This window comes from Prionailurus viverrinus, chromosome A3, assembly GCF_022837055.1.
Source record: "Prionailurus viverrinus isolate Anna chromosome A3, UM_Priviv_1.0, whole genome shotgun sequence".
Lineage (NCBI taxonomy): Eukaryota > Metazoa > Chordata > Mammalia > Carnivora > Felidae > Prionailurus > Prionailurus viverrinus.
Window position 1 is genome coordinate 126,883,075 of NC_062563.1, and position 72,089 is coordinate 126,955,163.

At 41.1% G+C, this 72,089-nt stretch overlaps 2 protein-coding genes and 1 non-coding gene across 5 annotated transcripts; all 3 read left to right on the forward strand.

Annotated features, from left to right (window-relative positions):
* Positions 1-8,130: 8,130 nt before the first annotated feature.
* NT5C1B (5'-nucleotidase, cytosolic IB) lies at positions 8,131-27,656 on the forward strand. Of its 3 annotated transcripts, XM_047854117.1 has the most exons (11): positions 8,131-8,248; positions 10,010-10,099; positions 10,437-10,619; positions 11,227-11,364; positions 12,731-13,162; positions 13,509-13,676; positions 14,776-14,905; positions 17,327-17,449; positions 17,837-18,021; positions 26,744-26,785; positions 27,286-27,374. In XM_047854117.1, exons 1-10 carry the CDS (start codon positions 8,216-8,218, stop codon positions 26,753-26,755), a joined length of 1,494 nt encoding a protein of 497 aa, XP_047710073.1. In that variant the 5' UTR covers positions 8,131-8,215; the 3' UTR covers positions 26,756-26,785; positions 27,286-27,374. The 3 variants fall into 3 exon arrangements, with proteins under 3 accessions (XP_047710073.1, XP_047710071.1, XP_047710072.1); XM_047854115.1 differs by lacking the exon at positions 26,744-26,785 and having other exon boundaries at positions 27,286-27,656; XM_047854116.1 differs by lacking the exons at positions 10,437-10,619; positions 26,744-26,785 and having other exon boundaries at positions 27,286-27,656.
* On the forward strand, positions 14,294-14,396 carry LOC125163126 (U6 spliceosomal RNA). Its single transcript, XR_007151294.1, has one exon. It is a non-coding gene; the product is annotated as a U6 spliceosomal RNA (small nuclear RNA).
* Positions 27,657-30,611: 2,955 nt separating the features above from the next.
* On the forward strand, positions 30,612-35,454 carry RDH14 (retinol dehydrogenase 14). The gene is made up of 2 exons (XM_047854118.1): positions 30,612-31,106; positions 34,377-35,454. The coding sequence occupies exons 1-2, from the start codon at positions 30,717-30,719 to the stop codon at positions 34,992-34,994; spliced, it is 1,008 nt and encodes a 335-aa protein (XP_047710074.1). The 5' UTR covers positions 30,612-30,716; the 3' UTR covers positions 34,995-35,454.
* The last annotated feature ends 36,635 nt before the right edge of the window (positions 35,455-72,089 follow it).

Sequence of the window (72,089 nt, forward strand, 5' to 3'; positions counted from 1 at the left end):
CTTAGAACAGGCTCAAACAATTCATCACATATTACTTTTCCCAGCCCATATTCTCAAAAAACAGGAAATGTTTTTAAATCAAGTGCCAAGAGCAGCCCTACCTAGTTAGCCCATATTCCCAGAGATAGATGATGGTGATCATCAAGCCTAGGTTTTATTCATCTAACTCCCTGTTTTGAAAGATCGCTAACATCAAGTCAGTTAAATGAATGTTGTAGGCAATATTCTAAGATGACCCCTCCAAAAAAATCCCTCACCCTTGAATAATTTCCTCCCCTGTGAATACAATGGAACATCACTCCCATGATTATGTTATTGTACCTGACAAAAGGGATTTTGTAATTATAATTAAGGTCACTCATCAGTTGACTCTGAGTTCATTGAAAAGGAGATTATCCAGGTAGGGGTAACCTAATCTTGTGACTTCTTTAAAAACAGAGTTTTCTCTGTCTGGCAACAGAAGAGAAAGGCAGAGAGATTTAAAAGGAAAGGAATTTGGGGTGCCTGCATGGCTCAGTCGGTTAAGCATCCAACTATTGATTTTGGCTCAGGTCATGATCTCACCAGGTTTGTGAGATCGAGCCCTGCATAGGGCTCTGCGCTGACAGCAATGAGCCTGTTTGGGATTCTCTTTTTTCCACTCCCTCTGCCCCGCCCCTGCTCATGCGCGCGCTCTCTCTCTCTCTCTCTCCCTCTCCCCATCTCTCTTTCTCTCTCTCAAGATAAATAAATAAACATCATCAAACAAACAAACAAACGAAAGAAATTTATCCAAGGCAAGTTCTCCAATAATGAGATGGAGAATGTGGGGCAAAATCTGAGAATGGCCCCTAGGAGCTGAAGGTAATCCTTGGCCAAGGATTGGCCAATCCAACAACTTGCACTTCAGTCCTGTAGTCACAAGATACTAGATTTTATAACCACATGAATGGGCTTAGAAGCAGATTTTTTCCCAGAGTTTCCAGATAAGAGCCCAGCCTGGCTGATACCTTGATTCCAGCCTTAGGAGAACTTGAGCAGAGAATCCAAATGGTTGTACAACTCTGTGAATACACTAAAAACAACTGAATTATACACTTTAAATGGATTAATTGTTTGGCATGTTAATTATATCTCAATAAAAGAGGTTTTTTAAGATTTATTTTAAAGATCTTATTTTTCAGAGAAAGAGTGCAAGCGGGGAAGGGGCAGAGAGAGAAGGGGACAGGATATCCAAAGCCAGTTCTGCACTGACAGCAGTGAGCCCGATGCAGCACTTGAACTCATTGGATGCTCAACTGACTGAGACACCCAGGTGCCCATCAATAAAGCTGTTTTCTAAAAAGAAAAGTGAGAAAAGTTTTGTAGGAGAAAGTGAGGTATATAAGCCTAGGGAAGCAGGTGAGGAAGGAGGGCGAGGCTAAGTCATGGAAAGCCTTGCATATCAAGCTAATCTGACTGGAATGTGTTCCTCAAAAAATAATGGTTCCCTACAAAGGGTTTTAAATAAGGGAGTGAAAAGTCCTATTATTGTTTTAGAAAGATATCTCTAGTGGCTCTATAAGGATGAATTTGAGAAGAGAGACATATACTGCAGACTAGGAGGTTGGTAAAGAGACTAACTCACTGAAAAGATAGACTTGGCCTAAGGCAAAAGGACTGGAAGAAGGCCTAATGTTTGAGAAACAATGGAGACAGAAAAAAAGATGTAACTTTTTAAGATAAGGAAGAAGCTCAAGACCACTGGGGTTTCTAGTTTGACAGTCCAGCTTTGTAAGGATGATGGTGCCTGCCTGGCCTTTTTTAGAGTCTGGGGAACTGGACCCAAGGCAATTGTGGGAGGTGGTGGGTGGGGATGTGCATTAGGTACCTAGAAATTTCTACTTAGATCCTTGGGCTCTGCCCTCTAGCCAAACACAAATGATACAGATTAAGTCTTCTTGTGATTGTGGTCTGGGCAGTGAAATTTTTAAGAGATCCTAAGTCATTCTAACACACAGCCAAGCCTGTGAACCTCTGGCTTGGATCGCTCCTTTCCAGGTGAGGCTGGCAGAAGAGGGCCCACCCGTTGCTTACCAATGCTTACAGCCTAGCCTACAAGACTTGGCCCTACTGAACAGAGATTGTTACAGAAACTGGTCTGGATCACCCGGCAGAAGAACCAAGTGGCACTTGCAGATCTTGGAAGGCAGGAGGTTTATTTTACACTGGTGGGTTCCGAGGAGTTCATTCCCCAGAGGTCTGAGCCCAGAACATCAACAGAGGGGACAATTTGTAGTCTGTTACTTCTGCATTCCTCATTAGTAGAAATTTGGTGCCAGGGGCAAGCAGTTCTTCCGGGAAGAACCCGGAAGGGGAGTCTTCAGGCAGGGACTGGAATTCCCCTATCAGTCCTGTCGGCCATCTTATAACAGATTTTTCCCTATCAAGATAAAGCCCCATCATGAGTAATGGGGTTTCTTGGGCCGATCCAAGAAGCAGTTTCACTGATGGTGGATTTTACCACAACAGATAAAATTTAAGGTAAGCAGACTATTTGAAGTGGTTAAATGTGGGCTAGCTAGAGCTCTACTCTGAGTGGTAAGAATTCCTAATTACTCTTGTTCAGTGATTATCAAAGTGTAGTTCTCAGACAAGCAACACCAACTTCATCTGGGTACTCATTACAAATTCAGTTTCTTGGGCTTTAATCCCAACCTAATGATCACAAACCTTGGAAAGGAGGCCCAACAATCAATGTATATTTTTTTAAATAAAGTAAACCTTTACAAATTTTGAAATAATAATAGATTCATAGGAAATTATAAGAAATAATACAGAACCATCCCATTAATGAGAGAGTGTGGGCCAGCTGAGGGTCAAGTTCAGGCTAACAGCACCACTACCCACCCCCCACACCCCCAGCCTCCCCCATGCACCCCACCCCTGCCAGGTGGGACCTGTATGATATTCTTTGGACACCCCCACTACCCAAAAACAAAATAAATAAGTCTCCACCAGTTGACAAGAAAAAGGCAACCCCATCAATGGCCTAAAGTCCAGGAACTCCCTACTGTCTTATGTTAATTGTTTGCTAGAGGGAAAAACAACCTTAGCTTTGACAATAGTTAGGTTTCCAGCAAGTCTTTAGCATGTGAAAGTCTCTTTGGAAACTTCCCTTTTGATTTTACCTATTCCAAGTCCTTGGTATATAACCAGCCATTCCACACAACCCCAGTCCAGCTCTTCCTGCCCACGGGTCGTGTCCCTGTGCTTTAATAAAATCATCCTTTTACACCAAAAACGTCTTCAAGAATTCTTTCTTAGCCATCAGCTCTGAACCCCCCAAGCCCCACCATCACCCCAAAACTTCATCACCATCACCCTTTGCCCAATATATGCCAATGGCAACATCTTGCAAAACTATAGTACAATATCACAGTCAGTATATCGAGACTGATACAATTAAGTTAAAAATATAGAATATTTACACCATCATAAGGATCTCTCATGTTGCCCTTTTTCGTTAAAAATTTTTTTTTAATTTTTTTTTTAACGTTTATTTATTTTTGAGACAGAGAGAGACAGAGCATGAATGGGGGAGGGTCAGAGAGAGGGAGACACAGAATCTGAAATGGGCTCCAGGCTCTGAGTTGTCAGCACAGAGCCCGACGCGGGGCTCGAACTCACGGACCGCGAGATCATGACCTGAGCCGAAGTCGGCCACTTAACCGACTGAGCCACCCAGGCGCCCCTCGTTTAAAATTTTTTAATGCTTATTTATTTTTGAGAGAGACAGACAGACAGACAGAGAATAAGCAGGGGAAGGGCAGAGAAAGAGGAGATACAGAATCTGAAGCTGGCTCCATAGTCCAAGCTGTCAGTACAGAGCCCCACACAGGGCTTGAACCATAAACCGCGAGATCATCACCTGAGCCAAAATCAGACACTTGAGCCATCCAGGCACCCCTCATGTTGCCCTTTTATAGCCACGTTCACTTCCATCTTGGCCTCATGTACTTCTTAAACCTTGGCCACTACTGTCCCCATTTCTATAATTTTGTCATTCAATAATGTTATATAAATAGAATCAAACAAAATATAGCTTTGGGGGACTGGCTTTTTTTACTCAGTATAATTCTCTGGAGAGTCACCTAGTTGTTGTGAGAATCAATGTTTTCTTTGTACTGTTGAGTAGCGTTCCATGGTATGGACGTTTGTGTAACCATTCACCTACTACAGTCTTGTTTCAATAAGCCATCCAGGTCATTCTGATGCATGTTTGTTTTTGAGAACCACTGATATCTAGAAAAAGAACTTAAAAAGACAGGGAAAAAATAAGGTGTTTTTGTACTTCTCCTTCCTACTCACTGACCTTGTGGGTCTCCTCTCATCTTCACCACTACTGTTATCACAGCACTCTGTATCCTGCTTATTACTGCTATGCATTTCTTAAGGAAATGATGTATTTATTTAAGAAATATTTATTGTGGTACCTCCTAGTAACTGTTCTAGGCACCAGGAAAACAGCAGTGGACAAGGTATACAGGTCTCTGCTCATGAAAAATTTTCAGGACAGTGAGGCCAAAGGAGACAATAAACAAAGTCAGGTCAAAATAAATGCCATCTGCTTAAATCCCAACCAACCCAATGTGGCCCTCTTGAACACAAGTAACACTCCATCAAGAGCACTTGGATTCTGATGGGCCCATCCAATACATGTCTGAATGTACTAGTCACTATGGAAAGAAAGATTTTGTACTAAGAACTTTATGTTAGCTGAGAAAGAAGATACTCAGGAAAATATTATTCATAATAGCAAAATACTGGAGATACTCCAAATATTCAATAATAGGGAAATACTTATGCAAATTGTAGCAGACCCACTGTAGAGCATATGGAGTCATTAAATTAATGATTACTCAGACCAAGTAATATCATGAAAATAGATGTGTTTAATATTATATAGAAAAAAATCAAGATACTGAACTGTATACACTATATAATTCTAATCATATTTTACAAAGGAAGAAAAATTAAATGTCAGACAAATGGGTGAAAAAATTTTGGAAGAATATAATTATGACTATCTTAGGATACTGAGTTCACAGGTGCCTTTTTTTGAACTCTCGAATTTTCACTAAATTTCATTATCTTTGGACTTATTTATATGCATACGTACAAACAGTTTAAAATATTAATAAATGTTGTTGGCATTCTGACATGCTAGTTACTTGTGTATCTTTAGACTCAGAGAAGAAAAGCTATGAGAGCAATAGAACCACTTTCCACCATATTTATTTCAATATACCTGGATGGACATAGTGGAAAAAAAAGATTCTTCAGAGTCTTCCCAGTGCACTAGTGCCTAGTTGTATTAAGCAATATGCCTCCGACGTTACGAAAATCTCCTGGCGAAAGCAGAGTCTCCTGGTGTCCCCAGAAATTTTGCATAATATCACAGCTTCACAAGAAAATAAGAAATAGCAGAAGGATGACCCAGTAGGAGTCACGTCCCACAAATGACTATGCAAAATCCTCTTAGCTCTGTCAAGGGAATGGGTATATTCCTGTCGATAACCATGGCAAGAATCAAAATTCATTAGCCAAAAATAGATGGGAAAGGCCTAGTTATACACATTTGTGGTATTCTAAAATGTCTTTTAGAGTCCTTTTATGGAACTCTTTTAAATAAAAAAATTTCATCCACAACCAGAATGAAAATTTCACTATAGAAAATGATTTTGGTTGATCTGGAAAGTGTACATGACAGTGTCATAACTTTGTAGTATCTTGGCTTTATTACCAAGGTTGAACTCATGGGGAAATGAACCCAAGACAAACAAGAGATATGCTGCTGTGATGGTTAATTTTATGTAACAACTGGACTAGGCTAAGGAATGCCCAGATATCAGGTTAAACATGATTTTGGGTGTATATATGAGGATGTTTCTGGAAGAGATTAGCATGTGAATCAGTAGACTAGGCAAAGAAGATCCACCCTCATCAATGTGGGCAAGCATCATCCAACCCATTAAGGCTTCAAAGGGAACAAAAAAGGTGGAGGAAGGGTGAATTCTCTCTCTTCTTGAGCCATAACATCTACCTTTTTCTCCTGCCCTTGGACATCAGAGCTCCTGATACTGAGACCTTCAGACCCTAGAGCTTAAACCAGGGGTCTTTCAAGCTCTCTGGCCTTTGCCCTTGGTTTGGGAGTTCACCATTGGCTACCCTAGTTTCCAGGCCTTCAGATTGATACTGACTCATACCACTGGCTTTCCTCATTCTCCAGCTTGCAGATGGCAATCAGAAGAACCTTCACAGTCACATGAATTGGTTCCCACAATAAATGTCTTCCTACATATCTATATATCTCCTATTGGTTCTGTTTCTCTAGAGAATCCTGACTACCACAACTGCCTACATGTATGCGTAGTTTTCAGTGTTCAATAACAAAGTTAATCAGCAGATAATAAAGAAAGACAAATCAGGAAATCTGAAAAAATACGAATAATTCTTTAACATCATCCTCAGCACTCAAAACAAAATGACATATTTAAATCTTGGTACACAAAAAAAATTCAAAACACTCATGAAGCTTATAGTCTATCTGAGGCTGTGTGCTACGGGAAAGGAGCAATAATCAAGGAACTTATTGAACATATGGATGCTGATTTACATGGAAGAGTCATGGAAAGGACAAGAAGCAAAGGCTGATCCTGGCTACAAGAACCAGTCAGAAACCAGACTCTTCAATCCTTCATCTCTGCAAAATCTTCCTCCTGTGTGTTATAGAAAGCAAGTCTCAGAGCGCTCCAGCTTTTGCTCCTGCTACTTTAACAACTGCTCCCTTCCAGCCTGCCCTCCTTGCTCTGTCTCACCAGTGGGGCTAGAGAGTCTAGGATACGGGAAGAACCACCAAACTGATATTTGATTGATTATACATGTATATGAACAATAGGTATTTTTAAACTTCTGTTCCTACAACCAGATTGCATTGGAGATGAGAGAGTTTCTGTTTGAACTCTCTAGTATAGCTATAGCATAATTATGAGTAACACAGTAATAGCTAACATTTATTAATCACTTATAAATGCCAAGAACTGTCTTAAGTACTTCACACTATTTCAACTATCACAATTACTATCATTGTGTGCATTTTGATGTTGATACCATCATTTTCTCCATTTTACAAATAAGGAAGTTGAGATTTAGGAAGATTAAACCACTTGTTCAGAATCTCAGAGAGATACTGGGTGGGGGTGAGGTACAGGGTGACAGTGGGGAAAGAATTCAAACCGAGGGCCTCTAAACTTGAGCCAATGTGTTTTACTATCTAGAAGACTCCTTGGAGAGCTTTGATTAAAGCTTTCAAAAACTTCCTCTGATATTCAAATTAAATTATTAACTCCAATTAAGAGAGGAGGAAATCTGCCTTAGTCCTTGCTGGTTTGACCAACTCAGGCTGGTGTGTGAGTCTCTTTTCTAGAGCCTGGGTGAAGATAAAACCAGAACCATTAAATGCATTACATTAGCAGACCCTGTAAACCAGAGCTGGGGACTGGATTGTATATTTTCTGTGTGCACACAAGAGGGACAAATATGCGCTTAAAGTTTCGAGGATGGGGCAAATAGCAAAACGACAGTGCAGGTATCATTCTCCTACACTGTCTGGTCCAAGGGAAGGTGCTTTGACTTTGTAAAATGGAAATGACCTTGCCATTGTGAAAGAAACACCCAACATGAAACTAAAAACAGGTCTAAACTCCATTGTTCTCCATGAGAACAAAACCTCAGCTGTCAAAAATCATCTCCAGATTGCACAAAGTTCTCCAAAATCTTTTGGGGTAAACAATAATAAATGATCGGGGCCGCAAATGAGTTTGCCATTCAATTTTGCAGTACCAGAAAATGTACATCCACAGTGGGGTTTACCTGATCAGTAATATAGTAATGTTTAAAAAGAAGGAAGGAGTAATATTGATATTGCTACGTATAAAACATTTTAACATTGTTTAGACATCACTTCCTAAAAACTCTAAGAATGGTTATGAGTAGATGTACTCAAATTTGAAGAAATACTATTGCTTTTTTTATAGTCATATATATAGAGTCAGTTTGTTACTATGGAATCACATATGATGTCATAAATTTGACATTCTAAGCGCAAACCTAGGCAGAGCAACAGAAACAACAGGAAATGGAGCTGGGGAGAGGAAAACCTGCGTAACAACAAAAGAAATTCCAGTTAAAAGAAATGAGTCAAACATCTCTGAAACAGAAAAAGAAGGTGAGTGAGTTGAATGTCCTAGAATCTTGCCAAAGAGCTAAGGAAATGTAGATATCAACAAATGTAGATAGCATTACCTCTGGGAATGTTCGGCAACAATTAAATCATTTCAGATAATGACTGCATGTGGAGAAAAGGGAAGGAAAATAAAGGAAATGAAGAACGGAGGAGAATGAGATTAGAGCATACAGTAGCAATCAATTGAATTATTTAGCCTTTATTGGGCTGAGGCCCTATGTCAGTGGCAAGAGGTGGAAACACTGTTGCTATCTGTGAAGAATGCACAGCCTAGTAGGAAAGAGAATATATAAACAAAATACAATTCAGTGCTCAGTGAAAATATGTATAAAAGACACAGGCAACATAAAAGAATGTTTAACTCTGGGAACTTCTCCCAGGTCATGCTGAGCTGGGTTTTGAAGAACATTAAAGAGAAGAGGAGGTTACAAGGAAATAGGGTGACATGGAGGCAAATGCAAGTCATTTAGCACAAGCAAACACAGAGATAAAAGTGTACGGTGGAGGGCGAGTTGGAGGCGGACAGGATGCACCATGAGGCTCCTGGTCTGTAAAACCAAGCAAATGAAGGGTGTACCTGGAAATGAAGCATAATTAGATTTATGTTTGATAAAGGTCACTTTAAATTGATGGGGTATATCTAGAAGTTGGGAGGATTTAAAGTTATGAAACCTGACCAAAAGTCTATAATTCTGAGAATGCAGTCCTATACCCATCTGAGATCTGGAACAAGGCAATGATACTAGGGATAGAGATGAAGGATTGGGTTTAAAATATCTTTTGACGGGATTTTAGGGTGGTGGTGTGGAGAATGGCTAGGAGGATTTTAAGATCAGTTCTAGGACCACACAGCTCTGCCATTCTCTGCAGTCACAGTCTCCATCATTCAACTAACACAGATGCACAAAGAGCTTTATGCCTAGACTGCGCCTGAGCACCGTGATCTAAGCTAGAAGATGAGCTCTTAAAACAGAAATAATGCTAATCTTGATTGCATTACAGCTGCCGAATTAGTATGAAACAATACAAACACACACAATGGTATGTTCCGCAATTGAAAATGAAAATATTTGACTAGCTGTCCATGACATGAATTATCTGCCTGTGCTCTCCTACACAGACTTCCCTACAAGTTTGTTAATTAAGAAATGTCCATCCTTTCACTGTAGCTGGTATGAGTAATTAGAAAATATGTACTGAAGACGGGTCGGTCATTAGATCTGCATGGGATTAAGAACCTTGATTTTAAAAATTAAACTAACATTGGTGAGGCTTAGATGCACAGAAGATTGGAGTTCTGGTTTGTTAAGAAAACAAACAAGAGAAGTTTTAATTCTACGTGGCAAAAGGAAAAGTTCCTCATGCAGCAAACTTCAGAGGAATGGAGAGAAAAAAAATTATTCTGTGTGAGCAATTTCACATTAAATTTAAGTCTGGCTGGGCCCTAGAAAATTCTGCCATAGCATTTCCCTTGTTATCATTTTTTAAATGATAAATACCTCGTGCCTCAATATATAAGCCAACAAATTTCTAAATTAAAAAATTGTTTATATAGTTCTCTGATAGGTGTTATTTTTACCCATGCCTGTTATAACAGAGAGAAAATGTCTAAAATTTATATATACTTTTAAATTGGGAAAGAGACAAATTCTAATTTTTATTTATCCTCCCATTCCTAAACCCAAGGTTTCTAATGCCCCTAGGATTAAAAAATTAATAAATACACTTTGTTTTCATATTAAGAATGATACTGGATCGAAGAACTCAAAAGACAGCATAGACACAGAGAAAAGAAAGGATTCTGAGAAATCAGGAGTTCGTCTGAGCACGCAGGTGAGCTGACCTCTTTAGATATGACGAGTGAATTATAGAGTAGAAAGCATAACAGAAAATGTAAGGCAGCAGGGGAGTTCTGGGAGAGAAGACTGAGCTGCCGAGATTTCTACTAAGGGAAACCTAATGTTCTCATGAGAGATTAAGGACAGACTAGGAGAAGCTGGTCCCTGCCTTCCCCACCAGTACACATCCCCATGTTCATATAGAATATATGGTGTAGAAACCACAGCCATATTCTCTGCTCAGCCTATGGGAGGAGACTGGTCATTGTTCAAATCAGGGAGGGAAGGGGAGTCCGGCCATCGCATTGACCATTTTCTGCACAATCTTTCAGATGAGGCGTGCAGTCAATCCGAATCACTTGCTGAGATGTTGCCCCATGCGAGGTCACTCGTCGTGTAGACGCTGCCTTTGTGCAGCGGAGGGAACAGTACTTCTTGGCCCCTGCCGCACAATACGTGTTTATATTCACATGTGCCTCTTGTGGGAGCAGGGCCAGCAGATCACCATGATCAGGGTGAGCAGAGATCAAACAACTGATTTCGGAGGGGAGCCACAGGCAGTCTGGGTGAGGGGCAGGATATGGGGAATAAAAACTCTTCCGCTTGCCTCTCCATGGTGTCCTCCATTCTTACTCCTCCCAAAGGAAATGCCAGAGTGCTCTATTCCCTCTTCGGTAGCTGCTTTGGAGCCATGCTGCAGCCCCATTTAGGAGGCACCTGCCCTCATCTTTGTAGTAGGGTCAAAAATGGTGAATCACATCTTCTTAGTTTCAGCTAACAGGCTTACCCTTAAGGGAACAAGTGGGGAAAAGCGAGGAAAAATGGTCAACTCTACTATGTTCCATATAAGAGGAGTCACAGGTGAAAAAAATAGGAGACATCAGATTTCTTAGTTTTGGATTCTCCTCCAGGTGGATCCCCACTGTTTGTCCCTCACAGAGTTTAGGATTGGGCCAGAGCTAGAATAGTACATAAGGGTCAAGGTTGAATTAATCATATAGGCCAGGGACCTTCTCACTGGACTCTGCTATATTTAGCTTGACATGGCTGTTCTGTAGGTACATGCATGGCAGGAGTGGGTGATGGGGCATCATACTCCTGGGTCTCTTCTCTCCTCCAAAGGAATCACAAGAATCACCATTGCTGAAGACTGATTCTCGGGGGTACGTTGTGCGAAATCAGTGGTCACGAACTTCACGGAGCCCATCCACCAGAGCTCCATCAGTAGACGAAACCAGAAGCAAGAGTGCCAGTCTTAAGGTAGAGATGGAGATGAAATGAAGGGAACATGATATAATAATGATAATGGCGATGATGATGATGATGATGATGATGATGAAGATGAAGATGATGATGACGATAATTTTTTATTGATGCTTTCTATGTGCCAGGCCCTATTCTATTCATTTTACATGTTTTAGCTAATTCAGTCATCATTAAAAAAAAAAAACAAACAAACAAACCTATAAGCCCTATTTTATGGTGGAGAAAATTGAAACACAGAGTAACTTGCCTAAGATCTCACATTAATAACACTAATAGAGCTAGATTAAAACCCAGGGTTACCAGGTCTATAAACTGTACACTTAATGATTATGCTCTTTGACTTCTCCTTCCATCTTTCCTTCCTTCAATAACTGAGTACCGAAGCCTTAGAAGATGGGGTGGAAAAATCAACAAAGGAAATAAGTTGTTGAAAAGTGTTAGATTGGGTGGTGCTTTGGGCCCTTATGGAAGCCTTGTCCCATGAGAAGAAAACATTAGTTTTGAGATTGAGCTTTTGAGTACAGAGAGAGTGACACAGACCTAGATGGAGAATATGTATCCCTACAATCCATCTATTCCTGTTTGAAAAGTGGCTCAATAATCTAACCAAGAATGTCTTTTGAAACACATGAAACAATCATCAAAATTGAAATAAGATATAGGTGCTTAATAACTTACTGCACAGGTATACTTCCTTTCTAATTAGATGATTCTCTCCAAATGAGCTCCACTGGCACAAAGTTCTGAAGGCAACAGGGAGACCCTTGGTTCTCTAGACTACCAACCCTCCCAGCAATTGCTGCATTAATCACAGGGCAAATAGAGAGAGAGATGCCTCCAGATGTTTTGTAGAGTCTGCTGGTGGGAGCATCTGGTCTAGTCGCTCATAGTTAACTGGAGGTCACAGATGAAGGCAGTGGTGAGCAAGGTCCATTACTCAAGCCCTCCATCCTACCTGGAGGTCTCTGAATGAGCAGTTAAAATGAAAGCAAGGCATAGAACTTTGGAACTATGTGCCAGCTGCCTAAGGGCAAGAAGACCTGTAATATCTACTCCAAACTAAAACAAAACAACAACAACAAAAAATAGTGTGAGGTGCTGATGGGATGGGGGGGACGGCGAGGAAGGAGGGGAAAATACAAGCAGTCTGTCTCTGTGTCTGTTTAACAGAAATACCTAATAACTGGGTTCTTGAAACATGTGAGCCCCTCCAAGCCCTACTTAAAGGAGCTGGGATGACCGGGATCCAACTGAGGGCTAAAAATGTAACAAAGGGAAGGGCAAGGGTCCTTTACTCCTGCTAGGCAGAGATAGGGGGAAAGGCGAGCATCTAATTCAGACTTCCACTTTCTCGCTCCAGCTCCCCGCTAGCTCCACAACCTCCCGGACTTCATCCACCTCCCCCAGCCAGCAAGACTCCCAAAAAGAGCTGTCGGCGCAGCCCTCGCCGCCCACGCCACCCATGCCTCTCGACTCGAGCCCTCCCACTCCCCCGGAGTCCTATTCCCAGTCCCGGCGCAGCAGCAAGATGCAGGAGAATCCAGAAGCCTGGGCTCATGGCATCGCTCGGGACTCCATGCAGCTACGGGAATACCCTCCTCGCACGCCCCCCACTGAATGGAAGTCCTATGTCCAGCGCAAGACCACCTACTCCACCCAGCTGGACCGCGACTGCCTGTCAGAACTGCCCCGGCAGCAGCAGCTGGAGGAAGAGGAGGAAGAGGATGAGGCCTATTGGGCATCCGTGAGAACTCTGTATGAGAAGACCCCTAGCTGCTCTCGCCCCCGACCGGTGAGCGTGGCCCACGGACCTGGAACCCGGGACTCCCCCTCTCTGCAACCCTACAGACTGAATCTCCCCCAACCTTCCTCCTCTCCAATGTGTAGGGAAGTCCTGCCCAGCCTCCTGCTTCTCCTCCCCCTAAACCCCCACCACTGTAGGTTCAGGAGTTGGAGGGGGGTGGGGGGCGGGTGTTGGATTGTGGAATCTCAGCCCTTTGCTGTCTCCAGCATCTCAGTGCTCCAAGCGGACGCCTAGGTGTTTTCTTTCCACCTTTCCACCTTGCCCTGGCATGAGCCCCTTTGCTGATCCCTTCCTTCTGTGTGACTGTCCTCGCATTGGCACCCCTTTTATGCAGCCCAAACCCAAGCATGCCATCACCATCGCTGTGTCATCCCGGGCACTTTTCAACATGGTGGACGGCAGGAAAATCTTCGAGGAAGAGGGTCTAGAAAAGTACATGGAATATCAGCTCACCAATGAGAATGTCATCCTGACCCCAGGGCCTGCATTCCGCTTTGTCAAGGTACTCTCCAAAGCTGTGCTCCTCCTGTCAGAACCCTGGATGGAGACGGAAGGACCCAGGCAGGTCCTTGGGAACTCATCAAGGTTTCTTTATAATTACTGGTCTACCTTTGTAATTCTTGCCCTTTTCAAGTTGACCTCAGGTCAACTTATGCTTTCACAGAGGCTCCTAGACTGGTGAGAAAGGGTCTCCAGTTCTAGATTTGGGATGCTGAGATGGCCCTCAGCCGAGTTCTAATGATGACATGTGTAAGAGACACCTTTGTTCCCTTCCTAGAAGGAGTGGTAACTGGAAACGATAATGAGTTACAATCCCAGCATTAGAAACAAAATGAAATTCGCTTTAGCTGCCCCAAACATAATATTGAGATGATCTTGGTTGGTGCTTAGAGGCATGATTTTAATAGAGAAAGTAAAGTTGTCTGAACTCACACTGAAACGTATAGCACTTGTGATCCCCTATATAACTTATAAAATTTTACACCATAACATTATAACCAGACAGAAATAAATGACATCTCCACAAGTTGTGAGTAGAAGGTATTTGTGGGGCGTGGTAGATGCATCGGAGGAAACCACTAACCTATTTTAAAGACTCATGTTTGAAAAATAGACAAAGTGCTTTGGTAGCACATATCCTAAAATTCGAACAATACAGAACCCATTAACATGGCTCTTGTGCAAGGGTAACCTGCAAATTCATGAAGCATTCTATATTTTCACAATAAAAAATAATCACCAGATGATCCAGAAAAGCAGATTTTATGAATCCAAAAAAAAAAAAAAGACAAAGCATAAAACGGTTAACCTGATCCTTCCCTCTACCTACCCCACAGAGATAATTCTAAGAAATCAAATGTAACAGTCTTCAACAAACTTTCCCTATCTACTCAGCAAACATTAACTGATGTCCTGTGTAGCAGAGGCTGGAAATACAGGAATGAATGATATAACCCTGCCTTAACGGAGCCATAATCTCTCAGTGAAGAGTCTTCAGAGTTTGAATTTGACACTGATGCTATCCTTTCTCTCCAGACTCCAGACTCCAATGCCCACCTTGCCTGGCCCTCTTTACATGCATTCATGTTTGTAACCTGCAGGCACTGCAGCATGTCAATGCTAGACTCCGTGAGCTGTATCCTAATGAACAGGACTTATTTGATATTGTACTGATGACTAATAACCATGCCCAAGTGGGAGTGCGGCTTATAAACAGCGTCAATCACTATGGTAAGTAAAATAAACAACATGTGGAAGAACAGCTAGCTGCTCTGGAAGGGAGAAGCCATGTCATTTTGCTAACTGTGGCCTAACCAACGCAACGTCTTTGATACTGACACCCCCTTCTGCGTGAGGAATGTTTATTTGCCTATGTCAGAAAAAGAGAGGCCATGTTCATTTTTAACTTCAGCAGAGTTGGGCCCAAAGCTCCGGACTTAACTTGTCAAGTGTGAATTTCAAAGACTTAATCCCAGCTCCTGCGATATATTTCTCTGTTTTATGTTTTTCACTTCTGAACTTGACTTCAAGGAGCCATCAACCCAGAGGCTTTCTCTGGGTGATCACACTTCTTGTTCACCACACATCCATGTCTAAGGTTTACAGGTTTTCCCCTTTCCTTTTGACTCTTAACAATTTGATTCTCCTTGACTGCTTTCCCTGCACATCAGATCCATGCCAGCAAAAATGTCTTTGTTCCTTTACATGGAAATTTGGATTGACTCTAGTCTTCTCATAGCATTTCCATCAATGTGTTGGATACTTTAAGAGAAAAATCCTCATTTTCCTGTTATGGAATTACCTGACTTGTTATCTGAGGACCTTTAGCCTATCTTTAAGTGACATATCCAGTCTTATGGGTATGTGAAGTCAGAGTAAGGTTGAACTTTGGTATATTCAAGGTTTAAAGTGGGTTTAAAGTGGGCATACTTATAAATAATCAAGATGTATTTTACAAATTATGAGTTTTACATTATCCTAATTATAAGGCTGATGTCTGAGACATACTTTAAAAAATGTTTGCCTTTCAAAAAAGGAGCTTTCATAGTGTTATGACATGAAAAGAGAACGTATATAAAAGGTTTGGTATAGATGAGCAGCATAATCACTCAGTTATGGCAGCTATTAACTTTACAGCAATCTTATTTGATTTAGTAGGTGATTTAGGTCTCTTGACCCTTGCCAAACTGGGTCCATCATGGCTAGTAGCATAAGGAATCATGGTTATTGACCTAACAGTTCTGCTAATGAACTGACTGAGCTCCATCTCTTCACACAGCCTTACTCATGAAATAACAACCTTTCACCTGGAAGCATCATTTCTCTTCTCTGAGTATTGAATGCAATCTGTGTCTCCTTCTGCTACGTATGGCCTGTTAGATTACAATTATCTGTTTTACGTGTCTGGCTGCTCAGGGAACTATGATTTACTTGCGAATTGGGATGGTGTTTTAATCATTTCTGAAGTCCCCCATGCCACCAAATAATTTCTGACCTTTAAATTAATATTATTTAAGGGATTGTAGAGTATACTTCGGTGCCACTTATGCCCAATGTTGGCTTAAGTGAAAAACAAGAGTATTTTATTCATACAGTAGCAAACACTTCCGCCTCAACTGTCAATGGACTCTATCTACTCTGTTGGTCCATACAGATGAAACACAACGACTAGACTCAAAATTCTGCTTTGTATCACATGCAGGTACCCATTCATCATGTACCTAAAAAATACTTTGAATAGGTATGTACAATCTCATATGCATAATGTTATACTTTATTCAGCTATTCTCATATCATTAAACGGTGTTCTGCTTTTATAAATAATCCTGAGCTGAGACCTTTCCACATAAATCTTTATCAGAGCCTCAGATTATTCCCTTAGAATAAACTATGAAAAGGTCAAAATCTATAAACTAATAAAAGCTCTTGAGACATATTGTCAGGTTACATTCTAGATAGCTTATAGCAGTTTATACCCTCATCTAAAGTGAATATGGGTACCTGTTTTACAAAACTTTCACCAACATCTAGCGTTTGCTTTTTAATTGTTGTTGATTTGAAAGACATTTAGTGGTATTTTAATATTTAGTCTGCTAAATAATTACATTTAAAATTCCAAGTGAAGAAGGAGACACTTTCAGACCTTTTGTTGTTGTTTTTAGAAAACAGTTTAAATCCTGGCACTGCTTGTCATTACTATTGTACTGTTACTGAAGAAATACAGAAATGGTACTTAAAATAGAGCCACACATTAACTATCTCTTTCAACAAGTGAAGAGCCTGTGGTTGAAGGAAAAGAACTATGCTCTAGTCTAGACAAGAGTCCTTATGAACCAATGGGCTTAGACAAGTCTTTATGTCTCGGTTTCCTTTTGTGTCACAATGAGAATAATGCCTGTCATACAGTTGTTGTGAGGGTAAACTGGCATGGTCTACGTGGACATACTTAACGAATTATCATGTACCAAACCCATCCACTATTATATAAAATAGCTTTTTAAATGTAATATAGCAGTTTTTCAATATTAGTGCTATGAATTTTAAAACTTCAATAGACACTCAATTATTCCTATGATAACTTTGATTTACATTTATAGTAGGTAGATTGTCTTTAGTCTCTGACATAACAAAGTCTTTCTTGCCCAATAATAGGCTTACTAATTGACCGCTTCTGTCTGACTGGTGGAAAAAGCCCCATTGGCTATTTGAAGGCATATCTTACCAACTTATATCTTTCGGCAGATTCTGAAAAAGTACAAGAAGCCATACAAGAAGGTATTCATTTGGTTTTATCGAAGGTTTGCGCTAGTGTTGACTTTCATTGGGCTTCATATATGATTATGTGGCTTGTTAAATTTTCTGGTAAGCCGTTTCCAACGAGTGGCAGCCCCTAAGGCTGTCTTTTAGAGCTCTGACCTTCTAGAGGTGGACATCCTCAGTGATTGTCTTACAACTGCTTTTACACTTTCCCATCCCTTATAGAAATGGAGGCAGTGTGTAAACAATAGTTGGGGGATGCGTGGTTATAAAGAGCAGTTGAGTCATCAGGTAATAGCTTGAAAAAAAATACTGCAAAGGTTTTTTTCTTTTTTTAATCATTAAAATGGTAGAAGAAACTGACGCTTCTGGGAAGACTATTAATAAATCTCCATGGTCTGCCAGGGATCGCCTCTGCAACTATGTTTGATGGAGCCAAAGACATGGCTTACTGTGACACACAGCTCCGCGTGGCCTTTGATGGGGATGCCGTCCTCTTCTCGGATGAATCTGAACATATTACCAAGGAGCACGGGCTGGACAAGTTCTTTCAACATGAAGCACTATTTGAGAATAAGCCTCTTGCTCAGGTAGGTTCAGTGATTTCTAATTAATTTTGATCTACTTATTTTCCAACATATAAATGTTTTTGAATTATTTTAGGCAGGCTATTCCTCACTTTGTATCCTTCACACTTTGCTCCCTTTCTTTCATGAACTCCTCATTTTGAAACATCTGCTGCCGAGTTGGGTACTTTTTGTTTTTGGTCTGTTTTGTTTTTAGTTTTGTTTTGTTTTAGCGTTCTTTTATCTATCCTGTTTTGGAAATGTTTCTATGATCTTCTCATGATAATGAGTTCACCTCCAAATTACAAGTAATAGAGGTAATATGGCTTACCAGTAGACCATTTCTACATAATAAGTTCTCAGAATAGTAAAGTGATTTCCAATAGGTTCAGTAAACATTTATGGACCTCTTTGACCATAGACCTCAAACTCAATAAAGGCATTATTTGAGAAAATCTGCACAAGTGTGAGCTCAGATTGAATCAAACAATGAGCCTCAAGTAAGTGCAAGCTATGAACACTGAATCAAAATGAAACTGAATATTTAAGTTTTTTGAATCAACCCATGAACTGAAATGTTAAAGTCACAGTCTGAAATAAACAAAACTTACAACTCCTGAACCAAAGGAAATCTGAAACATCAAGCTATTCTCTAAACTGAATCTAAACTGATGGACCATTTAGTTTTAATCTAAGAATTTTACCAAAGAATTTAATTATTTAATTGGTCTTTTTTTCAGCTTTTCTTGAACTTAAAATAAACAAATATTGTTATTTTTATTATACTTGTAAAAGTATAAATAGACTAACAGAAAGCTGAAAAGTTTCACTGATTTGCCTTGTGATAGCAAGCGATATTTAAACTGTGTGTGTGTGTGTGTGTGTGTGTGTGTACATGTGCACACATGTGCACATAACTTCATGGTCCCTGCCTTAACAGCTTCTTTGGAAAACTTGATCTTATGTTATGAAGTTGTTCATTGTTAAGAAATTGAGAGGAAAATCCTTTGTTACATTTTAGTAAGTCTGCTGAAATTCAGAGTCCATTGTATAGTAGTCTATTACTGAAATTTGGAAATTTCCAAAAAAAGAACACTTAAAATATTCAAAATCATAATTATTTCAAGATAATCTTAAAATACCATTTTCTCATCTCAGGTAAATCAAATTTATTTTAAATTTTGCATTAATCACTTCCCTTTTCCGTGTTAAAGAACTTGTTCTTCCCATTAAACATTGAAATTGTGAAGCCCAACGCTAGTTATTGCTGGAATACCCAACAAATTTCAACTGAAGATACTTGTTTTCATTATGCAGTCGTTCTGGCAGTGGATAAAGATGCTATTTTACCTACTTACTTACTTACTTATTTTTGATGTTTATTTTTGAGAAATAGAGCACAAGCAGGGGAGGGGCAGGGAGAGAGGGAGACACATAATCGGAAACAGGCTCCAGGCTCTGTGCTGTTAGCACAGAGCCTGATGCGGAGCTGGAACCCACAAATCTTGAGATCATACCGAAGTTCGACACTTAACCAACTGAGCCACCCAAGCACCCCATAAAGATGCTATTTTTTACATAGTAAACGTAGCTTTTCTATAAATATCAGGTATTGCCAATGTGTTCCACTGATGAGAAAGAAGTACAACTGAGGTACAATTCCTACCCAAGCCTTTCAAGTATGTTGGTCATGGGACTTGCAGCTTGGTCATGACAATGTCCCACTTGTCTCAAATAGAGGAGAGCTGAGAGTCCCCAGAAAATGAAACACCTAGAGAAGATTAACTTGGCCACTCTCTGGTGGCTTATAAGCTTCCAGTGTGGCACTATAACAATGAACAGACATTTCCTGATTTGATCCCTACTTAGTCTCACCATTCTCAAACAGTGGTCTCCAACTCTGTGTGTATGTATACGTCTGTGTCTCTGTGTGTTTTAATCATAACATTTGATGTATAATTTATATACAGTAAAATTCATAATTTTTATTGGATGCTTCTGAGTTTTGACAAATGTATACCGTTGTGAAACCATGACCAAATTCAAAATACTCAATATACTCACAAAATTCCCTCATACCTCTGTGTAGTCATCCTACCCTGCTATCTCCAGGATCTGCAACTACTAATATAATTTCTGTCCCTATAGTTTTGCCATTTCCAGATGTCACATAAATGGAACCACATAGTATACAATCTTTTGAATCTGACTTCTTTCATTTAGCATAATGCATTTGAAATACATCCATGCCATTCCATGTATCAGTAGCGTCTGTTCCTTTTTATTGCTGAGTCATATTCTCTTCTATGGATGTACCACATTTTCTTTATCCATTTACCTGTTGGAGGAGATTTAGACTGTTTCCATTTTTTGGCATTTATAAATAAAGCCACTTTAAGCATTTGCATACAGCATTCTGTGCAAACATAAGATTGCATTTCTCTTGGGTAAACACCTATGAGTAGGATTTCTAGGTCACATGTTAAGTATATGTTTAATTTTATAAGATACTGTGAAACTATTTTCCTAAGTGACCATACACTTTGCATTACCAATAGCACTATATACGAGATTTTGTTGCAGTACATACTTACCAGTATTTTGTACTGGTAATTGTTTTTTTTGTTTGCTTCTTTTAAGTTGTTCCGGATCTCACTGTAGTTTTAATTTGCATTTCTCTAACAATAAATCATATTGAACATATGCCATCATATATGCTCTTTAGCAAAAATATCTGCTCAAATCTCTTGCTCATTTGTATTGGGTTTATTATTTAAGTTTGAGAGTTCTTAACATATTCGAGATACAAATCCTCTATTAGATATGTTTTGCAAATATTTTCGCTCAGTCTCAAGACAAACATGTCTTTCTATTCTCTTTATACCATTCATTGTCTTTCAATGATCAAAATTTTACAATTTTGATGAAGTTTAAATTCTCAGTTAGTTCTTTTATGAATCATGCTTTTAATGTCATATGTAAAAACTGTTTGCCAAAGTCACATAAATTCCCTATGTTTTTGCACATAATTTTATAATTTTAGGGTTTTTTCTTTTAGGATTATGACCTACTTCTAATCAACTTTTGTATTTGTGCAAAGTATTGGTTAAGTTCACTTTTACTGCCTATGGATATCCTAATTGTTCCAGCACTATTTGTGAAAAAGACTGGCTTTTTGTTCCTTTAATGTAGGTGTCCATGCTTTTACCAATATCACACTGTCTTGATAAGTGCAGTTTTATAGTAAGTCTTGAGATCAGGTAGTGTGAATTCTTCAAATTTGTTATTTTTTAAAATTCTTTTGGATATTCTGAATTTTTTTTTGCATTCTTATATAGATTTAACAACTAGGTTGTCCACTCCTGAAAAAAAAAATTCTGCTGGAATTTTTATTATGATTATGTTGAATTTATAGCTTAAACTTGGGGGAGGCAGGGGGATGTTCTAATATCAAGTCTTTCAGTCCATGGGTATAGTACATCTCTCCATTCATTTAGGTCATCTTTGATTTCTTTCAGTGTTTCAAATGTTTTTGTATATAGATATTGTACATACTTTGTTAGATTTATACCTAAGTATTTCATAATTTTGGTGCTATTGGGATTGGTACTTTAAAATTTTGATTTCCAATCTGTTATCACAGATTTTGCATATTGACTTCGTATGTTGCAACTTTGTTAAATTCACTAGTTAGTATAGTAAAATTTTCATAGATGACTTGAGATTTTCTACATAGACAATATTGACTGAATAAAAACACTTTTATTTCTATGTTTCCATTTTGTATGTCTTTTAATTATCTTTCTTGCCTTATTACCCTTGCTTGTGAATTCAGTGGAATGTTCAATAAGAGTGATAACAGGGGACATCCTTGCCTTATCCCTGATCTTAGGAACAGATCATTCAGTCTTTGACTCCTAAGTATATTATCTATTGTTTTCTTCAAGATGCCCTTTGCCAAGTAAGGGAATTACTTTCTAGTCCTATTTTTTGAGAGTTTTTATGAGAAATGCATGTTGAATTTTGTCAAATTTCTTTCCTGCATGTATTGAAAAAAGCATGTGGCTTTTCTAGTGTGTTGATAGCTAAATTACAATGATGTATTTAAAAATGTTGAGGCAGCTTTGCACTGCTGGTATAAATTCAACTTGGTCGGGGCGCCTGGGTGGCGCAGTTGGTTAAGCGTCCGACTTCAGCCAGGTCACGATCTCGCGGTCCGTGAGTTCGAGCCCCGCGTCGGGCTCTGGGCTGATGGCTCAGAGCCTGGAGCCTGCTTCCCATTCTGTGTCTCCCTCTCTCTCTGCCCCTTCCCCGTTCATGCTCTGTCTCTCTCTGTCCCAAAAAAATAAAAAAAAAAAAGTTGAAAAAAAAATTCAACTTGGTCATGTTGTAGTACCCTTTTTATATCTTGCTAAATTCAATTTGTAAAAATATAATTTAGGATTTTTTTTTGCCTTTATGCTCCTGAAGGATATATAACCCTCTAGTGTTCCTTTCTGGTAATATCTTACAGAATAATGCTAACTTCACAGAATCCTGTGGGAAATATTTTCTTCCTGTCAAATTTTTGGAAGACTTTGTGTATAGTTCATATTATTTCTTCTTCAACTATTAGGTAGACTTTCACAGAGAAATCATCTGGGCTTGGACTTTTCTGTGTAGGAAGGCTTTAACTAAAAATTCAATTATTTTTAATAAACTATTACTCAGATTTTCTCTTTTTGTCCTACTTTCCAGAAGTTTATGAGTTTGTATCTTTAAAGTAATTTGCCTGTTTCATTGAAGTCACTGAATTCATCAGCATAAAGTTTTCATATGTTCTTATTTTGCTTTTACTATCTTTAGGATTGTAGTGATATATACCTTTTCATTCCTGATATTAGTAATATTTGTCTTCTCTGTGGTTCTCCCCTGTTCTTAGTCTAGCTAGACAACAATTTTATTTATCTTCTCAATAGCCAGCTCTAAGTTTCTAAAGATTGAAGTTGAGGACACTGATTTAAGGCTTCTAAAATAAGCATTTAATACATTAAAATTTCTTCTAAATGATGCTGTGATGGCATCCCACAAATGTCGATAGGTTGTAATTTTCATTCAATTCTAAGTATTTTTTAATTTTCCTCTGACTTCCTCTTTGACTTATGGGTCATTTAGAAGTTGGTTATCTGTCAAGTATTTAGAATTTTACTAGATATCTCATTCTTATCGATTCCACATAGAATTTTGTTGTAATCAAAGAATACATTTTATATGACTTCAATTCTTTAGATTTATTGAGGAGTGTTTTATGCCCAGAATATGGTCTATCTTGGTTAATGTTTCATGTGTACTTGAGAAGAATGTTGATTCTGTATTGTTAAGTTGAGTAGTCAAAAATGTCAATTAGATTAAATTGACAGTGTATTAGGTAATATTGTCCAAGTTTTCCATATTGTCAGTAGGTTTCTACCTACTTCTTGTATCCATTATTGAGGAGGCAGGGATGAAGCCTTCAAGTATGTTTGGGGATTAATCTATTTCTCCTTTCAATTATATGTGTTTGCTTCATGTATTTTTAATCTCTTCTGCTTACTGCCTAAATATTTAGGATTGTTATGTCTTCTTGGTGAAATAATCCCTTTTCATTATGTAATGTCTCTCTGTCTCATAGTCATATAACCACTCCAGCTTTTTTATTTGTTTTGGTTTGGGTTTTTTCACTGGTGTTTGCATGGCATATCTTTTCTATAATTTTTACTTTTAACTGATTTATGTTTTTACATTTTTTTTTTAATGTTTACTTGTTTTTGAGAGACAGAGTGTGAATGGGGCAGGGGCAGAGAGAGGGAGACATAGAATCCGAAGCACGCTCCAGGCTCTGAGGTGTCAACACAGAGCCCAATGCAAGGCTCAAACTCACAAACCACAAGATCATGACCTGAGCTGAAGTCAGACACTCAGCTGACTGAGCCACCCAGGCATCCCTATGTTTTTACATTTAAATTGTCTCTAGAAAGGATGATACGGACACCCATTCTGAATATGGTGACATAAACTGGTCCCTATTTATTCCCTTTGGAAACTACTCAAAAGCAGTAGGAGAACTGTATTCCTCTATGTTTCAAAGCCAAACTAGTTATTAGTAGGGTGGATCCTGCCAACAGTCACCATACCCCCTTTGCTGCTGTTGCCATTTTAGAAATAGTTAATAGTTTTAGAACACCTTTAGAAAATGAATTTTACATGTTTTTTTTTCCTGATATTTGCAGCCTTAGAGAAACAGTGATCTAAATAATGTTTAGATCTAAATAGACAAAAGATCATCTGTTAAGTCATGTTTATAAATAAACAGTTTGTTTCCAGGACAGCAGGGAAGAGATCTTTTGAATTGAAAACAAGTCAGTCTTACAATACTATCCTTGTCCTTCCCCCATAAACTCTCTAATTGTTCCCAGAAAAACCAGTCTGCTTCAGTGATGAGTAATAAAAACAGAAGCAGCACAGAACATACACAAAGATACTGAGACAAAGGCAAAAAAGGGCAAAATCTAGTAACAGATGTAGATCTCTCACTAGAAATAGTGGCCAAAGCATAGGTAAAAATTGTGACTAAACATTTACTATGACTTTTAAAAACATAATAAAGCAGGGTCAGGGTCATAAAGTGGAAATGCAAGAATCAAGGGAGAGATAATAAAATGTTAAATGGTAGAACTCTGGAAATGAGTAAAATTGAAAAATAGGATTTTACAGAGAAAAAAATGACAGAAATGTATCATAGGTAAAGAAAATCCAACATATGCATAAGTGGAATCCCTGAAGAAAACACTGAAATTATGTTTTGAAGGGAGGAGGAGAGGATTGTATGTGGTAAATACAAAGATGCAAAATTATATCAAAATATAAATCAATAAAATATCTGAAACTGTCAGATTTATTAAAAGATTAGGGGCACCTGGGTGGCTCAGTCAGTTAAGTGTCCAACTTTGATTCAGGTCATGATCTCACAGTCATGAGTTCGAGCCCCGCATCAGGCTCTGTGCTGACAGCTCAGAGCCTGGAGCCTGCTTGGATTCTGTGTCTCCCTCTGTCTCTCTCTGCCCTTCCCCAGCTCATTCTCTCCCTCCCTTCCTCTCCCTCTCTTCCTCTCTCTCTCTCTCTCTCTTTCTCTCTGTCTCTCAAAAAAAAAAGTAAATAAAAACATTTAAAAAGTAAACTATTAAAAGAATAAAGATTAAAAGTGACATTATGTAATTGGGAACTAGAACAAAATTATCATCACCAAGACATTCCCTAGTAAAATATTTTGACATCAAAGATGAAAAAGTAATTCTTTGGGCAGTCTGCACATATGAGTGGGGGAAAAAAATCAAGCTGTCTTCAGTTTTCTCCACAGCAGCACTCAATAGCAAAAGACAGTGGTGCACTACTTATAAAATCACTTGGAGAGAAAATATATATCACAGATTCTTTTTTTTTTTTTAATTTTTTTTTTCAACGTTTATTTATTTTGGGGACAGAGAGACAGAGCGTGAACGGGCGAGGGGCAGAGAGAGAGGGAGACACAGAATCGGAAACAGGCTCCAGGTTCTGAGCCATCAGCCCAGAGCCCGACGCGGGGCTCGAACTCACGGACCGCGAGATCGTGACCTGGCTGAAGTCGGACGCTTAACCGACTGCGCCACCCAGGCGCCCCGATATATCACAGATTCTATATCTAGCCAAAAGTTTATTCAAGTAAAGAAAATAGATCAACAGTTGAAAACATACTATATTCTCAGAGATTGTTATTTCCATAAAATTTTCTTGGGAAAATTAGTCTAGAAGACACATATTGGCCCACATGTAGATGAATAAAAACACGGAGGCACAAATGGATGCAGAATATATTTAACCATAGAGCCAAAACTAAAACAATTGTAGGGATTAGGGTGACAGAAAAGAAAGTACACATTATATGTCCTAACGATGTAGAAATTATATCACTAATGAAAACAAGAAAAATGCGGAGGAAAAAAATCCAAGGAAGAATAAGTATGTTGATATCTTCAGTTACAATAATGATCAAAGGATAAGATGTAAAACTGATAAATAGAAATATAGGAATCTTTAATAATGAAAATGAGGAAGAGGGAACAAGTAAAATTGGATGCTTGCAAAGAAACAGAAGATGAAAGAGAGGTAAAAAAGGACTGTAATTTCATTATTTCTCATTATAAAAAAACACTAGGTCTGATATTTAAAAACTAAAGGACTAAAAATACTATACAAAGTTAAAGTTACAAAGGTAACCAATATAAGGAAATACTACAAACCTTCCTAAATGTTAGAAGAAGCACACATACACACATTCACAAAGAAAAAAGATACTCCATGAACAAGGAAAATACAATAAAAATCCTAAGACAGAACCATTATCGCATATATTAGTAATGCCAATAAATATAAATGGCCTAAAACTCAACTTTGTTTTAAAAAATTAAGAATTCGGGGCGCCTGGGTGGCGCAGTCGGTTAAGCGTCCGACTTCAGCCAGGTCACGATCTCGCTGTCCGTGAGTTCGAGCCCCGCGTCGGGCTCTGGGCTGATGGCTCAGAACCTGGAGCCTGTTTCCGATTCTGTGTCTCCCTCTCTCTCTGCCCCTCCCCCGTTCATGCTCTGTCTCTCTCTGTCCCAAAAATAAATAAATGTTAAAAAAAAATTAAAAAAAAAAATTAAGAATTCCATATTGGATCATATAGCAGAATCCAATTCTTGCTCTATTCCAGAGAAACAGCTAGAACTAAGTGTTCAGAAAGATGAAGATAAAAGTAAGTGTGAAGATATACAAAGGTAATTGTAAATATAAGACAAGGTTAGATTCAAGCCAAGAAGTCACTTAACTAGCATATATTATAATATAGCATAAATTATAATAATAAAACGTGCAATTCACAAAAAGCAAACCAAAATAGTGCTTCAGTGATTAACCAGACTTTATTTAGAGTTTCCCATTTTGCCATGGATAATTTATGTCTGCTGCCCCGGTTTAACTTTGTATAGAAACTTCTTTCACTCTTAAAACATCTATGTTTAGATGATAAATTATATGGTTATCCTATATTTATTCCAGCAATGCAAGGATAGTTCCACAAAAGGAAACATATTCACATAAACACAAGGAGTTTCAGGACTTTGCCATCGGCCTTAGAATACTGACAGTCTAATGCAGTATTATATCCTTTTATAAGCTCTTATAAGCCTCTGCTTTTTCAGCATTCACTTCCTTTAGCTCACTGGATCACAGCTATGACATATGTTCCTTTTACAGGGTCCCTTAAAAGGCTTTCTGGAAGATTTAGGCAGACTGCAAAAGAAGTTTTATGCCAAGGACGAACGGTTACTTTGCCCTATCAGGACCTACCTGGTTACAGCCAGGAGTGCAGCCAGTTCAGGCGCCCGAGTGCTGAAAACCCTTCGCCGCTGGGGTCTAGAGATAGACGAAGCTCTTTTCCTTGCTGGAGCCCCCAAAGGTCCCATCTTGGTAAAGATAAGGCCCCACATTTTCTTTGATGACCACATGTTCCACATTGAAGGGGCACAGAAATTCGGCACCATCACAGCTCATGTACCTTATGGCATTAATCAAAAAATGAATAATTAGAGATGGGGAGGAGAAATAAAGCAGTGAGTCTGGTATTACAGAAGCCACTTTTGTGGATCTCTAGGGTAATTAGATAGGTATTTCAGATGATTGGACCTCAGAACTTAGTTCATTTGGAAAGGTTTCCTCTTGATATTTTGAAAATATTTTGAACCTTCAAGTTACCTTCAAGCTACTTCTCTTTGAGCTATCAATGCTGTTGAATACCACTGCACTTACCTTTATGTGTAAGTCATATTGATGACTCTTTAGGATAAGTTTAGAACCTGAATGCTTGAATACTTAACAGGCTATCTCAGGTGTCTAGTTATTTTTACAAAGCATTGCTCATTTTTGGATGTTGGTTGATTGAATTGTTACCCACCATCATTGTAGAATATTGGTCTTCAAAGAAGGAAAGAGTAGGGTTAGATACACTCTTGAAAATTGGAGCTTTTTATTCTGTTGCCTCTGTGACCAGGCTTTTAATCAATGCAAAATGAAAAGGTCACTCCACCTGCAATTTTGACTCCTGCGCCAAGTTTGACACTGCTCATTGAGAAATAAATCAGCAGGTTATTCATAGAGGGCACTTTCCATCTAAGATGAGCTCCAAACAGAAGGTCTGGAGAACCTGAAGAACCTGAGGAAGGTTCTTTGAAGCTTACCCGAGGGTGCATTACCTCTGGACTACAAGGCTTCATATTTGAAGTCTCTGGCTCTGGGCCTGGCAGGTAGGTCCAATGTTTACATAAAAAAAAAAAAACAACTTTGGCTACCACTTCAAAATGTGACATGAAGTGTAATATCCTAGCCTTTCATTGTTATTATTATTTTGTTATTTTTCTTTTGATTTCAAGAAACATCTATTGGTTATTAACCATAATCTACTGCATAATAGGCACAGTGAGCTGGTTATTTTCACGTTACCTCATTTCTCATCAAACCAAATGTTTGTAACAGAACATTATTATTACCCTCATTTTTACCAATGGAGGACTTAAGACTCGCAAAGAAAAAGTAGCTTGTCCAATAACGTGCAGCTAATAAATGGTAGGACTGAGATTCCTTCAAAAGCTACATTCTGTTTTCTCTGTGAATATACAGCCTTCCACTTCAAGTTGTTATTAATTCCATGGCCATAGGACCCATTCTGAACAGATAGTCATTCCATTACGTTCTATGCTTCAGTTACATAACAGGTCTGAGGATTTGCCGCCTCCTCTCCTCTTCATGCCCTCTCCTGCTTCTTCTACCCCCACTTCTATCTCTACTGCACCCATGTATACATATTCTGCCCCGGCTCTAGGTAAAGAAGACTGCTGCTGACATATAGCTTTTGCTCTCTTTCTTAATTTGATATAAGCTAGTCCAAAATATACCAGTCATGACACTTACTGAGTACCTACTGTTTTCTATGCATTCTCCAGTGTGAAGACCACAAGAGAAACTCAGACATAATCCTGTCCTTTGGGAAATGTAAAACCTTGAACAATCCCTTAGAGTAAGTCAAGCATGCAAACTGATATAGTCAACCCCAAAAAGCTGTTTGTCCTCAGTGCCAAGAGAGGGTCGCACATGGAAGTTGAGGAAGAGATCTGTGTGGGCTGGATGTGGTCAGACTATAGAGAGAACCGAGGTGAGCTTTTAAGGATGAAAAAGACATGGATAGGTAGAAAAAGAAAGAGGAAAAAGATGTGCTCTGGGATCAGTGAGCTTGAGAGGCAACTTCAAATTACCAAAAGGAAGAAATAAAGGCCCACCCCTGGTGACTTCTTCTCTGGTGCCTTGTGGAATCCTCAGGGACAGTGCTCCTTCCCACCTGCAAGCTCTACCTTCAGCACTCACACGAAACCTTCTTCCGGCATCCTAACCCTCTTCTATGTGCGTGTTCAATGCATGTTATATCCTTCCCAAATGTACAGGAGTGGAGGAGAGTTTATCAAAGTAATCTAGGGAGTTAATTTCAAACTGTACAAGTTGTGTGACTCCTCTCTTACCCTAAAGATTATAGAATGGGGGCTTTGGCAGGGGAGGTCTCTGTACAAGACAATAAGCACATTGAGGGAAGAAATGGTGTCCTATTTCTCTGTGACTCTCCCAGGGCAGGGGCCTGGCACATACTGGATGGGTGAGTAGATGAACGAATGACGACTTGAGAAAAGTCGGGTCTAAAGCTATGAAGTTTGCAGCTTGAAGATGGGTCCCTGTGGCAATAAGACCTCGCATCTTTGTATCATTTTTACAGTGTACAAAGCACTTTCCCTTCCATTATCACGTTGAATAGCCTCCTGGAGGGAGGCGTGGAGGCACTAGTGAATGGGCTTTTCCCACTGTATCTCTGCCAGTATGAAATAAGACCATTGGAGGATGCCTTTTGCTATAGAGACCAATGACAATGGTTTTCAGTTCTCAAACTGTGGTCCACAAATCAGCAGCATCAGAATCACCTGGGAACTTGTTAGAATTGCAAAGTCTCAGGTCCCATCTGGAACTTATTGAATTCTAAACTCGTACTGGCACCCTACAATTTCTGGGGGGGGGGGGGGGGGGAATTGTTTTTTATGAGTCCTCCAGGAGATTCTGATACAACGCTAAACCAACCAGAACCACTGATCCATTCCATTTCCGAGTGGTTCCTGTTGCTGAGTTCTTCACCTCATCATAATAAAAAAGAGCCCTTCCTCAGACTCCAGGTGGGCAGGGACAATTCTCCTGAGGGTGAAAGTAAACTTCACTGAGGGTAACAAGTCCCAGGGCCCTTTAACGGAAAATATACTAAGCAAGCTCCGATGTATGGGGTTTGTAAATTAAAAATATTCATTAGGCATTCCCATGGGGTCGACCCCCGCTACTCTGGGGCCTGTGCTCACCCTCCACGCTCAGGCTGGAGACCTCTCCACGGAGTCACCACGACCCAGGGAGCTCTCCTCCCGCAACCAATCAGATGCCCTCGGAAGGAAAACTACAAGTCCCAGTATGCCCCACGCCGTCCCGTCAGGCGGCGAAAGGCCGCGCCCCAGAATTCTTCGCGTGCAGGTGGCAGCCTTAGTCCCTGGCGCGCGCGACCACTCCGGAAGTCCCGCGCAGGGGCCGGTGGGCCCTCGGCCCCCGCGGCTATGGCCCTGGTGGCTACGGTAGCGGCACTCCTGGCTGCACTGGGTGGGGCTCTGTGGCTGGCGGCCCGGCGCTTCGTGGGGCCCAGTGTCCAGCACGGAGGAGGGGACTCCGGCCTCATGCACGGGAAGACTGTGCTGATCACAGGGGCGAACAGTGGCCTGGGCCGCGCCACGGCCGCCGAGCTGCTGCGCCTAGGGGCGCGGGTGATCATGGGCTGCCGTGACCGCGCGCGCGCCGAAGAGGCAGCGGGTCAGCTCCGCCGCGAGCTCCGCCAGGCTGGGGGCCCCGGGCCGGGCTCCGACGCCGGGGAGGCCGGCGAGCTCGTCGTCAGGGAGTTGGACCTCGCCTCGCTGCGTTCGGTGCGCGCCTTCTGTCAGGAGATGCTCCAGGTGTGGGGCTCCGGGAGCCAGCTGGAGATCGGGGACGGGCGCAGGCCTCGGCGAGCGGGCGGGGCGTGGGCTGAACGGCGGGTGGCAGCCCAGAGTCCGGGGGGTGTGACCTTGGGAAAGACCAAACCTAAGAGTCCCAACAGTCCAGTGGTTTTGAGAAGGCTAGGGAGTGCAGGCTGGGAAAATTGGTAGGACAGGCGTCTGCCTTCCAAAGATGCTGGGGAAATAATGGCCCCAAGAGGAAAATAAGCCAGTTTCTGCACATTTCCTTTCGTTATGTGAGGACCAGCCCTGGAGGAGATCCGCGAGGTCACGGACTGTTTTTTCTGTGTCCCGAGTGAATCTGCACCAAGCCATCTTTCAGAGAACCTTAGAGCCAGGGACCTTGAAACAATGTTCCCCCCCTTCTGGGGTAGGAAGTTTAGTTCTCTGTCACCAGTGGACTCATTAGCACCACATCCTTAAGCAGTATCTGGCCTGATTTCTAAATAGACTGGAGCTCAGAATCCCAGTGGCCAAGTGCTCTAAACGGGGACAAATAAATATAATACTTAGTATTTATTGAAGGTTTCCTATGTGCCAGGAGGTGTTCCAAGCATTCTTACAATGGCTTTCCTGTGTGCCAGGAGGTGTTCCAAGCACTTATGATGAAATTAAAGTGCCCTTGGCTATTACTGTCATCGAAGCCTCACAGCAACCCTGGTAGACATTTTTATCCCCATTTTACAACGTTAGGCAATGAAGGCATAGATAGGCCAAGTAATTTGCCCAGGATCTGTCTCCAAAGCCCTCGCTGTTAGCTTCTATACTCCTGCTGCCTGCCAGTGAGGTGTAGGATTTCTTCGGTTAGCTGATAAATATTCCACTGCAGGGGATGTCCTCTGTTGAAATTGAGATAGAAGAGTTTCCTGCAGGGGTAACTTGCAAAAGGCCATATAGAAAAGTGAAATTTAAAATTAGCTGGCATGGGAAAGGTGCCTGTATGAAATGGAGCCTCTTGAGTCTACAGCAGAGGTTCCCAAACTAATTATTTTTTTTCATAATGCTGGTGAGCCAAAGGAAAGATCTATCAGTTTATTAAGTAATTAGGTCCAAACAACCCAGTATTTACATCCTAACAACTTAGTAGCTGTTTGAAAAAATAATACACATAATTCAAAGAAAAAAATTTTTATTTCATTGTTCAATAACCATAACTAGTGATGGGAAATGTGCACCTGTTGTTCACTGCACCAACTTCTCAGTCTTTGGGATCAGACTGGAAATGTCCATCTTTTTTTGTTCTACACTGATTTTTAACAATTGTACTTGCATTTTGGTAAAAACTCAGCTTTGCAGAGATGAGACACCATTGAAAGGAATTTAGCAAAATTTAATGTTTAAGCTGTGAACCCCCTGCAGCTAGTAGTTTGAGATGTTGTGCAGATTATCACTTTGTTTCCCTGGAAAATATAAAATTATCCATAGCACCCTGTGGAGTCCCTTATGAGGCTGTAGGGCGCTTTGATGCATTGTTTGGGAACTATTGCAGATCTTTTTTGTCTGTTTGTCTTAATAACTAGTGTTTCATTATCAGCTAAAACAGTTAACAATACTGATGTATAAAAGATGTTGAAGCATAAAAAGTGGGTCTTCGTGTTCATTAAAATGTGGATGGGTCTGGGAATGCTTCTCATTTCTGATACTTACAGCATTTAACCACTTTGGCCATTTGAGACAGAACTAATTAAAAGTTAAAGAGATAAACTTTATTAAGTCTCTTCCTGGTTCTGAAGTTCAGTGACAATAACCATATATATATATATATATATATATATATATATATATATATATATTTTAGTGGAAGTGTAAATTTCCCACAGGTTGGTATTCATGGTATTTATATCATTTATCTCCTCGAATTAAAAAAAAAAAATAGTGAATGATAAAGTCTTAAAATAATACAAGCCCAGCAAAGAATGATGGCTCAGAAATGATTAATACGGGAAACTCTTCCAAAGGATTAGTGAAAAAAGAACACTCCTTTCTTTCCCCCACGGGTGAACTTTTGCCTTCTTTTTGAAGTTGACTGTTGGAAAAGCCAAAGGTGCGTAGACAGACAGAATGATAAATAGTTGATCCTCTGACATGTAGGCTGTGATAACAGTTGTGAAATTTAACACATTTTTCTTTTTACTTGCACTTGGCAAAAGGGCCAGTGAAATTTGAAATTTGACCTCAAATTAATTTAATCGTAGGTCATCACTCTGTCTTTACACCTGGAACATGTTGTGCATTTTTTTCTCTGCCCATCAGAAGAGACAGAGAGGAGCCAGGAAAGGGCTGGGGAAAACCAACTTAATATGAATTAAAAAATGAAAAGACTTCCTTTTGAGGACAGTCTAAATTTTAGCATTTTACTCTGGAGAGATGCAGGAGGGTACAAAGTGCAGAATTCTGACTATATAGATCTTCCAAGCTGCGGGCCTCTTGTAGCTTGAAAGAGGTAGAAAAGAACTGTATTCTAGAATCCTAATAGATGTTAAAGGTGTTTGTTGGGGCTAACTCCTCTCTAAATGTCCTTTGCTGTCATTGTGAGACTTAGTATTATGTTTCATTGCATTGTTTTTTTTTCCCCATTGTGTAGTTTCTGATATTTTGATATTACCTACTTGTTTTTTTCTTAATATTTCTTTGGTTTATTCTTGATATCCTCTCCAGTCTTATTTTGCATCCTTGACCCTCTCTATTGTCCCAATTTTGAAGAAACCACTTGAAGTTGCTCTATCCCCATGATACTGTTTGCCCTTAGAAAACTACAGAATGGAGAAATCCTAATTTGGCCCTGGCATTGTTAATAGCAGCTCTGGGAATAAAGGATGCTGACCTGCCTTCTGCTATACTTCCACTTTCTAGCACACATCGATTCTCTAGCTATGGTTTGAAACTCCCAATTAGAAAAGCAAGCTAGCTTACTAATTAAAAATAGGGGCATTAAAAATAGGGCATTGCTGTCAGAAGATTTCCTCTTCCAATTGTTGTTTGCCACTTAGGAGCCCTGTCTTCACAAATCACCTAACCCGGGTGCTTCAGTTTGCTCTTGAAGTTGTTGAGGGTAGATGAGATAACATGTGAGAAGCACAAGCCCCCCATTAAGCATGCAACCCACCCTCGACTGTTGAAAACCCTTGAAGGCATTGTATAGAATTTTAGTACTTTGCAAGAATTTGTTTTTAATTTCATTTGAGGCCTGTGTTCATAATTACCTCATTCTCTTTTTGACATTTAAAGGAAGAGCCTAGACTGGATGTCTTAATCAACAATGCAGGGATCTTCCAGTGCCCTTATATGAAGACCGAAGATGGTTTTGAGATGCAGTTTGGAGTGAACCATCTGGGGCACTTCCTACTCACCAATCTTCTCCTTGGACTCCTCAAAAGTTCAGCTCCCAGCAGGATTGTGGTAGTCTCTTCCAAACTTTATAAATATGGAGACATCAACTTTGAAGACTTGAACAGTGAACAAAGCTATAATAAAAGCTTTTGTTACAGTCGGAGCAAACTGGCTAACATTCTTTTTACCAGAGAACTAGCCCGCCGCTTAGAAGGCACAAACGTTACTGTCAACGTATTACACCCTGGTATTGTGCGGACGAATCTTGGCAGGCACATACACATTCCACTGTTGGTCAAACCACTTTTCAATTTGGTGTCGTGGGCTTTTTTTAAAACCCCAGTAGAAGGTGCCCAGACTTCAGTTTATTTAGCCTCTTCACCTGAGGTGGAAGGCGTGTCGGGAAAGTACTTTGGGGACTGTAAAGAGGAAGCGCTATTGCCCAAAGCTATGGATGAGTCTGTTGCAAGAAAACTCTGGGATATCAGTGAAGTAATGGTTGGCATATTAAAATAGGAACAAGGAGTGAAAGAGCTATTTATAAAACTGGATGCCTTACATCTGTAATCAGAAATGGTGTGGCTTGAGTACTTGCTACTTGAAAACACAGCTTTGGTTTTACAGTAACTGCTGAGAGGTACATAAGGATATTTTGAAGGTACTAAAAAAGTTATTTTCTAGAGAACATAAAATTTCAGAAAAGTTTTAAATATAAGCATAATGAGTGGTGTAATGAGCAATAGTATAATGAATATATAATGAACAATTTTATAAATTATGATTGAGCAAGCATGGATTATAAATATTAAAGAATCCAGTGACTTCAACACCTTGAGAAGTTTTTTCAAATATCTTTCTGAGTTTCATGGTCAAAGTGTTAAATATTTATATTGCAGTGCTGGTTTTGTGTGAAAATAATATGCCTATTGTGTGCACGATTCTCACTTGGAATAAATTCAGTGATGCAAATTCTTAATTGTGCATATTTTTTTTTTACAAGTTTCACTAAATTGTGTCCTTTATCATCTTATTAGCCTCCACTGATCTTGGTATGCCCAGTGTCTTCCCTTCCCACACATCTTGCATGCTGCATTAAGAAGTAATATTTCGGGGCGCCTGGGTGGCTCAGTCGGTTAAGCGGCTGACTTCGGCTCAGGTCATGATCTCGCAGTCTGTGAGTTCGAGCCCTGTGTCGGGCTCTGTGCTGACAGCTCAGAGCCTGGAGCCTGTTTCAGATTCTGTGTCTCCCTCTCTCTGACCCTCCCCAGTTCATGCTCGGTCTCTCTCTGTGTCAAAAATAAATAAACGTTAAAAAAAAAATTAAAAAAGAAGTAATACTTCAAAAACCCAAATCTGTGTCACAGTGTCATATCCCTGCTTAAAAATATGTGGTGGTTTCCAATTGCCCATAACAGTGGGTTTCCAGCCTTTTTTTGTTAAGCTGCAGAATTCTTTCTTCAAAAGAAGTCTTAAGGGGCACTTGGGTGGTTCAGTTGGTTTAGCATCCAACTCTTGATTTCAGCTCAGGTCATGATCCCAGGGTCATGGGATCGAGCCCGTGTCAGGCTCTGAGCACGGAGCCTGCTTGTGATTCTCTTCCTGTGCCCCTCAACGCCCAACCCTCTTCGTTCTCTCTCTAAAAAAACAAACAAATAATACAAAACAAAAAAGTCTTAAGTAGAGAAACTTATGGATAAAACAAGTAATTACAATACTTGTTAGTATTGTCTTCCCCCAAATATGTTCCTTTTGCTAATTCCTGAAAGGACTTAGCAGAATATGGTAGTTTATAAACTACTTCTATTTAAAGTTTAAACTCTTTAATATACATTTGAGACTATCCAGGAACTGGCCACAGGCTTAACTTGTCCTCTTAGTGTTGCCCAATAGAACTTTCTGCAATGATGGAAATAATTGTGTCTGTGCTGTCCTGTGAGGTACACTCTAGATACGTGTGGTTATTGAGTACTTGAAATATAACTGAGACCTGCATTTCTAATCTTATTTAACATTAATTTAGATTTAAATAGGCACAGGTGCCTAGTGACTAATGTCTCAGACAGGAATCTCTCTTCATTCCATTGTATAACCCAGTCATCAGTATAAATCAGTCATATGTTCACCTGCTTCTTGGCCTTTCCTTATATCGTTCCTTCAATCCCTGTAGGCAGAACCAGTCCTTTTTCTACTTTGTTTTCATTGACTTTGGAGCTTTACTAATTCTTTGCTCAAAAATCCAGTTAGATAATTAGAATAAGAATTCTTCAAGGAATTTTTTTTTATTTTGTTATATTCTTATTAGTGTTCCTTCCTCAAGAATCAAGTGTAGTACTTGACACACAGTAAACATTGAATAATGATGTTTGAATGAGTAATAAGTAATGGGTCAGTGGTGTGCCTAAAAATAAGTCTGAATAGGGCTATTGTAGGTATCTGTACTGTAACATCAGAAATAATAATTAGCATTTCTTTGTCTTAACCATCTCTTATTGGAAAAGGAATTGGGACAGAAAATGATGGACTGTACAATACTGAATTTAAGGACCATTTTGCTCAGGAGTAATCCTCGGTTGGTTATTATTTTTAAGACTATTTATATTATCTGGTTACCAGTATCAATTCTTTTCGAGAATGGCAGGACCTTGGCAGATTACACAGAAGATCTGTTTTCCGTTAGAGCACTGGGTTGTGCATCTGAGGAACACAGTGTTTGTATCATCACAGGTGTGCCTCTGCAGGTGTAGTGGGTATAGCTGCATCATGTTCTTTGAAATGTATTTTTAAAAAATACTCCACAAAGAGACTTGCTGAACTTAGAAATATGGCAGGAAATACACCAGAATGCAACTTGGAGAAATGGAAGCTAATAAATCTGTCCTACACCTCGACTTCATTAAAAAGAGCGCCTTTTTTACTTTTTTTTCTTCCAGTTAATACCATCTTTTCTGGCTTCATTTTGATACCTGATGCTTTTCAGGGGAGTTGGGCCTTTTGTAAGAGTTGAGCCTTTCAGAGTTCTTGTTTGCGGCACCATAATAAAATAGGATATATTAATTTATCATGATGGAAAACTAGAAACTCATCTGGAAACACCAAGTATTTAGGTAAAATGAGCTGCCATTTGGAAGATGTCCTTCCCACCCCGTGTTGTATGGAATCGAGGGCTAATAGCTATAGTATGACTAGTTAGATTTTGAAGATTATTATTAAACTCTTCTGTTCTGCTGACTTACTTCTAACCATTTCACTGGGCAAAGAAATGAGCAAAAGGCAATTCTGTTCCGCTGATACTTATTCTCACCCTTAGCAAAATATTGTTAGAAGTGTGCAGTGTGCCAGATGATGCAATAATTGGGTTAGAAACCCATTTTCATGTTGGTTTCTGGCTTCATCTTTTGAAATGTTGCCTTTTACATCAAGCAACTTGTTCTGAAAAGAAGTGAACCTGCTAGCTTTTCTGCCTCGATTCTACTCAGAGTAACTATTTTGTATAGGCGGTTCCCAGTAGCATTTAAATGGGAAAGGGATCTCATGGCATAAAGACACCACCACATCAGATTCGATTAACAGCTCAACTATCCAGTTCTCCCTGAGACACTGGCTAGACACTTAACCTCCTTGAGCTTCTGTTTTCTTGGCTCTATCATTCAGATAATCCTTTAAAGGACTGTGCAGTGAATATATTAGAGTACGTAAATAAAGCATTTAGCAAAGTGCCTGGCACATAATAGGCACTCATCCATTTCCCCTTCCCAAATGCACCTGATCATTATTATTAATGGTAATAGTAATTAATAATAGTAATGTTTATATGAGTTCGTATGATGGAAGCAAAACTAAACCAAGGGTCAGCAAACTTTTTACAAAAGGCCAGACTGTAAATATTTAAAGTCACTAGGCCATATACAATCTGTGGTACATGTTCTTTTTCTTTTATGATCCTTTAAAAAATGTAAAAACCATTCTTAGCTCATGCAGGCCAGACCATTATATTTATGCAACAGCCCAATGGACTAACTAACTCTTCTTCTCTTTCAGACACTGTGCATGACAGCGGTTCTTGAGGGTGCTGTAACACCAGTTTCTTTGTGTGGCTCCTGTTGTTTCTTCATATCATTTCTAACCTTGTATGACTATTTGTTTGGAGCCCAGGAAGTCTAGAGAGTGTATTTTTTAAAACCTCTCTCCAGCTATCGATTCTGGTGTGAGGAATCATAGTTATCCGCCTTCAACTCTCTCCCCTCACAAACCTGCTGAGCCTGGCCAGAGATCTGAGGGAACCTCTATTTGAATATTTAATTGATTCCAAATGTCCTAAGGAACACTGAAGAGAGAACATGTTACTAATCACCCTTCAGGAGCTTGGCCCCTACAGACAGCTTCAGATGTTTCACAAAGCTTATCTGGAGAATAGGGAGTTAAATTAGTTACAGGTTAACATGGAGGGAGTAGTTTATTCCTAAAGGCAAGTTAGGTGGAGTGCTCCATTTTGCACCACCAGTAAGGAAGAGTTTTTGCTAAATTAGATATATCACCAAAGTACAGAGAAGCACCTTTAACCGACCATTGACTTACTGTAATTACTCCACTCTTGTAAAACATACTGACTGATACCCATACGGTGCAAATGCTCTAGGCTGGCAGGGCACCTCTGGCTCAGAATTCTGCTCCCACCTGTTCTATCATATATTTAGGAAGAGTGAGTTGTAGAGCATTCATGTATTCACTTAACAGATATTTATTGAATGCCTATTATGTGCCAGGCATTATTCTAGGCTTTGGGGAGGCAGGGGGCAACAAAGAAAACACAACCAAATCTGTGTGTGTGGGTTAGTTGTGCACTATTATTAATCATAATAGAAGTTATTCATCATAATACAAACCAATGAGCACAAAGAGAAAGAACTTCTATGAAAGGTAAGCTGAGTGCTTTCTTACAATTAAATGAGGGCAGATCGCTAGAAACTTGCTGTTGAATAAAGTTTCAAAACACCTGTCAAATACTAAAAATATATTTATAAAAATCTAAAAGGTGTCTATATTTAGTGCTTTGCAGGTGACTTTCAACTTTGACTCCATTTTATTTTATTTTTTTTAAATTTTTATTTATTTTTGAGACAGAGAGAGACAGAGCATGAACAGGGGAGGGTCAGAGAGAGAGGGAGACACAGAATCGGAAGCAGGCTCCAGGCTCCGAGCAGTCAGCACAGAACCTGATGCGGGGCTCGAACCCACGGACCGTGAGATCATGACCTGAGCCGAAGTCGGATGCTCAACCTACTGAGCCACCCAGGCGCCCCTTGACTCCATTTTAAAGACACAAAAACTGGAAATCATAGACTATACTGTGTAAGTGACTATAATGCAATAAGATGGGATTCCAAGTGAACTCATACTCAGAAAAACAACAAATAAGGGCCCTTTGCCTTGTATCAGAAGATAGGCAAATAAATGAATATGCTGTATGTTTCAAGTTGAAATAATAAATCCTGGGTGCATATGATTCATCTTTATGATTTCCTTCTTTAATCAACTTGTTCATGTAACCAACCAATTCCAAAGAGGAGGGCTAGTACTGTATGAAATAGAGCTATCACTGACACCAGAAAGTTTCAATTTGGAGGAATTGGCAATAAATGTGTTCTGCATAGTGAGTCATATTTTCCCTAAGACTTCTAATCTAAATTGAAATATATATATTTTAGTACCCCAATAGACTTAATTGATTATTGGGTTTATTTGGTCCTGAGTGTTTTTGCATCCTAAGATTTATTTTCATCATTAACCCTGTTTGTTTCTCTTCTTCATTTAAAGCCCCTACTAATTGTGTTAAGTAGGTAAGTTCCTTAATATTTAATAGTTATTTTTTCAGTATGTCCTTCGGTCTTTAGAAGTTGCCATGTTACATATGATGTATGACAGCCTGGTCTGTTCCAAGTCTCAAGTTTTAAAATCTATTCAAAAAACAACAAAAAAGAAGTTGCTAACTTCCTTTATAAATTCTGACTTAAAAAATACTCTTTTTTTTTGGAGGGAGTATACCCTATAGTCTACATAGTAATCCAGTGATTAGCAGAATGGTTTTAAATCCTAATAGCACCTTTCCTGCTACTATGAGAGCAGTAAGATGAATGAGTAAATAGAAGTTTAAGTTGTAAATCTATTCAAGAGATTTTTATCTGTACAGACCGACATACAATGTTAACATTTTAGGAATATCTTGAAGTTGTACACATGGTTTGAGGAAATGCTGAGCACAGAGAAATACATAATCATTAGTTTGTGAAAAAAGCAAAGCAAGTTTCTGCCACCAACCCATGAAAGCACAGGAAATGGCTTCATGTAGTAGGTGTTGGAGTCTGAGCATTCTGTTGACAGAAGCGGGTCCTACCCAGGGGTTTTGTGTTAATGTAATCAAACACTTCAGAGCTGCAGCCTAGCAAGCTCAAGTCCACCCACCTCAGAGTTTATCTTTAGCTCATCTGGAAGAGTTTATTTTAAACATTGAACATTGTTTGCTGCTGTTGAAATGAAAGTGAGAGAGTTACAAGCTTTCTTCCACTGCCATCTGGCAGATTTACTGATGGATCGGGTTCTTTAATCCATGTAGCCCTGTGTGTGGGAGCTATTGTCTTTGTGTTGATCATGCAGCTGGCTTGGCTGAACTTTAAAAAGCTCACACAAAGCTATCGAGAGCCATCCTATAGATAAATGAAGTTGGGGGTGTTGCAAAAGCCAATGGAGTCTTTTGCAGGAGGGTGGAGAAGGCTCGAATGTAGATTTTTCATTCTTCTCCGAACACACCATAGCTCTCTTTGTGACCTGTAAAAGAGGAGAAGAACCGTATTGGAATATTTTAAAAGAAATCATCGTAGCCACAAAGAAGTAACTATAGCTAAATTGGAAAAGTATGCAGCAGGGTAGAAAGGAAAGGAATAGCAGGTTAGAGGGTCCCCACCTCCTTAAAATAAATGCGAGATGGAAGACATTAAATAAATGTGCTCTTATTTTCAGTGGGGATTTTTTTTTCACTATGTGTGATATGGGGACATTCAAAGGCACCAACCACATACTTAGCCATAGCCTTTTGGGGTGTGGGACAATGTAGGATCTAAGTCAGTACCTTACACCGAGTATAATTTATGACTAACTCCAGTGTGTAATTCTTATCTTACCCACTAATGCATATACAAGCATTAAGAGATTTCATGTGAACAATGGGCTATGAGCAGGATAGGATGCCTTCAATATAACTTGCATTCAGTTTATAGAAAAACAAGAAGACAAATAGAACCAGAACTATCTTGGATATGTTAAATTGCCATTCAGTTTTCTTTCCTTTTAGTAAAACAACTGCACTGTGCACATTCCAGACAAAAACCAGTTTCCAACAAAAGATGCCTCTACAGTGAGATTTTGAATGAGTGATTAAAAGGAGGCCTTCTTCCTACTGTTTTTGGCTATTTTCTGGTAGTTGTGGAAACAGAGTTGCTTCTTTTTATTCAGTCTTATTTTTGTTGTTTTGTTTTGTTTTGATAACAAGAGGCAATTGAGGTAGATCCTGTAGTTCTGTGTCCACTCACTTCTCAGTGGGTATTGAGCAGGGTCTACAGCAGTAGCAGCATCCTGATTCTGGTTTCCTGATCCAAGAATCAAAGCTGTGTCTTGTAAATAAGTATTTCTGCCAACATCCCCCAGGCTCCCACCCTCCTGACCATGCATGACAGAAGTAGTAGCTTCCTCTTACAGGTCAGTTCTGTAGTATTTCTGGATTCATTCCTGTTACTATAACCTAACCCAGTATTTCAGCCTTCCCCATTATTTTGTAGGCACCTACTTCCCTACTTTACTCAATCCCCTTTTCCTTAAAATATCTGGGAGGATTGTTTTCTGCTGAAAGAAAGAAAGAAAGAAAGAAAGAAAGAAAGAAAGAAAGAAAAGAAAGAAAGAAAGAAAGAAAGAAAGAAAGAAAGAAAGAAAGAAAGAAGAAAGCAGATTAACAGGATTACTGACCAGGGACAAGAAGCATAAAGTTTCAAATAAAAACCACCTTGCAAATGAGCAAGCAATGGCATAATAGAAGACACAAAGAAATGGAGGGTTACAGCTGGAAAGGGAGGGGGCTGATGAAGGAGAGGCAGCCAACATGGCATTTCTTTGGTAAAATCACAGAAGTACAATGCTTGGGCCCTCACTCAGCAGCCTCACATATTTGAACTTGTCAAGATGTCAGTAGACAATGAGAAACTACCAAAAGAACTGGAAACCTCTTTCCTTTGGGTGACACACAGTGAGGAAATCCATTTGGGGAACAAAATTATAACCAGAAATTTGATTAGATACCTGTATTAGGTGAATTCATAAGCAGATTTATGCTCTAGATGGCCATGGCTCTTGAAGGGGGCTTTGAAACGATGTGTTCTCTTGTTGACTACTCCACCTTCTGGGTGACATTTTCTTTTTGCTTTTTTTAAATCTGTGCTTATCACCTAAATATGGCTAGTCTGCCTCAGGAAACATTTCACTTCTATGATACATCACAGAGAAGTAAAAGGGGCCAAGTGAATTAGCCACACTCAAAGACACAGGTAGGGGTAGAGGAATATATTATTCATGGTCGGAAAGGCTGACATATGAGAGAGTATCCACGAATCTTTCCTAATATGAGATTTCTGGGGAACAGGTTAATTTATCACAGCTGTTTTCCATTTAGGAAAAATGTAATAAATACTAGGCTTCCTTCAGCAGGCAATTTGATTAAGATTGTAGAATGACATGTGATGGATAATCCTGCATAAGTGTTTTGGGCAGTGTGAATGGATTAGAAGGACGTTCATAACTGAAACGCTGGCTACCCTAGGAATATTTATTTCTAGTTATCTGCTGCAAATCAAACCAGAGAAGTAGACGTAAGGGGGATGCGGAGGCTACATGTTGAGTGTCTAAGAACCAGACTATAGTGCATGGAAGGCAAGGACATGTTTGAACATTTTCTTCTTCCTGCTAACATCTGGCATGGGGATATAACATATCAATTACTCACAAGATATTAGACTGATTATTTAATTAGTTATTTAATTACCAAAAACTAAGGTGTCTACCACCATATTGCTGGTCAGGGTAGATGGAGCTGATTTAACTGGCCTGGCAGATGGTCTCTTCTGACATCCTGGAAAATAAGCTCAACCTTCACAGGGAGTAAAGGGTTCTTTGGGCTTGTGACAGTGATGCTGGATTGTCTTATACACTCTTACTCAAAACACGGAATGATGCGTATGAAAGAGCCTTGAGTAAGTGTGTCATCATTTTTGACAGTTATAGTCAATAATAATTAGGAATTTGTAGGAGGGGAAACTAGACTGTCAACAAAGAAGGCTCACAGGCTGAAAAAAATGAATCTTGCCACAGATTCCCCTGGAAACATCTATATAGTTCATTCAAACTATTGACTAGTGCCTTCCAGTAAGCAGTCTGCCTTCAGTTGATGAGAGAGGATTTGCCAAAGCCAACACAATTAATTCTGCCACAAGCAGCATGTATTTGCTCTGGTTCATAATTAATTTTCAAATAAGTATATATGCATGAAAAGAAATAAAGAGGGCTTATGTTCTTTTTAAAAATAATGCCACCATTCTTGCAAATCCCTAAGACCACGGATGATCAATTCAATTAGGACAATTGAGATGTGATTAAACTCACCAGAGAGAGTTCTTTCTAGAATAATTATTATTTATGAGAGATATTTCACATATATTATCTCTAATTCTTGTAGCAACACTGCAAGATATTCTTATTCCTAATTTGCAGATAAGGGAAGAGAGTTTCAGAAAGCCTAAGTGACTTGCCTAGAAAGTGATGGGCCCAGGGTTTGAACCAAAATTTTTCAGGTTTTAGAGACTTTGGCTCCTTCCTACCAGTGTGCACTTCTTTTAGTGAACTAAAATAATGTACATATAAAAAGTTAAAATTTTCTCTAAAACCAACACAATAGTAGATATTTCATTTTCATATTTATGATCATTATTATTCCCAATCTATCCCTTTAATATATTCATTTTCTAGAGTAGATAATATTTTAAGTAAGGTTATTTCTGCCTGATAGGTCAAGAATGTGTTAATTTTTTTTTTCATTGACTACTATATTTAGTTTCTCTGTCAACACAAGTTAATTGAAAAGGTTTCTGCATAATATCCTGAAGTGTAAATTATTTATCGGGGCAGTTAAAAAAACCCAGTGCCCCATCCAGAATGTTGGTTCCCTGCCAAAGGGATATATATCATCTTTCATGGCTTTGCAGAAATTGCACAAACAATGAAATGTCTGAGTTAAATCATAATACAATGATCAAAAGAATTGTATTACTGTACTTTATAGTAAATGCATCCATTTCTTTTGAAATAAAGCAGTTTTAACTCTCCAACATCTGCTGAAAATTCAGAGATTATACATATCCTATTAGCAAAAACCCTCTAAAGATTCCAAATACTTAGAATAGTTTTCCCACTTTGCAATTGATAACACTCTTGACATATCAATATTATTTCATGTAAAATTTTCTGAATGAAGTGAGAGATGACAAGAAAAATACTTTTTGTGTTTCGTTTTCCAAAAAAAAAAATTATTTGAGGGAATTTTGGCTGCTGAAAATGACAGGTTACTTAGACCAATACTTTAATTTAAAGACAACTGACAATTCTGGATAAAAATAGAAAAAATACGCGGACAATGTGGTGAGAAATTTTTGATCAAAATCAGGCAAACATGATGTAAGAATCCTAAAAGTTAAGAGAGAAGGCAAAATTACTCTTGCCCAGAGGACCTTTGTCTCCCTAGCAGAAACAATGATGAATGTGAAATTTTGTTTTGACTGCCCAGAGCCTGAAGGAGGATAGAAGTGAAAGCCTGCACAAAATCTGGGATTTGGTACACACTCACACAAATTCACATGAAGCTGGGATTCTGAACCATTCCACGCTCGTGGTAAGTATGAAAAAGAATTAACATTGAATTATACTCCCAATTGTCCCGTGGAACAAGGGAGTTGTCTTAACATTGAACAGAAGAAGGAACATATAAAAGAAGAGAAAACCCCTCCCTGGAAGGAAGACTAAGCCCTGGCCCCCAGGGAGAAGTGCCCATTGACTTCACCAGAGCAACCAAAAAAAAACTCAAACCATCAATTTGGCCGAAAGTCCTTTGGGGGACTGGTAGTACCCTAGAGGACCAGCAGAAAAAAACCCAAATCCTCTTCCAAGGAAGGGACCTTCATAAAAGGGCTTGAGCAATCTCCATAAATATTTTTTTTCAAAGTCAACAAGTAGCTAAGGTACAAGCATAGGAACCATGAGTAAGAATCAGCAGCACTGATCCGAGGATTTCAGATACAGAATTCCCAGACATAGATGATATAACAAGTAAGTTGAATTCTCAGACATAGATGATCTAACAAGTATGTTTACTATGCTTAAAAAAATAAAAATTAGTTGAAAATTTCATCAGAGAAAAACTACAAAAGTGACACCTTTTAGAACTATATAACATTTCTAGAAATGAATTTATTTATAGAATTTATAGCAAATTACAACAAATATAATTTATAACAACATTGTAACAAATGAAAAGTGAGAGGGTAGATTTGGCTGCTGATTGAACACAACAGAAGAGAGAAATAATAAGCTAAAGAGACAGATGAGAAGAAATAATGCAGAATGTTTCAAAGAGTGACATAAGGTTGGAAGTTTTAGGGGAGAGATCAAGAAATTTGTAGACAGAACATTATATATGTATAATGTTTATTTTTGTGAAAGAGAGAGACAAAGTGTGAGCTGAGGAGGGGCAGAGAGAGAGGGAGACACAGAATCAGAAGTAGGCTCCAGGCTCTGAGATGTCAGGACAGAGCCCTATCCGAGGCTCGAACTCATGCTGTGAGATCATGACCTGAACCGAAGTCCGATGCTTAAACTGATTGAGCCACCCCAGAATATAATATATTTTTATTGTAGTTATAGAAAGAAAAAAAGGGAGAAATGGGACAGAGGCAATATTTGAAGAGATAATGAGAGAGAATTTTCCAGAACTGATAAAAAACAATAATCCACAACTTCAACAAACCTAATTTTAAAAGGAATGTTAAAAAGGCACACACTGAAAACTTACATACACACAACAAGCTGCACGCAGATATTTATAGCCTTACTTGTAAGTGCCAAAACTTTGAAGCAGCCAAGATATACTTCAGCAGGTAAATGGTTAAGTAAACTGTGGTACATCCAAACATTGGAAGGTTATTCAGGACTAAAAAGAAATGAGATATCAAGACAAGCAAAGACATGGAGGAAACTTCGATGAATATTGTTTAGTGAGAGAAATCAATCTGGAAAGGTTGCATACAAAATACATACACGTGTGGAAGACAGTAATAGACTGAATGACAATAACTGCCAACCTAGAATTCCATACTCAATCAAAGTATATATCCAGAATGGAAGTAAAATAAAAATGTTAACAAACATAAACAGTCCAAAATGGAGAGAACCAGCCACAGCTGAACCCCATCAAAGGACATTCTAAACAATTCACTTCAAGCATAAGGAAAGTAATTCCAGATGGAAGTCCTGAGGAGATAAGACCAAAGAAAATATTAAGTAAAACTGATAATTATATTAGAAAATAAGAATCATATGAACACTTATTATATGAAAATAATGTATATAAAATAATAACGTGAAAGAATAGACTTAATACACCTGATAAGATGTAGATTGAAATCATGAAGTGGTAAGTTGAGTTAAAGTGTTCTAATGGTTTTCCATTTTCCAGGAGTAAGATTAAAAAGTCAAGATTGGTACCCAAATTTGTTAAGTAAAGGATGAATGGTGTATTATAGAGTAATCACCAAAATAATTTTTAAAAGGTATAATCTCCAAACTAATACAGCAGGAAAAAAAATAAAAATAATCTTTCTAGGGGCACCTTGCTGCCTCAGTCAAAGGAGCATATGACTCTTGATCGTGAGTTTGAGCCCCACCTTGGACGTAGAGATTACTTAAATAAATAAAAAGTTTTAAAAAATATTTCTAAAAGAATATAAAAACTAAGAAAAAGAGTAGGTAATATGAGACAAACATAGGACACAACATAATATGGTAGACTTACACCAAATGTATAGTTATAATAAATGTAAGTGATTAAATACTCCTGTAACAAAGACAAAGATTTTTGGACTTTTTTTTTTTTATGTTTATTTTTGAGAGTGAGAGAGACAGAGCATGAGTGGGGAAGGGGCAGGGAGAGAGGGAGACATGGAGTCTGAAGCAGGCTCCAGGCTCTGAGCTGTCAGCACAGGGCCCGATGTGGGGCTCGAACTCACAGACTGCCAGATCATGACCTGAGAAGTCGGCAGCTTAACTGAGCCACCCACGCGCCCTGGTTTTTAAAAACCCAATTGTAGGGGCACCTGGGCGGCTCAGTCAGTTAAGTGTCCAACTTCAGCTCGGGTCATGATCTCTTAGTTCGATCTCCCTGCATCGAGCTCTGTGCTGACAGCTCAGAGCCTGGAGCCTGCTTCAGATTCTGTGTCTCCCTCATTCTCTGCCTCTTCCCTGCTTGTGCTCTGTCTCTCAAAAATGAATAAATGTTTAAAAAATTTTTAAACCCAATTGTACATTGTTTCAAGAGATACACCTTACATGTAAGTATGAAGATATTAAAAGCAAAAGAAAGGAAAAGGCTGCATCAGGACAAGTCACCAAATGAAAACGGACATTATTAGGACAAAGTAAAACTTAAGCCAAAAAACATTAGTGTAAAGAAGGTCACTTCCTAACAGTAACACTTTTAGTCCACCAGGAAGATATGATAGGTTTGTTTTTTGTTTTTTGGTTTTTTTGTTTTTTTCAAATGTGCCATGAACCTGTGTGAAAATTAAAAATTATAGAGCCTCAAAACATATAAAGCAAAAAGCAAAAAAGCAGATCTACTCTCTGTCATAGTATTTTTTTTTTAACGTTTATTTATTTTTGAGACAGAGAGAGACAGGGCATGAACAGGGGAGGGTCAGAGAGAGAGGGAGACACAGAATCCGAAGCAGGCTCCAGGCTTGGAGCTGTCAGCACAGAGCCCAACACGGGGCTCGAACTCACGAATCTTGAGATCATGACCTGAGCCGAAGTCGGACACTTAACCGACTGAGCCATCCAGGCGCCCCAGTATCTTTTTTTTAAAACACACATTTCTCAGTAGTTGATACCCAAAGCTGACCAGATGTCAATGAGCCTGTAGCAGATCTGAGCCATAATTTGATTAACAAAGCTAATTTAATAGACAGAGAACATTGCACTCAACAGCTGAAGAATCCATGAACTTTCGAGCTTGTACAGAAGAATTTCAAAGTGATTTCATTTTATTTACTTTTTAAATGTTTATCTACTTATTTTTGAGACAGGGAGAGAGAGTGTGGGGGAGGGGCAGAGAAAGAGGGAGTTAGAGAATCCCAAGCAGGCTTTGCCCTGTCAGCTCAGAGCCCAATGCTGGGCCTGAACTCACAAACCATGGGATCATGACCTGAGCTGAACTCAGGAGTCAGATGCTTAACTGATGGAGCCATTCAGGAGCCCCTCAAAGTGATTTTATATTGGACTATAAACCAAGTTTCAACTATCTCTTGAATTTGAGATCATATAGAATGTATTTCTTAATCACAATGCAGTTAAGATAAACATCAGGAATAATAATCAGAAATTCTCTTATGTTTCAAGAGACTCTTAAAAACTGAGAACAAACTGAGGGTTGATGGGGGGTGGGAGGGAGGGGAGGGTGGGTGATGGGTATTGAGGAGGGCACCTTTTGGGATGAGCACTGGGTGTTGTATGGAAACCAATTTGACAATAAATTTCATATATTGAAAAAAAAAGAAATTCTCTTATGTTTCAAAATTAAAACATAAACTTTTAAAATATCAATGGGTCGGTGTGCCTGGGTGGCTCAGTCGGTTAAGCGTCCGACTTCAGCTCAGGTCACGATCTCGCGGTCCGTGAGTTCGAGCCCCGCATTGGGCTCTGGGCTGATGGCTCAGAGCCTGGAGCCTGCTTCTGATTCTGTGTCTCCCTCTCTCTCTGCCCCTCCCCCATTCATGCTCTGTCTCAAAAATAAATAAAGGTTAAAAAAAAATTAAATAAATAAATAAATAAATAAATAAATAAATAAAATATCAATGGGTCAAATCAGAAAGCAAAACAGAGATGTTTAAATATTTTAAAAGATATGATAATTAAATAATAGCCTTGAATGAATATATTAGAAGTAGAAAATCATTGGGAATCAATCAGGCATGCATTCATATCTAGAGGTTAAAGTACAGCAAACATTAGCTCGAGAAAAGTGAAAAATTTTCAAGATAAGAGCAGATACTAATGAAATAGAAAATCAACTTACAATTGAGAAAATCAACAATGTTGATTCTTTGAAAAGATTTATAAAATGGGCCTACCTTTTGTAGAGAAGGCACAAATAAACAGACAATGTCACTCACTGCCCTTCAATCCCTCAATGGCAGAATCTTCTTTAAGATCTTACCTACTTTCACTAATGATCTCTGTGAGGCTCTTCCAATTTCTGCCTGCTGTCTAGTCTGAAAACCGTGTTGCTTTTATATTGACTGATTGATTGATTTAATATTATTCCACTTCTAGGTATCAAATTTGTTCTGCTTCCCCACTGCTGTGAAACAAAACACTCTAGAACGCAGTTACTTAAAATAATAGCAACCATGTATTTTGCTCATGAGTTGGCAGTTTGTGACCAGGCTCTGCATTGGGGGCTCATCACTTTTCCTCTTCACATTAGCTGGGACCTGAGCTGGTTTGAGGTATGCAATATGTGTAGGTGCAGAGGGCCTCGTATTCATAAGAGGGCCCACAGTCTCTTCAACTTTTTAATAATTTTATCTTTGAATCTGTGTTTTGTAAATAAAATCTGATGGGACAATGGAACATGCAGTAAAGGCTTGGAGCCTAAGGTTACATGTAGTTTAGCCCTCTGACACCTTCTAGCATCCCAGAGAGGATTCCTAGCTGCCCGACTCCCACCTTTATCAGGCACCTGCCTCAACCATCCCTATTCTTGCACGGTGCTGAGAAAACTTTGAGAGTTGGCACTCACTTGGCATGTATCCCTGTCCCAAAGGGTGCACAATATGAAACAGCAAACAACAACTGAAAAACCTATGGTAGGTCAACCAAGAGGTCATTAATAAAAGAAAAAAACTTTTCTCCTACTTTAAGAACAAAGGTGTCTGAATTTTCAGTTGCACTGAGCCCCACACATTACGTAGCCAGCCCCAAGTGGGCAACTGGCCTGAAATGGAAGATCCAGTTCCAAGATGGTTCATTCACATGGCTGGATAGTTGGTGCTGGCTGTCAGCTTGTTGCTCGGATAGGACGGTTGGATGGGGGGCATGGTTTCTGTCTTTGTGGAACTCTCTGAGTGATGGCTTGGACTTCTTATAGCATGGCATCTGGATTTCAAGTGGCAGCTGCTGTGTCCTAAGACTTGGGCCTGGAAATCTGCATAGCATAGCATTAGTTTTGTCGGATCCTATTAGTTACACTAATTGTAATCCCATTCAGATTCCAAGGGAGGGAGCATAATGATCTGTGATATGTGGGTGATAAAACAATACAGCAAACTAGGGAAATAGCCTCACAGAAGGAGGGATAGTGGATAACTATAGGAGGGAGGGAGGAAATTGTGATCCGGGTGTCTAGGAATGTTCTATCTCTTGGGTGATTGGGTACAGGCATTTAAAACTATTTGCATATGTGCTATGCTTTCTTTTTGTTTGTTTGTTTTTGGTATATGGGTTTTTTTTTAATAAAACATAAACAAGAAAAGTAATTGAATTTAGAACTAAGGTTAGCTTTCAGATGCTTACCGGATAGCTTTAAAATTACTAAAACTATTGCTGAATATATTTGTGATTTTGTATCCTAGAAATGCATCTTTTCTTAAAGTAATTGTAAATGAAATAGAACCTCATTATTGTGACTTAATTAATTGGGATTTTGTAATAGCATGTTTGAAGATGAAATGAGTTGCCTTCACATTCTCTCAAGACAAAGCATATCTCAAGCAAATGAACATGCAATGCAATGTACCACCTGGTCAAGAGAAGTTGTTTTTAACCATATTATTAATTGACAAATCTAAAGATCATCATATTTCATTTAAAGTTAGCCTTTGGGGGCGCCTGGGTGGCGCAGTCGGTTAAGCGTCTGACTTCAGCCGGGTCACGATCTCATGGTCCGTGAGTTCGAGCCTCGCGTCAGGCTCTGGGCTGATGGCTCGGAGCCTGGAGCCTGTTTCCGATTCTGTGTCTCCCTCTCTCTCTGCCCCTCCCCCGTTCATGCTCTGTCTCTCTCTGTCCCAAAAATAAATAAACGTTGAAAAATAAAATAAAATAAAATAAAATTAGCCTTTGGTGGATATGTATATATTTGAAACAGAATTTCTTTTTTTAATGTTGTTTTTATTTATTTATTTTTTATTTTATTTATTTATTTTTGAAAAAGAGAGAGTGCGAGCAAGGGGAGGGGCAGAGAGAGAGGAGAGAAAGAATCCCAAGCAGGCTACGTGCTGTCAGTGCAGAGCCTGACACAAGGCTCGATCCCATGAACCCTGAGATCATGACCTGAACCGTCAAATCAAGAGTCAGACGCCTAACCAACTCAGCCACGCAGGTGCCCCTGAAACAGAATTTCTAGTTTATAAATAATGATTCATATTAGCCCTTCTGCCTAATCCGAATAATTTTTTCTACTGGCCTTCCTAGAGTAGCCTAAATTATAGTATTCTGAAAATTAAAACTCCGATTATTTTTATTTAGAGATACATCAGAATGGTATTACAAGTATTACAGACTCTGTCTCTAAAATTTATAATCCATCTATGTTAACATTCCCCAATTTCTGACCACCCCAAAATACCATTTTATATGTCTTTTGCACATCACCTGAAAAGCAGATTCTGAAGTAGAGATGAGCAGGCAAGTGGCTTATTGGACAGTGCTTATTTCATAAAAAGAGATAAGAAAAGCAAGGTTGAGTATTAGAAGAAGTTTTCAAACTTACTTGATATGGATTGCATTTTATCAATACATTTTTAAAAATCGCTCGAGATTTTTTTTAAAAGGAAGTGATAAATCAATATAAATCTCAGAATCCTGACACATTTGAGACTAAATTGTCCAGTAATGGATACTCGTTTATTTGTTTGTGTTTGTCGAATGAATGAGTGAAATAAGTGTAATGAAAGCAAACAACTTACAACATCAGTTATATGTTCATTGGGCTTAAGTTCATTATCTCTGTGCCCAGTGATAAATCAAAATGTACCAAAAAAATATAAACAAAATACTAGAAATATTACATTGAATATTATACCACAACAGGGCCAATGTGAGATTTTGTCACTTATAATTATCTGGATCAACCATTCCTTATATCTATATTAGGATTTCATACCCCTGTAAGAAGCATATTATATGGAAATAGCCATCTGACTTTATTTTGTCTTCTGAGCTTCACAATATTTTGCGAGGCCAGTATCCTCAGCCCCTTCTAAAAATTTTTTTGATGTTTATTTATTTTTGAGAGAGAGAAACAGACAGAGCGCTGGTGGGGGAGGGGAAGAGAGAGAGAAGAAGACACAGAATCCCAAGCAGGCTCCAGGCTCTGAGCTGTCAGCCCAGAGCCCGACGCAGGGCTCGAACCCACGGACCGTGAGATCATGACCTGAGCTGAAGTTGGACGCTTCACCGACCGAGCCACCCGGGCGCCCCCCCTCAGCCCCTTCTAGAGATGAGGAAATCGAGGCTTGGAGGTGTGAAGTGGCAGCGACTAAACGGTAGGGCAGGCAGTCTCAGGTTTCCGCTACCTGCCATCCTTCGACCTCACAAGCATTTAGGCCTTTCGCTCAGCAGATCCATGAACCTCTGTCAATGCGATCCAATAAATCTTAAGGGGAGACTCACCTCTTTCTCAGTTATTCTTTTTTTTTTTTTCCAAAAAGGCTCTGAAAGACCCAGGTGAATGATTATCTGCTGGTAGAACTTCAAAAACCATAAATTAAACTAGAAAGGTGGGTGGCTACCCTTAAATCCCATCCTTCTGTGCATTAATCCCAGTTACGGGGTGGGGGTGGGGGGTGGGAACTTGTCTGGGAGGAAAAGGCTCTGGCCTCTTCTGAAGAGTGGGAAACCTTTTTCAACGGATCACCATCATCTTAAAGGGCTTCCAGAACTGCATAATACCCCCAGAATTAAATAAATTACACGTGCGGTTATGAGAAAGCTAAGCACTTATTTATCCACATCATTAGTCATCGAAATTCTTGTAGGGAGTAACAGCCAGCCCCACAGGTCAGCCACTTCATGTTCCCTTAACACTTCCACTGTTTTTTAAACACCCGCTTCTTGATTTATGACTGTACTGTGGCCTCAGCCTGGGCCTAATAACACAGCACATACCACCCCTGAGCAGAGTGACATACACATTCCCTCGCACCAATGTAAGTCACCCCATATGTGGGCCCTCGCCTTCTATTCTGCTCTCTGGAAGTTCACGAAAACAGGTGACCTGCGTTGCAAGCCAAGGACCTTCACTTCAACATGAAGACTTTCAGCAAACGATAACTTACTTCTCAGCTAGCTTCAGCCACTCCGTATTCTTGAAGCTTTTTTGGCTGCTTCTTATTTTCCTCCAACTGGGCCACTCACTTCTGCTGGGAATGCTTCCCCTTGTTTTCACCCTCCACGGGCCAGGGATTGTTTTTCACTTCCTTTGTAAAATCACTAGCCGTGTGATGAACCCCAGATCCCATGCCGCCTCTACAAAAAGCCTTTCCCACCTCCTTATCCTTTCCAGCCCTGAACACACTACTGTAAGTCATGTCTGTCTCTAGGTCAGGCCCACGTGCATCTCTATGCCTGGCACATACTAGACGTCCCGAAAAACTCTCCTGTTTCTGACCATCTATCATATTCCAGGTATTGTGCTGGGTGCTGGAAATAATACATCGATGCATACGACCAATTTTTGCCCCTCAAGATACTCTCAGTCTGGCAGGTGTAGATGAATATGTGCATACAAAATAAATAAATACTAGATTGGATCTGTGATAACTCACAGGAAAACTAACAATAGTAAAGGGGAAAGCTTTAGGTAAGCATGTGGTTTGGGGCTGGCCTTGGAAGCGTGGGTTCCTTGCGGAAGAAGGGACAGAAGAAGATCACAGGCAGTGGGGGATGCACAGGCTGAGGCACGGGGACTTGGCCATGATGTGGCAGGAGGGTGGACACTAAGGAAGATGCGGGAAAGATGGATGAGGCAAGGGTTGCGGCTGGCATGAAGGGCCTGTGAAGGACAGAAAGGTAACCTAGGCTTTTACCATGGGATGTCGTTGGAGTTTTTTTAGCAGATGAATGTCACAGCTAGCTCCGTATTTCGGATAGATTGTGATCACAAGGACAAGATCATTGAAATGGGGAAGTGGTGTAGACAAACCAGTTTGGAAGTTGCAGCTCTTAATCCAGGAAAAGAGCTAGTCAGGACTGAGAGCTACTTTGGAGGGAGAATTGACAGCTTGGGGAGACTTACTGGATGTGGGAAGAGAGCTAGAGAGTGGTGGTGAGAGAAAGACCTTCAATGGATTAAAATAATTAATTTGATTCTTGACCATTCAGATACAAGCATCCCCTCAGCACTGCTTTCACCTGAAATGGGACCAAACGAACTCTGATAACCTCAGGTAGAATCCTCTCTCTGGTAGACTTAAGTGAGGTCACGAGGATCTTCCCAAACCCACCAGAGGAGGAGAGACTAGGAAAGTGGCCATTGCCAATGAATGAAGGCTCTGTTTGTTCTGGGGAAGTATGATGTTTTCCCACTCACTCATTCTCCCACTCCTTTGTTCAACAAATGTTTGCACTGCAGATTCCATGTGACTTCAATGAACTTGGAAAAAACAGGCAGGTAAATGGATGTTATGGGCTGAATTGGGTCCCCCCACCAAATTCACATGCTGAGGGCCTAAACCCCAGGCCCTTAGAATGTGACTGTATTTGAAGAGAGGACCCTTCATGAAGTCATTAAAGTAAAATGAGATTATATGGGTATTTCCTAATCCAATATGATTGGTGTCCCCACAAAAAGAGGAGGTCAGCACACAGACATCACAGACAGAGAAAAGACCATGTGAGGACACAGAGAAAATAAGACCACCTATCTGCAAGCCAAGGAGAGAGGCCTCAGAAGAAATCAAACCTGCTGACACCTTGATCTTGGACTTTCAGCCTCCAGAACTGTGAGAAGATAAGTTTCTTTTGGTCAAGCCACCCTGTCTTGGTATTTCGTTGTGGCAGCTCTCACAGACTAATAAACTAGATAACTGAAATTTACGATGATAAGAGTGTGATAAAGTATAAACCTGGTACCATGGGGCACAAGGGAATCATGATCAATTCAGCCTGGGAGATCTAGGGGAGGAATAAATTCTTCAGTGAGGTTCTCAGTTTGCCAAGCTAAAATTGAAGGATGACATCACGGACAGAGGAATTCCTTCTTTCTGGCTCTCAGTACCTCTCTCCATGTTAGTCTTCTGGTGCCTTGTAAAGGTTTTGTTTGCCTCAAAGGACTCTCAGCCAGTCATTACTAAGAGAGAGAACACAAAGCCTGATCTTCCTTAAGGCCCTGGGCTCTGCTCTGCCTGCCTCTGCTTGGTTTCATCCTCAGGCAAGCTGCCTACACGTGTATGCAAGGTGGCTGCTGACAGCCTCCAGCCCACACGGCCCTGCCAGCCTGGGTCCCTCCAGACGGAGCTAATCTCACAGACGAGCCCTGTTTGAAACACATGGCCCCTCTGTGCACCACCATAGCCAGGGAAGTGGTGCTCCTGAGCCAGGCTAGCCTGGGTGACAATATGAACCCCGTGGTCAATACCATCTAAACCACGTGGAATGGCTTTACCACGGGAAGAAGCAGGTGGGTTGTTGCACGTAGAAGGAATACTGTGCAGGGGAAAGCAGTAGCTGCTCCTTGCAGCACTATTGTCACTCCTATTTGGAGAAGATAACAGATTCCGAGAGGTTAAGTGGCTTCCATGCCATGCATTATTTATTCATTTATTACTTTACTCAACCATAATTTCTGACTATATGCCAAGCACTGTGCTAGGAACTTGGACTCAATTAATGAACGAAACTAAGACTCTAATGAAGCTTGAGTTCTAGTTGACAAGGACATCAACAAAGAATAAAATCGTAGGAATAATACAAATAAATCAATTATATATTATGAAGGTGGTAGGAAAAACCTGAGGAGGATGAAGGGGTGCCTGCTGAAATGGTGGTAATAATAAATGAAGTTCACAGGGCACATCTCGCTAAGAGGGCGACATTTAGGTAAAGACATGGAAGAAGGTGAAGCGGCTGGCCAGGCTGAGGGAAGAGCATTCAAAGGTTATAAAGCGGGGACTGTGTGCAGCATCATTTAAGGAACAGCAGCCAAGAGGTCAGTGCACAAGCAGCAGGGATGAGCAAAGGGGTCACATTGGGTAGAGCCTTGGGGACCCTTCAAAGGACTTGGATTTTGATTAAGGGAAGTGGGAAGCTACTGCTCTTTTGAGCAGGCTCAGTAGCTCTGAGTAGATGGGACCCTGTTTCCTCTGACACTGGAGTCTGAGCTCTCAGACCCTACTGTAAATGGAGGGCCTGGAGCCCATGAATGTGGGGATGTGTATTGAGAATCTACAGTCAGATGTTCTGTACTTAGTAGGGTCTATGCCTCAGTGGCCCTGCCCTGCCTCATCCTCCGACCAGGGTGTTAGGTAACCAAGAGTTCATGCCCAGTGGATGTGTGAAAGGTCTCCAGCCCAGCCCAGTCCAGTCCAGCCCAGCCCAGCCTAATTCCCCTGAGAATGAATGGATTTTTGTGTTTCCTTCAAGAACCCTCTTTGCTTTTTCATAGAGACATTTTTCTTACTTTCCTTTATACCCAAATGATGTTTTACAATGTATTTCATTGAAAAGAATATCATTATGAAGATCATTTACATAAATCACACATTCAAAAGTTCTCCAATATTCTCCTTAGAAGTTAAGTTCTTTTGTGGGAAAAGGAAGCCTGCATCTGAATGACTGTTGGCATAATTATTGGCATAATTATTGTCGAATTATCCTTTTCCTCGGGCCTTATCCTTTTCCTCGGGCCCAGGTCTCTACCCTCAGTGAGCTAAATATTCCTCAAGAGCTGGGCCAGCGCCTGCAGAGGGCCTGGTCTGGAGGGGAGGGAGGTGGCCAGGTGGGAGGTGACTCAATGAAGGCTGGCCATTAGGGTCAGCTCAGCCTAGAGGGCCTGAGGTAAGGTGTCTTCCTGCCTTCTGATACACATCACCTTGGTATTTGGAAGCTGCCCGGTGTGGAGGCAAAAGCAGTGGCTGTAAAAACCAGCTGCTCACAGCTGTATGCTGGAGCCCAGTCACATCATCTCTCTAAACTTATCTCATTGACATGAAAATGAGTGTAAGTGGGACATAAGAAAAAAACTCAATGTAAGGCATGGCACACAGTACATAGAATATTAACTCTATCAATTAGCATTTAGATTTAAAAGCATTTAGATTTAAATTTGTATTTTTAAATGTCTATTTATTTTTTGAGAGACAGAGAGTGAGCAGGCGAGGGGCAGAGAGAAAGGGAGACACAGAACCCAAAGCAGGCTCCAGGGTTTGAGCTGTCAGCACAGAGCCCGATGCAGGTCTCGAACTCACTTCAACAGGGCTGAAGTCGACGCTTAACCGACTGAGCCACCCAGGCACCACTAGATTTAGATTTAAAAGCATTTAAATGTTTTAACAAGCTTTTTAGTCCTGAACTCAAGCCCTGTTCTGTCCCTTCTCGGTTTTATGGACCGAGGTATTCTCCTCTGAATCATCTGTGGCACGAGGTCAGCGATTCCTGACTACCTTCAAGCATTATTTGGGAGACTGTGTGACATCATAGATGTGCAAGTACCTTGCACGTTGTAAATGTGCTCTATAAATATATGGGATTCCTATTGTTACAAAGAAAATAATCTCATGGAGACCGTGTGCTTTCAAAAGCTTTTGATCTGGATAAACTGACAAAGGAAAAATATGGTTCGTAGACTTGGCACAGTTAGAGTCGCAGCCAAGAACTGAGCTATTCATAGCCTGGGGCCCCCAAGCTAAAAAATATTTCATATCGGGGCAGCGTGTCATGGGACCTCCATCTTAGTTTTGCCATGGAATGGGTTCCACGTGCTACCTGGGACCTGTAAGCATACTGGCACCCTCAAGCATGCTCCCTATCTGCTGTCCCACACTGCCCAAATTTTAGGGCACACTTAACTCACTTCCTGCAGTCTGGGGCAAGAGTACGAGCAAACAAATACCAAATGGACAGGAGGTAATGGAGAGAAAGTGAACATCAGTACATAAGAGGATTCCATGGGAGTCAGGACTGACCTAGTGTGTGTGGGATTCCCTTCTGGACCTAGTGTTACACAAGGGTGGAGGGAAATACAAAGTCATGATAATGATGGAAATGACAAAGGGGCACCTGGGTGGCTCAGCCGGTTGAGTGTCCAGCTTTGGCTCAGGTCACGATCTCATGGTTTGTGGGTTCAAGCCCTGCATCAGCCTTTATGTGGACAGCTCAGTCTGGAGCCTGCTTCAGATTCTGTGTCTCCCTCGCTCTCTCTGCCCCACCCCTGCTCACACTCTGTTTCTCTCTGTCTCTCAGAAATGAATAAATATTATTTTTTTAACTAGTGGCTATGACAAAGATGTTTTGAGTGATTATTAAGTCAAGCATTCTGCTAAAGGCGTAAAGGCATTAGTTTTCACAACATTTCTGAGGTTGATATTGCTATTTTTTCACTGTACGGTTGAGGAAACAAGGCCACGAGTTTATGTGACTTGTTCCAGATCACACACTGGTAAAGGCCGAGCGCATATGTCTGACCTGTCCACTTCCAAGCTCTGTAGCACTCCACTGTCCTGGCCTCTAGGGGATTCAAGTTGATCTCGGAGGACGTGAGAAGACAGAATACAGTTCTGTACCATGTGCAGCAGGCGCTGAGAATAGTGGAGGATGGTTGTCAGAGGAAGGAGAGGTCTTTATGGATGAGATGTGTCTGGAAAGCCTTCCTGGAGTAAACCAGAAATGAGCTTGGCTGGAGTGTTGGGAAAAGATAATAGGAGAGCCGCAGAAAGAAACTAAAACCTGAAATGATCACTATTTATTTCTTGCTTAGGATGAAGGGGTGAGAGCACCCTTGGGCTTTTGATGTAGCCTGTTTGAGGAACTCTCCCCTGACATTTGTAACTGCAGGGACTGCTCCCACAGGTCAGGTCTGTGGTCCAGTGGACTCGAACACCTAACTGAGAAATAGACCAGAGACGTGAACAGGCATTTCCAGAAAACAAGCCTAAAATGCAATGAACTTGAGAATCCCACTAACAATCAAAATAAGAAGATACAAATCCATTTCCATTTGATGAGCAAGAATGAAGTGGTCCCATAGTCAAACATCACCAAAACGAGCAGAACGTTTTATACAAACACTCACACACTGCTGGGGAAAATGTAAAGTGGTTCGTCTACTTTGGAAAGCAAATTGGCAATAATAAGTAACGAAATTAAAAATGAGCATCCTCCTTGGCTCTGCAGTTCCATTTCCAGATGTTTATTCCAAAGGGATTCTCAAAGATGTGCACAAAAAAACATGTGCAAGAATATTCATTGCAGCAGTGTTCTGAACAGAGAAAAATTGGAGAACACCCCAGTGTCCATCTATAAATAAATAAATACAATGTACTATATATGTAAATTCTATTCATCTGTTAAAAAGAATGATCCAGATATATATATACAAATCTCAAAAACATATGTTAACCTCCACTTCTGGTCATGATGCAGTAGCTGTAGCAAACCACTGTTCTTTCTAGCCGAGAATAAGAAAAGTGGATGAAGTAAAAAGGCAGCAGAGAGCTACTGAAGCAGCCAAGACTTTTTGGGCTCAGTTGTGTGCATGATATTTTAAACACTGTTTTGATATGGTGCATTTGCCAATTCTTGGTGCAGAGAGAGAGACGGGGAAGCCTGGCGGAGGGGAGTTACTAAGAGGAAATCTTAACAGCCTAGGTAGATGAACACTGGAGTTTGGAACTGACAAAGCAGCCCGGGCCACTAGGGGGCCACAATTCTGGAGACAGCAGAGACAAAAGGAAAGTACTCTGTGGGCACCTGACCATAAGGGTACCCACACCATGGTATCGTCATAGAACCGAATAAAATGACTGTGCCAAATACAATGCTTTCTCAGCAGTGATATCCCCCCAAATAGGCAATGGGGTGTGTCAAATGTGCTAAGAATGTAAGAATGGCACATTATTAGAGGATACTTTGGTGAGTAAATCACATATGAAGTTTCAATCCTTATTCTAATCTCTGCCCCCTCACTCCGTTCTCTGAACTTCTTCACTATTTTGTATATTATAAAGTACGGTAGGAGGTCAAATGAATTTAAACATAGTACACCAAATGATCAAAATTCAAAGTAACTCTAATCTCCAAAATTTATAAACGTTGAGAATTGCATGATGATCAATAGTGGTGACTCAGTTGTAAGCTGGGCTCACTATTGCCCATGACAACGCTACATTTGTCAGCCCATACGAGTCCCTCCCCTGTCCATTCTGCTGTTTACCCAAAAAGGTGGGGGAAGGGAACTCTTGCTGCCATTTCTTTCGGTACTCTGTATTCTCATCATTTAATTTTTCCCCCATCTCTTGTATCAATGTCATCCAAGGGTGCACTAAGCAGCGGGGAGAGTGCTTTTGCTGAGAAACATTCCTGAGAATAAAAAGCTTAGGAAATAGATGTAGATGTGATAAAATACCATGAAGATGACCAAATATCCACCAGGATAACTCAAGCAGTCGATTTAAAATTCATTTAGGGAAACACTAATGCTAACCCCAAGACAATAAAAGCAGTATTAAATAAGCATCTCTAAATTTCCTGAAAGTCTTTATATATTACATTATAGATTTATTATTTTAAAAGTAAATTCAAAGTAAAAAAAAATATAGCTTTTACCATAATTATAAATTTGTAAGTCTCAACGACACATCCTTCCTTCCTTATGCCCATGAGAAAATGAGCTTTGGATTTTTCAAATTTGTCATTGTGGGAAGTCTCCAGTAATATGTGACTTGCAAAGAAGGGTGTCATCCAGTATTGACTTCCATGTTGGTTCTTGTAACCCAGGCCCTGGCTCTGTGCTGGCCACCCATCTTCATGCCTGGGGTAGTTCCTAGCATGCGTAGCCTCCCCAGAGCCCCTCTCCCGTCTCAGTCGTCGGAGGGCCACGGAACGAGCAGGGCTCCCATACCTCCCAGAATCCTCACCTGGGGCCTGGGGGACAAGCCTAAGATTGCAGGGCTTCCGATGAGGCAAATAAAACTGACTGGCTAAACCTTGCGAAGTTCAAGTGTAGGAACTCGATAAGGCGGTGAAAGCTCAGTGCAAGGGGCGGCTGTGCTCCAAGTCTTGATAATTTCAATATGTTTCTCAAACTTCACAGATAAGTCCGGCCTCCAGCCAGGCTCTCAAAATGACCTTGAAGAAAGGCAGCACTACCCTTGGATGTGCCTCTGCTGGGAGAATCAGCCCTCGGAGCATGTGAAAGAGTTTAGGGCTGGAAGCAACGGGGCATACATGCAACCCGGAGCATGGGTCTTAGCTTTGCCCTTGAAACACATTTAACCTGTTTCATCTTTTGGCCTCCATTTCCTCACATGCAAGAGAAAAACTGCCCGAGATTATTTCTGAAACTCCATCTTTCTTTATGGGCATATGAAAATAAAAAGATGCTATTTATTGCCCGCCCCCCCCAACCCCCCATGAGACTGAACGTAAATTTTAAGGCGCAGCAAACCCACATTGTCCCCCATCGTCTCCCAGTGCTGACCCTGCCACCTCGGGTTCGAAAATGCTCAGAGACCTTCCTTGTGCTTTCTGTTTTATGATTTGAACTTGACAGAGTCCAGAGAAAAGGAAGAAAATGTCTCCCTCTTCTCAGGACCATCCCTCTGTCTGCACGTGCTCAGCTGTTAAAATGAGAATAACAATCATTACCATAAGGAAATACTTATCTCCAAGGGATATGGGGAAAGTTCATGAGATAATGGATCTTGTAGCTGCCAGGGGGGGAGGAAGGGGAGCAGCCGCCCCTGCCCCCACCCTGGGGTGTAGTAACTCTTTCAGGATCAGCAGGAAACGGCTCCAGGTCAGACCAAGGTGGAGCATTGGGAGCGTGGTTTCACAGCTCAGTCCTTTTTAAACCTCCCAGAGCTGGGTTTCTCTGTCCTTTCCTACCTCCCGCTGAAAGATGCTAGAACCAGAGACCCCCAGATCTCCTGCCTGGGCAGCCCCTCTCCCAGGACTCCTGTACTTAACATCTGTTTGGGATCGCTGACAATACTCTGGAAGATACAATACATGGACATCCCCCTGCCCGCCCCCGCCGCCCCCAGCAAAACTGCTTCTGAGTTTGTACTAAAAGAGCTGACTTTTCCAAAATTAGAATTGTACCTCATTGCCCTCCTGTCATTTCCAGGCACCCAGGCCAGTGTTGGGAAAGCCTGGAGTTATTTTTAGGTGAGGATACTGCCTTGCCTTTCACCCACAGAGAATCTGGATGCTTTGGGCCTGTGGCCACACAGATGTCCTCAAGGCCTCACCATTGCTGTGCTCTATCAGCTCACACCTGAATCATTGCATCAGCCGCCATCCAGTGCCCTCCAGTCCTCAATGCTTATTTCTCCCTGCACGTCGTCCGGCCCCACGTGCTTTCATCAGCAACCTGCAGAATCTCCCAGTTTCCAGCGTCTGTGCACATCTACCCAGGTTTTCCTCTGGGCATGTGCTGCTTGGGGCTCTCAAGGGCACCATTTTGCTTTTTCGTCATAACCATCTCTTGAGGGAGGCAAGCAACCCTATTATTGCCCCTATCTTAGGAGGAAATTGAGTGGCAGGCAGTATTTTGCCCCATCCCAGAGCATTGTGAATGCCAAAACCAGATTTGTGAATCCAAATCCAGGGCTCTTTATCTGCCTTATGTCCTTTCTTCCCTTCTGTGCAGCATCAGAGGTCTCTGTGGGAGATTAAAAAAAAAAAAAATGACTGCTCCAAACCATCCCCAGAGATTTGGATTCAGTGGGTCTGGGGCCTGGGGATATGTATTTTCAAAATGGTGATCCTGTGGTTCATCCGAGGCTGACAACTGCTGTCTGGTCAAGTAGAAACCTAGTTGTCCTTTCTGGCTCCCTCCCATCTCATCCCTGTCAACCATGGGTCAGGTTGGGCTGGTAAAGCCACTGCGTTCTGAGTGTCCCTGTTGTACCCAGCCACTGCTTCTTTGTCCCTGTGGGACCTCCTGCCTGCAGTGTTCCTCGAAGGGTTCTCTGCCTGCTCCAGAGATCTCTTCCCAGGGCTCAGCTCAATCCTGCCACTTCCACTGAACCTGCCTCAAGTGTGGAAGGCCACGGGATTGGCTCTGTGTGGAAGCTTCCACACACTCAAAGCCTGAAATACTTATTTTGGCATTATCATTTATTCCCTATGTCATTACAGACATGTTTTATAGGGGCGCCTGGGTGGCTCAGTGGGTTAAGCATCTGAATTTGGCTCAGGTCATGATCTCACAGTTGGTGAGTTTGAGCCCCGCATTGGGCTCTGTGCCGATAGCTCGGAGCCTGGAGCCTGCTTCTGATTCTGTGTCTCCCACTCTCTCTGCCCCTCCTCCACCCGCACTCTGTCTCCCTCTCTTTCTCAAAAATAGGTAAACATTAAAAAAAATTTTTTAAGGCATTTTTTATAGATTAGTACTGTCACTGTGGAGGGACCACAAGGGGCACAGAGGGTGAGTGGGGTGGGGCACAAAGGACATAGCGTTCAAAGTCAGGAGACTTGGCTCTCGGCCTGGCTCTGCCATCCGCTGGCTACAGGCCACGGTTTCCTTATTGCTCTTTTTGGTGTTGTTTATTTCTGTCTTTGGGCTTTAGTTATTTTTCTTACAAAAAGGAGATAATAATGTTGCTCAGCTAACTCAAGGTTGGGTCTCAAAAAGCACCTAGCCACCACCAGAGCAGTAGAGGCACTGCTTGGCCTCGAACAGGCTCTCGATATTTTATGGGCCTGCATCTGAGACCCAAACCTAGGCCTTCTGCCCATTTTGTCTTCATTAAACCACATGATTGAGAGAACTGGACTTTCAGAGGCAATCACTTAAAATGTGACTTCTCATCACCTCTGAAATTCAGGAGAATCCCAGTTCTGCAAACACCTGAAAACAGGCATTGAACGTAAGAATAAGCAAATGAAGTAAAATTGAAACTGTGTAGGACATAAGCTAAGAGGAGAAAGAGAGGGGATTGCTCCATCTGGTAAGAGAGAGAAGACCTCTTTGAAGATGTGATATTTGGGTGTTGAGGTCTGAGGCTATAATTAATAACTTCTCTCTTCACCCTCGGGATTCAGAACCGATCAGGCATGAGGGATCGAGTCAGATGAAGGAGCTAACACATCAGCTTTCCTCCTGCTACCTCTGGATGGGAGAACAGGGCCCACTCCCCCTGCCCTGGCGTCTGCAGCTTGGGAGGCTCCTGTGAGGCCAGAGCTGGGCCTGCAGAGCAGATGTGCTAATGCTGTCTCCTGCAGGGGCATCACCAGTCCAGGCCAGCCATGCCGCAGTGGATGGCCATGCACAGAGATCAGTGGATGGCCATGCACAGCACTAATGACTGTTTCTAGGAGGCAGCTGGTAGGGACCAGACAGGAAGGCATTGATCTGCAGGCAAGGGGACCCTCCAAAGAGGGAGGGAGAGCTGAGCCAGTGTGCCTAGGTCCTGGTCCCCCATCATCCCTTCCCCGTGAAAGGTGGAGAGAAGGGCAGAAACGTCCCTCTACTTCTCCTCTCCTGGAGAGGGTGTTGAAACTCTCCACCTTGCCTCTCCTTCTCTGTGGAAATATGAGGGGCGTATAAGCATTTCTTTCTAAAAATGCTCATGAATGCAGTGGGCAGACAGTCCAGAAAAGAATTTCAGGCAGAAGAAATCGTATGTATAAAGGCTTGATGTGAGGAAATGTGGAATGTGTATGTGGAAGGGGGCTGCTGCGGGGTGCCTGAAGCCCGGGGTGCTTACAAGGAGATGGGGGAGGATAAGGCAAGGGAGATATTGCCAGATTTGGAGAGCCTCGAATTCCAGGCTTAGGACTTTGACTTTGATCATTAGGCAGTGCAAATCCATGCCTCTTATTGGAAACATAACTCTGAGCATGTGCGTCCACCAGAGCAGGCAGCAGTGCCGGGTTCTGGCAGAGAGAGCTGGCTTTAGCCTCCTCCTCTTTACCTGCTTATAAGCAACACTAGGTGTGCTCCCCAGGCTCCAGGATGAAATCACGTTGCATGTTTACCTCAAATATAGTAGGGGAAATCTGCAGCCCCAAACCCTTGAGGTAAATACAGACACAACAGAAATGCAAACAGTAGATGACTGAGAATGGGACCCGCGGCCTGAGGGGAGGGCTGGAGGAGGCAGAGGAGCCTTCTGGCCCCAAGGCTCGTCTCCCTACATCCCCTCTAAAGAAAGGGCAGGGCTGTGGGTGAGCACAGAGTGAGGGTCACAGCTAACATGCAAACGTGAACTTGGGACGCGTTAACTCAAGTCAAAAATAACATTAGAGAGAAACAAAGGTTGACCCACAAATAGAGGAATTTTCTTCGGGAATAGGGAATCATGCTAATCATCTAACTTAAGGGAGGTAATGAACCAGTAGATGACTATTCTTCCAGTTTCTCTCCCCCAAATTGATAGAGTTAACTCTTTTTATTCACTTAGCACATTGCAACTGACAAAGCCCTTTCACGTGACATTATCTCATGGGTCCTCACAAACAGCCCTGTAAACTAAGGAGAGCCCGGTCCCATGACCAGGTCTAAAACCAGGTCAGCTGTCCCTCTGGCTCTATCATAACCTTGTGGGTTTGTTGATGGGGGCTTTCTTTGAGGAAGATGGTGAAGGGATTGGTCATTAGTTCATCAGTCTGTCCTCCATATGGACGTCCGCAATCGAGAATGTGTCTGTGATCCTTCATTCTATGTGATACCATCCATACTTACGATTTCCAAAGTGACTGGGTTAACCCAAATCCAAAGCGTGTAAGTAGAATGGCAAATAGATGTATATTTATGAGCAAGGGTAGGATATTAAAATCAACCTCAACTGGGCAGATTTGGGGTTTTCTGTACTACCAAATTAATTTTCCTCTTTTCTTGGTCTTCTAAGTAGGCATAAACTATTTAAAAGGTGGTATAGAGATGCAAATCAGTAGCCACTGGCTCAGAAGATATTTAAAGCAGTGTTTTAAAGAACTGTAACTTGAACACCAAAGACAGTGCATGTATCTTCCAGTTTAACATGTCCCCGCCCTCCCTAAAGTCTCGTACTGGACCCACACTTACTCATCCACTCGTTAACAAATGTTTACTGCGCACCTGCTCTGTGCCAGGAATGCCCTCGTGATTATGTTTGCATTACTTGCCGGGACCCTGCAGACATGTGAATAAGTGCCATGCTACAGAAGACAGACGTGGATTAACATTGACTCATGTCCCTTCATCTATCTTAGTGTAACCACCATAACCTGAAGTTTGAGTCATTTTGAGGCTAGGATATTGTAACCAATGTCCCACCACAGCCTCCAGAGACCGATTTTTCTGTAGACTTGCTGTTTTTGTTTCCACAGTCCCATGACAAGCAGCAACGGTAGGCGCTCCTGCCCCAGAGCCCAACCAGGGGACCGAAGGCAGGAAACTTTCAAGACTCGCCCAAGTCCCCAAAGGCAGCAGCAAGGCCGGCCTGGACAGTTGGTCCCCTTGATTCCAAGCTGGGGGCTAGATCGCCTGTCCTTGAGGGGCTCTGGGTTTCAGAGCCTGCCTGGGAGAACAAAAGAGATTTCAGTTGTCATATCAACACAGCCAGAGCTGTTCTCTTTTCTGACTTGGCTGGCTTTCCCTGTGTGCTGTTTCACATCACATACCTTCTCCCCCCTCCCCTCAGATGATTGGTTGAAATTAAATATCCTGAAATTACATAGAAAGGGGAAGAAAAGCTAATACAAAATTTTAATCAAAACACAAGCTTAACAGTTCCCAGGCTTTGAAATGTGAGGCGGACACCAGGCTCCATGCGGACGGCCCAACCTGTTTTCAGGTGTGAAGTTCCTTCAAGGAAGAGGCAGTCTCCCAACTAGGAGTAATTACAAGGAAGCCAGCTTGTTACAAACTGGCGATTTCCTAAAACAGCTGGGCCCTCCTTCCCTTTCCACAGTAGGCCTGGGCAGGCCAACCCAGAACAAAACCCTGGCTGCGGACAATAGAGGAGAGGTCTGGGTTTTCTTCCCCATCCCCAGCCGGCTTTGATCCCTGCGTCTGCATCCAGGGCCTGAAGGTTACAGAAGGAAAGGACTGGGCAAAGGTTTCCAGGGAAGCCAAAGTCCCCATAAACCAAGAGCAGCCCTGACCGCAAGGGGCGGGCGTTGGGCGCCCTCTGGTGGAAGAGGGTCCACAAGACAAACCGAAGGATTTCTCCCTGGATTAACTCTATAAATAGACAGATGATTTATTAAACAGATTTGAGGCTCATTTGAGGCGCTGGGCCATGATTGCTTCAGGGCTCAAATAAGGGAGTGCTTAGGACCCTGCCTCTTATGCAAGCACCTGGACTTACTTAGCGAGTCACTAGCATGATCTACATTACAAGTGCATCGGACTGTTGGCTCAGCCGCTCCCAGCCGGGAGATGCCAAATTCCTCATATATAAAAGGAGCTTTAGTAACTCAAGCAAAATAAGCACACTTTTCCCCCCACCGCCTTCCCAGAGACTGAGGCGGCAGGGTTTCTGGGAGGATACACAATACCTTGTTACAAACCATGTAATGTTTTAAAAAGTATCTATCTGACAGCCTTGGCTAAAGCCAGATCTTCTATCTTGATTACTTCAATATGTCACATCCATATCGCACCACGGCGTCCAGGCTTTCAGAGCCAAGGCCTCTCTGTCTTGTCCAACCTTCCCATCTGGAAGCAATGAGCTTAATATTCTGGCTCTCCCCCCATAAAAGCTATGTCACAAAAAAGTAGCAGCCTGTGAACTGCTTTATCCTCCCAAGACACACCGGGGCTCACTCTATTCAGTTACATGTAAAGACCATCCCCAACGCCCCGCCCCCTGCTGCCCTACAGCCCCAAATGGCCTGTAATGCTTAGCACAGTACCAGGGGGACTGGAGTGAATTGACAATCATTTACACTGCAATCCCACTTTTGACATTTTGAGGGATGCAGCTTACAATATAGTGGAGGCTGAGGGACTCCCTCTGGACAAATGTGTTTGCGAAAGAAGAAGCATCCCTCTGCAGGCAGCCTACTGTTTCTAGTGACACGACAGAGACCCAGCTTTGGAACCTGTCTTGTACCCCTCTCCCACTCACCTTAGCTTCTCAAGCATTACCTGAAGAGTTCCAGGTGGCCTCGGTGTTTGGTAGTTCACGGTTGATCATGCCCTCCCTTTTCAGCTGTGCCCGATTCATTCACTTCCTTATTGAGTTTGGATTGAATGACCCTTTGGCTATGCTCTCTGTTAATTGCAGTGTCAGAGGGTCTCTGGCCTTTGGGAGACTAAGTATGTGAAGGGACAGACCCCAAATTCAGAACAGTTGGAAAGTGGTTCTGGAAGCAAGGAATCCTTGGAGGGGGGAGAGGGGGCCTGCAAGGCCTGCCTATTTCCTGGCCCCTGCCCAGACATACTGAACGAGAATCATTGGAAGCAAGGCCCAGGAATGTGTATGGTGAACAAAATCCCCAGGTAACTTCCGCACACAGCAGACTCACCGAGTTAGGTCAGACGAGGCAGCAGATGATGAAGTGTAAAATTTGGGGAGAAATCATGTGATCCGAAATGAGAACTTAGGTCTTTGCCTGGAAATGATATAATGCGGTTGCTCTTGCTCTGGTCCCAGGGTTCTGACAGATTAGTGTGAAGGGAAACCACCCCACAGCTGAGCTCTGAGGACTTTGGCTACTTGACTGTTCTCCTTCAGTTGGAAGCTTCTGGGGGCAGAGGCCAGCCTTCCTGTGCTGAGTCTTTGGGGAAGGGCCTCCGTGTACTGGAAGGGATTTGAAAGAGCAGCTCATACAAGCTTCTTGTTTTAAAGGGAAGACACTTAGCCTAGGAAGGGAAGTCAGCTGCCCAAGGTCACCTAGCCTTTCAAACCACATTTATTGGGGCTAATTCTTTGATTTGGAGACATCATCGACATTTGGGGATAAGCCAAGCCCATGTTTGTGAAGGTTCATATCCTCCAGCTTCTGAAAGCATTGCCCATCCACTAATGTATACTAAAGGGTTTTCAAAAGGGCTCATGTGAGAGCCATTCCCCTGGCAGGGCCTTCGAGTAGCCCAGCATCTACAGGACACATGCACAAAACCTGTATCCTAAAACGCTGCCTTGCTGAACTGAAGCTAACCTCCTTTTGGCAAATTGATTCCTGACCCAGGGACAGTTAAATGAAGCTGTAGGCACATCAAGAGGGGGTTATTTGTGTTCTTTTTTTAGACCAAGCCTCTGATGTGTTTATTTGGAAGCTTGGCTCCCGCTCACTACCCCACTACTTACAGTTAATCCTGTTTTCTTTGAGCTACCTTGAAATCTATGTCGAATGAAAAATACTGCTTGATTTTGAAGTACGTGGTATTATAAAAGGAATCCCAAGGTTTATTATCTCAAATTTATTGTCAAATGTATTTCTTTCTTTCTTTCTTTCTTTCTTTCTTTCTTTCTTTCTTCCAAGTTCAATCCAGCCAAAACGTTTTTAGCGTGAGTTGTGAAAGATCATGGTTAGAAGATGCTGGGTAGTGTGTCCTGGGGGACTATTTGTCCCACAGAAGAGATGCCCACAGTGTTCCCCAGCAACAGCCTCGGGAGGTGCAACCACCATGCCTGAGTCACTCTATCCTTCGGACCTGACACAAGGTTTGGCACACAGGGGCACTCAACAAGCATTGGCTGGATTAATGGCACTGAAATGGGCGTGAAGCCAGTCCCTCCATTCTTACTGGCTTTTCTTCTATCGGAATGAGTTCTTAAGGACCTGCAATATCTTTGTTATTTTCTTATACGTCCGTGAGACAAAGCAACTCACTCTCAGGAAAAAAAAATGTTCATCTTTTTAAGGCAGTTCTATATTTAGTTACATATTCTGGAACTAAAATTGTATAAAGAGACATATGCATCTGATGTTTTCAACTAGTAAATACAAAGCAAGACCCAGGAGAAATTTAGGTTGCTATTTATGATAATAGTTTTAAACATATAATAAACTTTTTTTTTTATCACAACTCTCTTTTTCTACCAGTTTTAGGACTCTGGACTGGTTGGCGTTCAGACTTCAGAAGGTCCTCAGTGAGACAGGGAAGGTTTGACATGTCCTCTCCAAGACACTAGGAAAGGTGATTTCTTGAGGCTTTAAGTGTGAATCAGGTAGCAGAGTCCCAAGGGAAGCTCAGAGCTGTCCCTCTTGTCTGGCTCTGTGGTCCTGTCATCTCTGAAGGGCTGTGCGTAGGACGTATGGAGAAGATGGAAGGCAAAAGGTGAGACAGGATCTTGCAGACACAGGGCAGAGAGGGAGCAGGGAGTCCTCTGTTCCTCACCTTCTCTTGTTCCAGTCACTCCTGGAACCACACGCTTTAGCTCAAGCTAAATGCTTTTCAGGTTGGATCACTTCAGAAGCTTGGATCACCTCGAAGCTGCCAATGCACATGGGCAGATATTACTGGGTCCTTCGATGTCTGGCTAATTCTCCGGCCATACCCGTTAAGACATTAGGTTTCATTGCTCCACTTGGTTCTGTGTTTGTTTCCTATGAGCTGGCCTCACCTCCCAATCAGATTCCAGAACCAAAATCTGTGTCCCTCCCATCCATTGCCTAGCTCAGTGACAGGCATGGTATGAATGCTCCCTAAATGATCAATAAATCCAAGAGGTTACTCCTTAGCTTACTCATCACACCCATCACCTCCTGTGAGCATTCTGTCCAGATTTTTCCAGGCAGGAGATGACCCAGATACCTCTGGAAGATTTAAGCAGGCATTAGGAATCTTCAGAGCCCTATAGCTAGTCGACCTCTGCACTGACTATAGGTTTTGAAATAATGGTTAAAACCCATGTAGCTTCCTAGAAATGCCACTAGGAAGACTGCGTTAGACTGCATTAGACAGATTGTGAATCACAAGGTAAATATTTTGCATGTTTCATTCTATTTGTCAAGACCCTGACTTCTGGAGCTGTGTTATTTAAGACGATTCTGCTCCTGCAGGGTTAAATCGACTCCATTTGGGCTCACTCTAAACAAGTTCACATTCCAGCCTTGCAGCCTCCGACTAGCACATACAGAGCCCTCAGCACGGCC

Coding starts and splice junctions, on each gene's coding strand:
- NT5C1B (XM_047854115.1), top strand. CDS start 8,216: ATGAGTCAAACATCTCTGAAACAGAAAAAGAAG. Junction 10,100..10,436: donor GAGTTCGTCTGAGCACGCAG/GTGAGCTGACCT, acceptor ACAATCTTTCAG/ATGAGGCGTGCAGTCAATCC. Junction 10,620..11,226: donor AGCAGATCACCATGATCAGG/GTGAGCAGAGAT, acceptor TCTCCTCCAAAG/GAATCACAAGAATCACCATT.
- RDH14 (XM_047854118.1), top strand. CDS start 30,717: ATGGCCCTGGTGGCTACGGTAGCGGCACTCCTGGCTGCACTGGGTGGG. Junction 31,107..34,376: donor TCTGTCAGGAGATGCTCCAG/GTGTGGGGCTCC, acceptor TGACATTTAAAG/GAAGAGCCTAGACTGGATGT.